The 72,089-nt window shown below is 39.3% G+C and overlaps 2 protein-coding genes and 1 long non-coding RNA gene across 9 annotated transcripts; 1 reads left to right on the forward strand and 2 right to left on the reverse strand.

Annotated features, from left to right (window-relative positions):
• Positions 1 to 6,694: 6,694 nt before the first annotated feature.
• On the reverse strand, positions 6,695 to 43,037 carry KLHL15 (kelch like family member 15). 7 transcript variants are annotated; one of them, XM_036016960.1, is made up of 6 exons: positions 42,975 to 43,037; positions 42,206 to 42,403; positions 35,517 to 35,599; positions 34,479 to 34,547; positions 29,143 to 29,854; positions 6,695 to 9,183 (listed from the first exon to the last, which is right to left on the reverse strand). In XM_036016960.1, the coding sequence occupies exons 5-6, from the start codon at positions 29,845 to 29,847 to the stop codon at positions 8,074 to 8,076; spliced, it is 1,815 nt and encodes a 604-aa protein (XP_035872853.1). In that variant the 5' UTR covers positions 29,848 to 29,854; positions 34,479 to 34,547; positions 35,517 to 35,599; positions 42,206 to 42,403; positions 42,975 to 43,037; the 3' UTR covers positions 6,695 to 8,073. The 7 variants fall into 7 exon arrangements, 6 of the variants coding, with proteins under 6 accessions (XP_035872853.1, XP_035872855.1, XP_035872854.1 ...); XM_036016962.1 differs by lacking the exon at positions 42,975 to 43,037 and adding an exon at positions 34,122 to 34,240 and having other exon boundaries at positions 42,206 to 42,666; XM_036016961.1 differs by lacking the exon at positions 42,975 to 43,037 and adding an exon at positions 41,969 to 42,030 and having other exon boundaries at positions 42,206 to 42,666.
• LOC118498572 lies at positions 27,559 to 28,785 on the reverse strand. Its single transcript, XR_004901062.1, has 2 exons — positions 28,585 to 28,785; positions 27,559 to 28,355 (listed from the first exon to the last, which is right to left on the reverse strand). It is a non-coding gene; the product is annotated as an uncharacterized LOC118498572 (long non-coding RNA).
• Positions 43,038 to 54,436: 11,399 nt separating the features above from the next.
• EIF2S3 (eukaryotic translation initiation factor 2 subunit gamma) lies at positions 54,437 to 69,467 on the forward strand. Its single transcript, XM_028522671.2, has 12 exons — positions 54,437 to 54,588; positions 55,113 to 55,176; positions 56,333 to 56,460; positions 56,549 to 56,670; positions 58,752 to 58,846; positions 59,847 to 60,005; positions 61,284 to 61,418; positions 63,045 to 63,139; positions 64,030 to 64,174; positions 65,163 to 65,332; positions 65,688 to 65,860; positions 68,960 to 69,467. Exons 1-12 carry the CDS (start codon positions 54,475 to 54,477, stop codon positions 69,021 to 69,023), a joined length of 1,464 nt encoding a protein of 487 aa, XP_028378472.1. The 5' UTR covers positions 54,437 to 54,474; the 3' UTR covers positions 69,024 to 69,467.
• The last annotated feature ends 2,622 nt before the right edge of the window (positions 69,468 to 72,089 follow it).

Consider the following 72,089-nt stretch of genomic DNA (forward strand, 5'->3'; position numbering starts at 1 on the left):
TTAAGTATTGTAGCAACTCTAGATTCTGTGTGTTTTGGGGTTTTTTTTGTGTGTGTGGTATGTTTGTTTAGTGATTTGCCTGGAGGAATTCTGTGGAGTTTATACTCCACTCACTTTCCCCCTCCCCTCCCCTCATGTATGACCACTGATAACTCTGCTCTGTTATGTTTAAGATTGGGTTTCAAGCAATCACCCGAGTCAGCATACCTCAGTGGTCAGCCAATGATTGGTCAGAAGTTACACTCAAACACCATGGGCCACTAAAGGCTTCCTTCCACCCTTTGCTGATAAATCTGTGTGTGGCCTGGGGGAATGCATTCAAAGTTCAAAGTTTCCAAGTCTATTCTAGATATTATCTTCTGTGTTTGCAAGGCCCCACATCCAGCTGGGGACAAGTACTTTGCTTTAGCCCTCTTAGGTGCACGCAGCCTTATCCCTGAGCACAGACTTCTGGACCACCAGGGATAAAGTAGGCTGTCTCATTGCCAAGATCTCCTGTTAAATTCCTGGCTGGTCTATCTGCCAGTCTATTACTAAATGCAATCACTATTGAGACCTCAGGCTAGCCGCAATGTCAGCCACAATGACATATGGGGTACTCCACTCCAAATAAAGTTAGATTCCCTCCAATGGCCCTGGTAGAACTGTGCCACAGAGCCAGGGGAAGGGGAGTTGTGATGGGAACAGCCCCAGGCAAAAATCTATCCGTCTTTACATTTTTTTTTGACAAGTTTGTTCAGTTTTATCATTGCATTTTAGGGAGAGGAGTTGCTGAGCTCTTTACTTGGCCATTCTGGAAGTCCTGCTCCTTAAACCACACAAGTTGTACAAGTAATTATACAAATTCATCCAGCTCTTAGGGGAAGGTGAGACCTTCCTCAGCATGTGAAATCCCCAGGATAACATCATGTTGGCTGAACGTCAACTTCAGCCTGGAAACTAACTGGACCTGCAGGATGAAGTCCTTTTTTTGTTTGTTTGTTTGTTTGTTTGTTTTAGCAGAGTACCTGAATGAGTGGTCCTCTGTACTTGTTTCTATTACTTATTCCTTACCCTGGCTTTTTCAATAACATTTATGGATCATATATAGTCCATGAAAAAGAGTTCAGTGGGCAAATGTTTACACTGAACAAAATCAAAATGAGTTAACATGAGGACTTCTAAGAGCCTTTAACATGCTGTTTCTTGAGATTTTTTAAGAAAAAGAAATTCTATGTAGTGTTTCTGAAGGTTATTGTGACCGCCACTTCTTTCCGCCAAAAAGCATTTCACAGGATTAATGATGTGCGTTTGGTCTACTTGACTTGAGCTTTTCAGCCTGGATCAGAAATACTGAGATGTTAAGGGAAGAGGTATCTGTTGACAACTGCGCTAGCTATATATATGCATCAACCTTCCAGACGTGGGAGCAGTGGTAGTAGAAATGAATGGAGGGAATTCCTCAGGAGGTCAATTCTGGCAGACAATCAAACTCTCTAATACAGCTGCCCTTCCTCACCAGGAGCATTTCATTGGTGACCTTCCAAGTTTCTGGGTTCTATTTCTATTAAGGAGGACTTACCAGGTGCCAGACATTAAGTCAGACTCTTGGAAAATAAAGATAAAAGATGGTGTCTGCCCTCACAGAGTACAGTTAAAGGTGAGATAGAGAAAACAGTTACAGTCAAGTGTCAGAGGAGGTGACAGTGTAGGTACCCATGAGGTGCTATTGTATGACCAAGGGCACAGTTAACCTGGCCCAAAGGGTTAAAGAACACCTGACAGAGGCCGTGATGTCCAGGCTAGTTCTTGAAGGTCAAGAAAGCTTAGCCAGGAAGAAAGAGGGAAAGAGCATGTATAAAGGCAGAGAAGCTGCAGAAAGTGTGGTATATTCAGGAAACTCCAAGTAGCTTGCATAGCTTGAGTATGGGTATAAAAGAGACCAAACAGCTACGAAGGGAGCAAAATATGAAGGACCTTGTGTGGCAGGCTAGGGAATTTGGATCTTATTCCCAAGATGAAGGGAGATTTTTAAAAAATTGACTTTGGAGCCCTGGCTGGGGTAGCTCAGTGGATTGAGCACTGGCCTATGAACCAAATGGTCATCAGTTTGATTCCCAGTCAAGGCACATGCCTGGGTTGTGGGCAGGGTCCCCAGGAGGGGATGTGCTGGAGACAACCGCACATTGATGTTTCTCTACCTCTCTTTCTCCCTCCCTTCCCCTCTAAAAATAATCTTTAAAAAAATTGACTTTGGAGAGGAAAGGGGAAAAAGAGATAAGGAGAGGGAGAGACAGAAACATCAATTTATTGTTCCATTATTTATGCATTCACTGTTGTTTCTTGTATGTGCCCTGACGGGGATGGAACCAGCAACCTTGGTATATCAGTATGCTCTGACCAACTGAACTGAGCTACCTGGCCAGGGTAATGAACTGGAGATTATTAAAGCTGTTGAATTTTAGAACCAGATTTATGTTATGAGAGGCCCCTCTGGCAGCAGTGTAGAAAATATTGTGGAAGTAGAACTTCAGAAAATTCCCAGAGGTCAGCAAGAATGCAAGGGCCTAAATGAGGGAAGTCATGAATGGAGAGGAGAGGGCAAGTCAAAGTTTAAACTGACAGGACTGAATGAACCAAGATGTTTAGGTGTTCCCCTTGAACAGTCCCAGGCAATGGCAGCGCCACATCTTAATATAAGGAATACAGGACAAGGGGCAGGGTGTTTGGAAGGAGATAATGTATTCAGGTTTGCACTTGTTCTGTTTGAAATTCTGCTAAAACATGTGAAATATGTTCAGATGGCTGGAACTCGGCAATGAGAAATACAGATTTGACAGCTATCAGAACAAAAGTTATAGGTGAAGCCGCAGGTGTGGGTTGAGACTGGGCAAGGAGTGAGTCGGCAGAGAAGGAATCTGAGACAAAACCCCTGGGGAACTAATATCTCCCTCTTCCAAATGCCTACAGCATGTCTGTAACTCATATGGAATTTGCCACATGCTGCAATAAACATTTAGAACTCAGTGCCTATTGTGTACGAAAAGTATCATGCTAGATATAAGGGTACAAAAAAAAGGAATAAAAGAAGGTTCTTTCATCCAAGACTAGGATCTAGTTGTGGAGAATGAATTAGACTCAACTATTATGCAAAAGGAAATAAGCACTACAAATGTGCTAAATGCAGAAGAGGCAATTAATTCACTGAGAGAGAACAGGTTGCAGGAGGGGAGGGGAACATTTGAGTTGGGCTTTGAAAAAGAAGTGAATTTTTGCAAGCAGGGTAGGGGGAAGGTGGCAAGTAGTTTAAGGCTGGAAATTAACACACAATGATCACAACAGAATGTAGGAAGTGACAGAGGGAGAGAGGATGGAAAGGTGGCTTGAGGACAGGATCCAGGGAATCCTGCTGAGGCTTTTCAGGAGTTCATTTGAAAGGAAGCCCGAGCTGGCACATAGGCCTATGTGTACCCAAGTGCTTGTGATGTGGCAGATAGATTCTAGTGTATTTCCTAATTTCAGGTATACCTTTGAGAACAATGAATCAAAACTGCTGAAGGAAATCTACAAATTACCAAACTAAGGTTTGAGGCTTGTAAATGCTCTCTCTCAATTCTATATTTCCATTCTGCAAAACTCCGTGTTAGTAGAACTTTAATTACTTGGCTTCATTATAAAATTTCCATTGCATGTAAGTGTAAATAATTTCACTTTAATATTTTCATTTGCATCTCTGGCTGAAAGCATCAGTAGAAATCACATTTCTGTGGCATTTGTTGGCACACTGAAGGAAAACAAAATGGATACTGCTAATCAAGTCACGAGTGACTTTGAAACTGATGGATTATATAAAGATAGCAAATAATAAGAGATAAAGAAGTATATTTTAAAGATGAAAAATATTTTATTTAAACTTTTCTTCATAAACACTTTTAACATTTTTTTCAATTTAAAAACAGAATGGATAGCATAAACATGTTTGAATAGATTATATTCACGGCTTGGGAAAAATTACCTGACAAAAATGTAAAGGCTTTCAAAACAGGTATAAAAGGCAAACCTTAAATTATTCTAAGATTTTTAAATCGGCCCTAGGATTAATTTGACTATCGGCCCAAAATGTACCTAAATGTCAAAATATTTTTCTAATAAACAAAGTATGCCCAAGAGGTATAGGGCATATACAAGTTAGGTAGAAAATAACCTCTCCGATCACCTCACTGGAACACTCCTTCCGAAAGCAAACTCTTAATCCTTACTGATATACTGATTAATAAGGTTTTTAATGTAATTGTTCCCAAAGATGTAAAAAAAAAAAAATCCAAGAATGTTAAGGGGGAACAAATAAAGCTGATGGGATTCTCTCGGTGTTACTCATGTAACTGTGAAGCTATACTGGTATACTGAAAGGATATGACTTCCATGAGTGTTTACCTGTTCCTGTCTATGTCTGCTGAATATCTGACTTTATAAACTCTTGATAAACTAGTTTTTCAGGACTTTTGCTTTTAAGATAAATCTCTTTTTAGAAGATATTTATTCCCAAACCAACTCTAATCCAATCGAACAAATGTATGATCCCTAAAAATGTTCTGAGTACAAAAAAAAATCAAAAATGTGTAATAGGCAAACAAGAAAAATGGCACTAGCAGTTTCACTGCTATATAGCCCTCAATTATACCTAATTTCACTATTATCTATGTTGTGTTTCACTTCAATCTAAAACTTTAAATTATGTGTTCTCAAAAGAGCTAGTCTTTTTTGAGAGATAGCTTATAAACTGAAATAACGATTTATATTATAAACTGAAATGTTATGACCTACAACCACATATACATATATAAAAATAGTCCCACTGAACGTTTGACATGTTTAGATAATGCAGCTCAAATAATTTGTTATAAAATATTTTAAAGCTTAGTTTCTTGTAATTAAGACAAAACTCTCCATTTTAACCACTTCTCCCCATACAAATGTGTGTCCTTTACTATGACTCGAGCAGGCTTCCCAGAATGAGGTGTCCAAAGGTGCTGCTTTAGAAAAGGTAAGTGAAGGGCTCAGTCAATATTTCACAAATTATAGTAACACTCACACAGAGCAGAGTAATGAGGACACAGAGAAAGCTGTCTCAAGAAAAGCTAATAATTCTATTACTTAAGATTTGCTTTTAAAAAACCAGTAGTATTTCTTCCAATACAAAACCTTCAATGAGACAATCTTGAGTTTTATGAAAAGGTTGTAGTGCAAGAATTTTCTTTAAGCAGATTAAAGTCAAAACTTAGGTCAAAGACATGGGAGAGAACAAACATTTCTAATTAAGATGCAACTAATGAAGACCAGCTAAATTTTGTAGTCTGGCATTTAAAATGTAAAGTGAAAATTAACACAAAGATTACAACGGTTGCACTGAATAGTTTCAAATCTCTTACTGAATTTTTAAGAACTACTATCTTGAACACATACAATGTATATAAACAAAAATGGTTCCAAATGAAGCACACAAAAAATAAACTTGAAAAAAATCTATGAAAAATTTTTCATAGTTTAGTATAACAAAAATAAATCTCTTTCAGCAATTACACCATAACTTGAAAAGGGAATGTAAGTTATTATGGATTTAAAAGAACCTAAATTAGCGCTACATATAAACAGAAGAATTTTCTCATACATTCATAAAGAACCCAAGCGACAGCAACTATTCTTAAAGCTCAAAACTGATTACAGCTAACATCAGGTCAGACATGAACTAAGTGTGAAGCTGAACCCAGAGTTAGTTCAAGTTAAGAATTCACAAATTTTCCAAAACATGAATTTTGACCTTGGCCTCTGTCTTTAGAATGGAAGACCAAGAATATCAATTGTTTGCCCAAATCTTACCTTAACTAGGGCTATGAAGTCATATCTAAGCAATTAAAGAGAACCACCACTGGAGTGTAAAAGCCTGATGAAGGGTACCCTGTCTCGGTCTTTGCCAGCAAAAGAAAACGAGGAAAATAATGAAGACATTATTGTTATTTTCTTTAAAGCAAGACAGCAGACACACAAAAGCTAAACCACCTAATATATTCGAAAAAGAATTAAATGACTAAGTTAAGCCTACTTTTCAAAAGTAAAATGATTAGAAATGATTTTTTAAATGTAGAAAAAAGACTTTTACCCAGATTGCCATGGGAAATGATATCGAGTTTCATTATTAAAAACAGAAAAGTAAATGACAGAACCATTTAACACAAATTTAAGTCTCATATACAAATGAACACTAATTTGACTTCTAAAACAATGCCATTGTTTTTCTTTTTCAAAAACTACTTGTGTATCTGATTGTTTCTTAAACCCAAATGCCTCCAGTTTTGGAGTTTTAAAACCAGGGTGTTTTTTTAATAGTTGTCTCATTTAACTGCAAAGAAAAAAAAAGTCTTCACATTTCCATGACTTCACTCTTCTATCTTATGTTCAGTGGTGGCAGCAGCAAAAAAAAAAAAAAAGAAAAGAAAAAGAAAAAAAGAAAAGAAAAGAAAAAAGTGAAACTAGAAAATTTATACAATAGCCATACAGAAGGCATTGCAATATTGCACCAATATCCTAAGATCTGGCAAGTTTTGCCAGTGTAGATCTAGTCTGTATTAGCTATAGACTCTACTCAGGAAAAAATGGCATCAACTTGAATGGACCATTTCCTGGTTATTCTTGCTTAACTTTGTCAACTATATGCTTTTCCTTTGAGTTGAAAGGTGCGGCTAATCCTAAAACACTTAGTACAAATGCTTTTAATAAACAGTTATTCTCCATCCATTCTCAACATTGAGGTTACTGTCCTTCATGCTAGTAGCCTTCAGTAAATAAAACAAAAGCTGAGGGCTTACACCCCCAGTGCCACTAAGTCTTTTTGTACTAAATAAACAAGTAGATATGACCAGTCAGATTATAATTCTATTCCTTACCTCTAAGTCAAAACTGAGCTCAAATTGTCCACAAGTTGCTACTTTCCATTCAGTAACAGATGCAGCAGCCTTATTAAATGTAAAGAATGGAAGTTGCACTTACTTTTAAGGGGCCTTTATTTAGCAGTCTGGCATTACCTAAATTCTCTTTAAAAAGTGCTTGCACGCTGCAGGGCCAGGGCTTGTCATATAGCACTCCAATTCTTACTAAAAACAGGGTAACGTTAAACAAACTGCAAAAAAAAAACATGTTCAAAAAGAAGACATACATCGATAAAGAACACTAACACTTACTTTTGAAAGTAAAATATAAAATATTACTTTTCGTAGGTCCATATGTTTCAGGAATATAAGGAGTTCAAATTATTACTGAATCAGTATGGACTGAAGATAGGCTACTTTGACATCAAATGAGGACTCCAGTTATTTTAACTTTCTAAAAATGTTAATACATGAAAAGACATTACATCTAAAATCCAACAAGTATGGCAAACCGTGTGTGCAAGTGCACTAGCTTAAAAATATAGAATCCTAACCACGCATAAAAGAGGATGTGCCTTATATATTCATAAGATGTATGCACGTATGGATACGCTTTCACTAACACAATGCAGGTAAGAGAAGGCAGCTTAGAAATAGTGTTTTGAATATAAAAAGTTAACTTTGTAGAAAATTTATATTTTTGCATTTTCAGCAAAAAGCCATGCAAAAAGGGCAAGAGTTTTAAACTTAAACAGTAAAACCAAAAGGTCTAACGGACTGAAATAAATGTTCAGAAAGATTTCAGATCGAGATAGGAACTGAAATTACATCAAGTGACACTTATCAGGTCTTCTCTTAGAAGATGCATGACTCCTACACTGACATCTGAGAGAAATGTTTAAAGCATACAATCAGCTTCCCAGATAAGTGGATCATTCTATTAAACTGCTTCAGGAAGTAGTTTCAAGAGCTAGTGCTTCGAACTAACTTATTGCATGAGTTTGAGGCCACTAAAAAGAAAACAAAGTATGCTAGCACAGAATGAAAACTTTTTACACTATTAGACCAATGGCTTTGATAGTAAAACTGGTGAGGTTTTTCTTTATGCTGTTAATTAACTACTCTGTCACAAACAAATTTTTTGTTTGGCTTTGAAGCAAGAAAGATGTCATTAGTTGCAGCGTCTGACCTCGTCCAGTATATATTCTGGAAAATGCAGGTTGCATACTTGTAAACCATCCAGCTTGCAGGGCATCCGTGGGTACTCATCTTCCTTCCACTTGTTTTCTTCTGGATCGAAAGTGAGAATGGAATCGCTGTAATGACCATTGTAGCAAAGGCCTCCGAGAACCATTATTTGTTTGTCCAGCACAGTCACTCCATGGCCACTTCTACCAATCGGCATGGATGCCAAGATGGTCCACTGATCAGTCTCTGGGTTGTACACTTCTGTGGAAGGGCAGCCCTGAGATTCAAAAGAGGCCCTCAAGATCACACAGACACCACCGAAGACATAAAGCTTGCCATTGTAAGAAATCATCTTGTGAAAGCATCTTGCGTAATTCATTTTGCTCTTATTCTCCCAGCAGTTGGTAACAACTTGGGTTCTTCTGGTCCGTTGTTCTATGGTCCCTTCTTTACTGGGGTCAAAAACGCACACTTGTTTGGAGGTGGATGATGAGGTGATTCCACCAGTGATATACAACTTGTTATTGAGCACTGTCCCCTCATGTCCATATTTGTTAACTGGATAAGGATCCACAAATTCCCATTTGTCATTGGTGATATCATATCTCTCTGTTGAGTAGAAAGTCTCATCTCTGGTTCTGCCTGCTACAGCGTAAATAAACTTCCCAATAACACCAACTGCAAATTCTGAACGTGGTACAGACATGTCTGCCATTCGGAGCCAAGAGTTGTGTCTTGGGTCATATCTGAACACTTTGGAGGAAGCATGGAATTCGCCATCTGGGCCCAATTCTTCACCACCCAACAAAAACACAAAGTTATTGACAATAGCAAGGCAGTCCGGCCGCAGAGGTACTTGGGGGCCCTCTAGTTCCCACCAGACTCTTGGTTTCTTTAAGAGAAGTATTTTACTGTTAACCATGCTATGTCCAATCATTCCTCGGAATACTGTAGTTTGAGGTTTGGCAGAGCGGATGCGGCTTGATTTCATGTCCAACAAAGGCTGCTGGTGAATGTTCTGAAAGTAATTCAATGCTTGGTCAACTTCATAGCGCAGCTGTCGAGAGTATCTATAAAATTCTGATGTCTTAACCTAAGAAAAAAGTAAAAGAATTTAACTAAAAGAAAGAACATCAATGGCAAATAAAACATCAAAGCCCACTAAGATGGTTAGTGTTAAGATTTCAGACTTACTTTACTAAAATTGCTTTTCCTGTTAAGATCACAAACTTTTTAAAAAGCTTTTATCACATTTCCTTTTGCAATCTAGATTTATAATAACCTATGCACATTTCCAAGGTTTTTACAGTAAACAAGTTACTTTCCTAGCACAAGCTAAATTCCTCTAACAAAATGTATTAATCACCTATTATTATGCCAGGCCCTGGTGGTGGCTAGAGGAACAAATAGAGGTTTCACAGCAGAGAAAAACATGCCCATGGTTTTCTTAACCACAAGGAACAGTGTAAGCACAACCATAGCTAAATAATTTGGAGAATTAAGTTAGTGAGTTAGTAAAAATGTAAATATACATAAAATTCTCAGTAGGTTTTTCACGTAAAGACTTGGTCTGGTATCATCAACTACTATGGCAATAATTCAGTTGACAAGAAAAGGTAAATTTTTTTCACTTTATTTTTGGAGCTAGAACTACCTAATTAAGATGATCACTGAGATCTTATGAAGCATACTTTAAGTACTGTGCTAATGCTATAGGGAGGTAAAAAATAAGCATGAGATGTGGTCTGTTTCTTCAGAGAACTTAGAAAATATTTGGGGAAATGAAAACATACATATTTACCAATAAGTAAATGAGGCAGCTGACATTAGGTATGGAGCAGTACAGTGCATCTGTGAGTGCTGGCCCAAACATTTCAAACTGGCCCAAAACAACCAAGTGGGTACTTTGTGAAAGAGGTAAGAAACTGAAGAACAAGCAAAAAGAAGCCTGCATCATATTTATAAAAAGAAGAGAGTCTTGCCATTTTATTTATTTTTCAAATTCTAAGAGAGTTTGTTTAGAAAGTTACAGAGGTAGTGAAAGTGAGCCATAGAAAAAAAATGGCCTAAGGAAACAAGTTAGAGGCAAAAGAAGGGACCTTGGAGCTCAGGAAAGAGAAACACAAAAGTAAGATGCTTGGGGAGAGGAAGGGGAGAAGGGAAAGGCAAGGGGCATGCTCCTGAGAGGGAGAGCACTCAGAACTTGCCATTTTAATCATATCTCCTGCCTTGCCTGGTGTGGCTCAGTGGACTGAGCACAGGCCTGCAAACCAACAGGTCGCCAGTTCAATTCCCAGTCAGGGTACATGCATGGGTTGCAAGCCAGGTCCCTGGTTGGGAGCAGGCGAGAGAAAACCAATCAATGTTTTTCTCCCTCTCTGTCTCTCTCCCTTCCCCTTTCTCTAAAAAATAAAAATCTTTTAAAAAACATGATTAATAACATTACAAGTAGAAGGAAGCTTTAGAGAAAGCAACCGTGTTGTTTGGAGATCAAGAAAGGAAGGAGGGAAAATGATGCACATATTGGATAGGCAGATTTCAAGTTTTTCAAAGAAAAATTAGGATCAATTCCAAAATCAGAAACTATGTGAAGGCTCTCAAAAGCATTGCTGACTGCATAATTGCAAAACATACTGATGAGGGGAAGAGAAGGGAAAGTGTCTAAAAAATCTGATGTGCTGCACAGAGAGCTTTCTGGAATTTAGATGTTAAAAAAACCACTTAAAACAGATGGTGAAAAAAAAACAGGCACATAAAACAAGTATTAGTGGAATGGAGCTCTAAGAATATTGTGAACAAGGCTAAAGCCTCTGAATGAACTGTGACTTTACAAAGTACCAGGTACTGAATAGACAGCATTTTAGAGGTTAAAGTAAGAAAAAAGTAGAAGAAAAAATGAAGTCTCCCCTGGATGGGGTAGTTCATGTAATATTAACAAAGACAAACAGCCTTACTCCTATTTTATTTCCATTCTCAGCTAAGAATGTTTTATTCTTTCCAATCTGAAGATCAAATACTGTGACTAAGAAGAAACTTAAATCCAAGATGGCTGAGAAAAAAAGAGAAAGAACAGCTAGATATCCTGAGTTCAAGTCATTTGATCTCACAAATCACATCCTGGGATCCTGAGAGGCTTCACAGATAAGGCTGCTTAATTGCTGTCTGTAATCTGTGTGGAATCGTGAAGAATGGGCAAGGACTAGAAACCAGACAGATTTCTCAACTACAGACTGGTTAGCTTGAGGCTGATCCTGGATTGTTAAAAAAATTAGTTAGCACATGCAAATAAGAAAGTGCTACACACTAGCAGATAGCACACTCACCAGGCAATTCCAAGACTGACCGTTTCCAATTAAATTTTTGACTGTGTAACAGCACTTGTAGAGAATAAGAGAACCTATGACTTCAGCGAAGTAACCAACAAAATCTAATGGGAAACACTGAAGACCCATGAATCACATAAAACTACAGTAATAATTGTGTGAATGCATTTGAGGGGTAGGGTGAAGTGGTGATAAGTCCACAACTTTTATCAGATATTCCAGGGATCCACAAACTACACAGTTTTAACGGACTCTGTCCTCAACATGAACTAATAGTATGTGATATGATAGCCTTAAGAGTTAATAAAATCAGGATGGAATTAAAAGAATAGACAATCCCATACTCTCCATTAGGGTTAAACCACAACTAAGACAGTGTTCAGCTCCATCACTACACTTTAGACATGGACAAAACAGACCATGTCTCAAGAATATGGCAACTGTTTAGAACCAATTAGGTAGAAATTAGAAGAAAGATTTTAGGCCAGTACAAAAAAAAAAGCTTTGTAATTAGAACTGTCAAGAAGATAACAGATGTTCATTGCACTATTATCTGTAAGAGCACAAAAACTGGGAACAACTCAAATATCAGTAAGGCATCGGTTGAATAAACTCTGATATAGATCATATGCAGTAGTCATTAAAAAGAATGGTTAATCCAAGATGGAGACATAGGTAGACACACTGTGCCTGCTTACACAACCAAAAGAAGGACAACAATTTAAAAACAAAAACAACCAGAACTGACAAAATCAAACTATATGGAAGTTCAACAACCAAGGAGTTAAAGACACATCATCCAGACAGGTAGAAGGGGTGGAGACGGACAGCCAGGCAGAGAGGACTTACAGCAAGTTGGCAGCTGGCAGACCCAGGAGGCTGAGGCTGGTGGAGTGGGCAGTCCCATATCCCTATGCAGATAAACTGGGAGGAACAACTGGGGAGCAAAACAGGCCATGCAACCCAGGGCTCCAGTGCAGAGAAATGAAGCCTCAAACCACTGACTGAAGACACTGGTGGGGGTCGAGGCGGCAGCAGGAGAAACTCCCAGCCTCACATGAGAGTTCGTTGGAGAGATCCACAGGGTCCTAGAACATACACAAGCCCACCCACATGGGAATCAGCACCAGAAGGGCCCACTTTGCTTGTGGGAAGTGGGGGAAGTGACTGAAATCTCACAGAGAGCACAGCAAGTGCCACTGTTCCCTCTCAACCCCTCCCCCACATACAGCATCACAGCATCACAGTGCAGCAACATGGGTTGCCCCGCCCTGGTGAACACCTAATGCTCTGCCCCTTACTACGTAACAGGTGTGTGAAGACAAAAAAAATGGCCCAAATGAAAGAACAGATCAAAGCCCCCCAAAAATACAGCTAAGCAATGAAGAGCTAGTCAACCTATCAGATGCACAGTTCAAAACACTGGTAATCAGGATGCTCACAGAATTGGCTGAATTTGGTCACAAATTAGATGAAAAAAAAATGAAGGCTATGCTAAGTGAAATAAAGGAAAATACAGGGAACCAATAGTGATGGGAAGGAAACTGGACTCAAATCAACGGTGTGCACCAGAAGGAAGAAACATCCACCCAGAAAAGAATGAAGAAACAAGAATTCAAAAAAATGAGGAGAGGCTTAGGAATCTCCAGGACATCTATAAATGTTCCAACATCCAAATTATAGGGGTGCCAGAAGGAGAAGAGGAAGAGCAAGAAATTGAAAACTTATTTGAATAAATAATAAAGGAGAATTTCCCAATCTGGCAAATAAAATAGACTTCCAGGAAGTACAGGAAGCTCAGAGAGTCCCAGAGAAGTTGGACCCCAAGGAGGAAAACACCAAGGAACATCATAATTACATTAGCCAAGATTAAAAATAGGGAGAGAATCTTAGAAGTAGCAAGAGAAAAGGGGACAGTTACCTACAAAGGAGTTCCCATAAGACTGTCAGCTGATTTCTCAAAAGAAACCTTGCAGGCAAGAAGGGGCTGGAAAGAAGTATTCCAAGTCATGAAAGGCAAGGAGCTACATCTAAGATTGCTCTATCCAGCAAAGCTTTCATTTAGAATGGAAGGGCAGATGAAGTGCTTCCTAGAGAAGGTCAAGTTAAAGGAGTTCATCATCACCAAGCCCTTAGTATATGAAATGTTAAAGGGATTTATCTAAGAGAAAGAAGATAAAAAATATGAACAGTAAAATGACAGCAAACTCAGTTACTAACAACCACACCTAAAACAAAAACACAAGCAAATAAGCAAACAACTAGAACTGGAACAGAACCACAGAAATGGAGATCACATGGAGGGTTATCAACGGGGGAGTGGGAGGAAGAGAGGGGGAAAAGGTACAGAGAATAAGCAGCATAAATGATAGGTAGAAAATAGACAGGGGGAGGGTAAGAATAGTAGAAGGGTAAGAATGTAGAAGCCAAACAACTTATATGTATGACCCTTATGAACTTATATGTATGACCCATATGAACTTATATGTAGTTCATGGACATGAACTAAAGGAGGGGGTGTGCAGGGCAGAGGGGAGTGAAGGGGAAAATGGGACAACTGTAATAGCATAATCAATAAAATATTTTTAAAAATGGTTAATCCATATGCACTAACATTCAAAATTTGAAATGACAAAAACAGAAAAGTATATAGAACATTCTTAAAAAAATAAAAATGAACTGCTTATACAATCAGTAGTATATGCAGGAGAAAGCATGTATAATGGATAACATACATCAGTGAGCTTCTGTCTGTATTTAGCTTTTTTATAGGGATTACAGTAAAATAAAAAAGTATGGGTATCTATTTTTCCAAGTCAGGAACTGTCTACCTCCAGAGTCAGTGAACACCCTGCCACTGGAGGTAGTCTAAGTGTGACTACCTATCAGGAGCACTGGGGAGGGATTCCAGTGTCTCACAAGGTCTAGGAGAATGGCCTGTAATAGCCTTCCCCCTTCCAACCCCTGGCTCTTGCAGGTCACATCAAACTGGGCCAGTTTAACTGCCAGTTTAACAGTCATTTTCCTGTCTTTCATTTTTCACCCAATCTTCTGGTCCCTTTGTCCTCTTCTCCATTCATTTGATTTACTCCCTTGGAACTTGGGTTCCAAAGGGTTTCCAAGGTTCACTTCAACCCCATGTTCAAGTTCAAATCAAAGCTACATGTCTGTATCCGGTCTGCTCTACCTCTAAGTCCATGACAGTGGAAGTTGTGCCATTTGAGATAACCAGTTATAACATGAAAGATCTTCTAACCAAAAAAATTGAGCTACTTCTCCCTGCCAAGGTCAGAAGTTCTAGATCTACCTTGCCCTCTTCCCAAAACTAGGTATATCATTGCAAATTTCCTCTAAAACCATACAATATCAAAAAGCGTAACTTCATTCATTATAGAAACATAGAATACTTCTCTGATAATTCTGCACAAAGTAATTACAAATATACTCTGCTTCAAAACAAAAGGTGGAGGGCTGAAAACTTTGTGTGTGAATAAAATAATTTAAAATGCATTAATAAACAGAGCTATCCAAAAAGAAATGTGTGGCTCACCTTTTCAGAGGAAGCATTTCTGCCACAATTCACTCCTGTAACAGTTAAACTATCTGTGTATCAGGTGCTCTCAAAAGATATGGAAAGAATGACATTTATTTCATGTTCTGAACTACTTTTCTTATCCTTTCATGTCATTAAAAAAGCCGTCTTGCTTAAAACTTGGAAAGCCTATATTCATCACTTTTCTTGCTTCAATACCTTAAAATTGTAAGTATTTTGTCTTATTCTGGATACAAAATGAAAGCATATATTACCTCTTAAAAACAGTAATCTGAAAATTTTAAATTGGCCATCTCCTCCTTTAATCTTTTAGTCTCATGTAATTGTGTGCATGCACATATGCATGTAAAGACAAAATGTGAGAAAGTATTAATTTTGAATGTGGGTCCTATGAATACATATTAAGTCAAAGAAATAATAGCCATTACCATTGAACAAAAATTCCATGTTTCTCCCTTCACTGTCAAAATGTTACATGATCCAGCTGTGGCCAGGTGGTTCAGTTGATTGACTGTCATCCTGTACACCAAAAGGTGGCAGATTCGATCCCTGGTCAGGGTATATACCTAAGGTTATGGGTTTGATCCCTGGTTGGGGTACATATGAGAAGCAACCAACCGATGTTTTTCACTCACATCAATGTCTTTCTCCCTCCCCTTCCTCTCTCTCTAAATCAATAAACATAACCTCAGGTGTGAATTATTTTTGAAGTTACATAATCCATTTATTGAAATTTTAACCTTTAAAGGTAATTTCTTCATGCACTCTTAATTTTGAGAGAATTTAAATAGAACTAGCAATATAACTAAAACAGGCATTTCCACACAGCTTACTACTACCTTTGATTAAAAGTCTGATTTTAAAAGTCTACTAACACTGACTACAGTCTAAAATTATTTTATACTTTCAGTCAGCCATTTTAAGGTATTATCAGTTGTTTCACCTTTCAAAATGATTTGTAAATACCCAATATAGTTACACCTTAAACTAAAGAAATAAATGCCTTTTATTAGCTTATCTGTGAGTGAGGGATTCGCAGGGGCAGGAATAATCCATGAACTCAAGATACCAGGACTTAAGCTGTGAACAAGTCTCCAGTTTAAATATTCCTTTTCTGAAATGAGTCAGTTGCTTTAACAGACACCTCTTCGGCACTTCCTACATCCAAAAATGCTAACCCAATTTTTGAACTGTATAAGGTGTCATGTGGAAGACAGAGTCCTGGCTATTGGTTTTATCATCCCTTCTCCATGATCCAATCTTCTCAATAGGAAATATCCAGAAACAAAGCAGTTACTATCATGGGGCTTTAGTGTTATAACAAATGATATCTTTGGGAACTATAGCTACATTTGATACCATTTTGATGGTAAAAACATGGAGCAGTCTTTTGTATGTTGTATTGTGAAAGCATCTACCTGGTATGAGAAGTCTATTTATAAAACCAGGCTCAGAACTGAAGTTTATATTGATCTATGTGAAACAAAAATAATTCACATAATTAAAATGCCTTTAATTAATCCCTTTGTCCTGAAAAACTGAGTTAATTACCAGGGGTGAGGCTATAAAAATATCAGTTCCTGCTAAGCACAAATTCACTCAGTAATACTCTATTGGCAGTCAAATGCCAAATGGCAGAGACAAATTTTAGTAAGGGCTTACCCATCCTCTCTTCTTCTAGTAGGCCAGAGTCTAAAAACTTCAGAAGTCAAGTGACCAAAGCAAATGGGGGCAAAGGAGACCTCTCAGGACAATGTTCTAATAAGAGCTTTAGCACAATTTGGTTAGTCCTATATCCTTTCAACTTTTCTGTAGAGTAAAAAAGTATTTAATTGAAAAATAAATGTGCTTCAGGACTTCCAGCCAAGATGGAGGTGTAGGTAGATACACTTTGTCTTCTCATACAACCGAAAGAAAAAGAAATTTAAAAACAAAAACCACCAGAATTGCCAGAAAACCGAACTATATAGAAGCCTGACAACCAAGGATTTAAAGAAGAAATATTCATCCAGATTGGTAGGAAGGGCAGAGAGGACCAGACAGGCAAGGTGGTGGCTGCCAGACTGGGTGGTCCTACATTTATGAACAGATAAACAGGGAGGAACAACTAGGGAGTGAGACAGACTGTGCAACCCAGGGTTCCAGTGCAAGAAAAGAAAGCTTCAAAACCTCTAGCTGTAAAAATCTATGGGTGTTGCAGCAGGGGGAGAAACTCCCAGCCTCACAGGAGAGTTCATTGGAGAGACCCACAGGGATTAAAACTGAGATTAAAATCAATGATTTGGAGCAGAAGGAAGAAATAAACATTCAACTAGAACAGAATGAAGAAACAAGAACTCAGAAAATGAGGAGAGGCTTAGGAACCTCTGACACAACTTGAAACATTCCAACATCTGAATCACTGGGGTGCCAGAAGGAGAAGAGGAAGAGCAAGAAATTGAAAACTTATTTGAAAGCATAATGGAGAACTTCCCCAATTTGTCAAAGGAAACAGACTTCCAAGAAGTCCAGGAAGCTCAGAGTACCAAAGAAGTTTGGACCCAAGGAAGCACACACCACAGCACATCATAATTATATTACCCAGTATTAAAGATGAGACCATCTTAAAAGCAGCAAAAGAAAAGGGGACAGTTACCTACAAAGGAGTTCCCATAAGACTATCAGCTGATTTCTCAAAAGAAATCTTGCAGGCAAGAAGGGGCTAGAAAGAAGTATTCCAAGTCATGAAAGGCAAGGAGCTACATCTAAGAAGACTATCCAGCAGAGCTATCACTTAGAATTGAAGGGCAGATAAAGTGCTTCCCAGAGAAGGTCAAGTTCAAGGAGTTCGTCATCCCCAAGCCCTTATTATATGAAATGTTAAAGGGACTTATGTAAGAAAAAGAAGATCAAAACTATGAATAGTAAAATGACAACAAACTCACAGCTATCAACAACTGAACCTAAAAATCAAAAACAATCTAAGCAAACAACTAGAATAGGAAGAGAATCACAGAAATGGAGATCACATGGAGGGTTATCAGTGGGGAGGGGGAGAAGAGAGAAGGGTACAAGGAATAAGAAGCATAAATGGTAGGTACAAAATAGACAGGGGGAGGTTAAGAATAGTATAGGAAATGGAGAAGCCAAAGAACTTATATGTACAACCCATGGACATGAAGGGTTACTAAGGAGGGAAATGCTGGTGGGAGGGGGTACAGGGCAGAGGGGAATAAACAGGAAAAAAGGGGACAACTGTAATAGCATAATCAATAAAATACATCTCAAAACAAGAAAGATAAAAAATAAACTTGCTTTAAAAGTCTAATTTCCTTCCAATTTGGGGGCAACAGTAATACAGCATCACTGGAAATTAAAAGTACATAATCCTAAAAGGTAGAAAATAATGTAGTTTTTAAAGATACCTAAGACTACCTTATTAGCTGATTATACTAGTATTTATACAGTACAACTAAGTTTTAGAATTTACAACTTAGGAAGAATTTTTTCCTCCTAAGTTATATCAAACTAACTTCTAAAACATTAAAGCCTAAAATCTTAATATTTTGACTTCTTTCCTGCTCCTAACCTTTTCTCCATTTTTCTGACTTATCTGGATCCTTTTCAATTTAAAAAATATGTTATTTATTTTTAGAGAGGGAAGAGGAAAAAAGAGAGGGAGAGAAACACCAATGCACGAGAGATACACTGATTGGTTGCCTCTCACATGCCCCCCACTGGAGGTCTGGCCTGCAACCCAGGCACGTGCCCTGACTGGAAATCAAACTGACAACTTTTCAGTCCACAGGCCAGTGCCCAGTCCACTGAGCCATGCCAGCCAGGGCTTGATTTCTACTTATCATTTGGCTTATATTTTTTATCTAATTTATTAAAAAGGTTTTCTCATTTTATAAGTCAATATGCCTATTCCCGTTCCATGTCTTCCTTTCCTTTTTACTCCATAGTTAATTTCCAATTCTGTGTTTTTGTTTTCATCTCCCTTTTAGTTAGAAGACAAATAATGAAGTATGCTTAAATTTTTAAACTCCCATTTTCAATAGGTTCTGCTTGCTTAATACACTGAGATCATCTCTTTCCCAGAGGATCTAGCAGCAGTCAACACAGTGGATTACCGGCACTCTTCAGGAACCTGTGAACCTGGAGTAATGCAAGTCAAAGGTAGAATAAGAGCATTCCACATTTATACAAGAAAGGCAGAAGACCTGAAAGGAAAAAAAAACACCTTGGGTGATTATGTTAAAGAACTACAGTTAATTACAATCATCCAAGTCCATGGGGCTGGGTCCGGGTCTGCAAAAAGACTGATGCAGAAAAGGACATTAACTGAGAAAGTATGGTTAACCGACTGACCCGCTTCCAACAGAAAACCTGCTAATCTCTGTGTCTTCACTCCTAGGGGCAAGTGAGCTGACTGGTAACGTAAGCAATTTCAAGTTTATAGATGTATAAGTACTATTAAATATATGAGGAATTTTTTTTTCTGAAGCTCAAGTATTCTTTAGTCAAAGTTGAAAAATGTACCATACTGCATTATTACAAAAATTCACTGGTACAAAACACTTTGCAGCTGATGAGAAGGCAGTAAAAAGTTGATTTTTAAACTCATTACTATATATTATTCTTCCATTACTTTGCAAATTCAGGATTTCAAACTGCAATTTCTTTTTCTAAATTGCCCACAGTACTGGAGGTTCGTGAAGCCTAGGCAACTGTTCCAGAGGAGGACAGGGAACAGGTAGCAGATGTCAAGGAATCTCCATGTGTCTCATTCGCTGCCCATGTACTTCAGGGCATTGGCCTGGCTATGTCTGTAATCAAAAAACGGCTCTTCGGCAGTCTAGATGGCTCTCTTCACAAGCATCCCTATAGTGTGATTGCCCCTTCACCATCGTGACATTTGCGTAGCAGTTTGGACTGACTGATCTGCAAAACGAATTTTGTTACCCTTGCAGGTTGCATCCACAAAATCAACAGAGAAGGCTGCACATGTATTTATCATACATTTTCCCTCCTCTGTCAGCTTCATCTTGAGAAATTCTCTCTCCACAGTACTGAGGTGAATTCATTTGTCTGTGTAGGATCTTTGATGAAAATGCCACAGCCTGCCACATTGGATGGTGCCAGCAATAAATGCTTCTTGGAGCCCCACTGGATACTGCAGTCCTTGCAGGACATGTTCTGGCTGTCCCAGTGGTGAGTAGCTCCACACATCAGAGACACAGGTCAGTGCCACACTCGGGGATGGCCAGGTAGCATGGGCACTGCTCGGTGTTGCACTGCACTTTACAGCAGCAGCCAGGAAAGCGGTTCTGACATTCTGAACTACACTGACAAAACTTCACAAAAACTCTATGCTATCATGCTAAGGCATGAACTGTCACAAGGCTGCTGTGGATGGTACAGGGTTGGTACTTGTAAATGTGGTTAGAGGAGCACTCTTTTTTCAGCTGTTGTCTTTCTGCAGTGTGTAGCCCACAACCTGTGTTTCCTCTTGGAGTGTTGACATCCTCGGTGGGAGCTGGAGCTTTGACACTGGACTCTCTGACCCGAAACTCATATACCTATCTACATATTTTGGTCCCGATTAACCAGGCAATGGTGCAGTTGTAGTAGGTGCCCATGAGGAGAAGGAACATGAAGGCCTCAGCCCCTCCGCTACATGTTCTGGCAGTGGAGGGTAGGGGGGACATGCTCACTGTTTAGCTTCATCTTTATTGGCATTTGACACCGAGATTTCATTTCAGAGGAGCTGGAGGTTTCATCTTTTTTCTCTTCATCATTGTTCTCACCACCTGTTTTGGCCCAGCTTCCCTGTCACTGTCCTGTCCATGTCTTTTGACTCCAGCACATTGATGGTGGGGGGTGCTGGGCTTGCTACTGCTGTTTGGAAGCTGCCCTGTTTTGTGGCCTCCCGGGAGCTTGGCGGGTTGACATCTTGATGTGATAGGCAGTGAGAGTGGCAGTGAACTCCTTTGCTCTCTTCAAATGCTATTAGCACTGGTCCACCAGGTTTGTTGTCCACAGTCATTTCTGTGTTCTGCTTGTAAGCATTGGGTGTTGCATGGAAAGGGTTTAGGAAGCAATCAACACTTGAAACATGTACAGAAGAGCATGTGAGATGAATGCAGGCTCTGATCCCTCCAAACACATTGAACAGACTTAGCATTTGGTCCGTGTATGTTCAGGGTATATTTGGGAGGAAGTGCCCCTGGGGGCTACTGCTCAGTAGGTTCTTTACATTTTTCCTTTGGTTCTTCTGCTGTGCCATTATATGGAAATATTGAGGAAATGGCTTCAAAAATTTTGTCAGAAGGGAACTTCCAAGCTGGGTGGCTTTCTTTATCATCTCAGTCCTCCACCAGATCTGTTCTCTTCAGGCTCAACTCTGTCATCATTGTCATCCGTCATCCTTGTACTGACCAAAAGCATTCACCAAGTCCACAAAGATTTCATCATTTATAAACCCACATTCTCTATCCCCCTCTACACCCCAGCCCCACCTGCGCCACTCTCATGCACTGCCACAGCCTCCAGGGCTCCAGTGTCAGACACTCCCAGACTGAGCACCCTATGTGAGGAATTTTAAACTTCTCAAAAACAACTCAAGCTTATTAGAAATTCAAATCAAATTTCACATTTGAACTCCAAGTTATATGCCTTTTAAAAAATATTTTATTGTCAAACACAGCACTGCTTGTTTCTCTTCTCAAACTATGAAGGTTTGAGGGAAAGTTCTAGTTTGCCTTTAGATTTGTCAGGTTGTAGCTGAAGTCATTAGAAATAAACTTTTTTTTGAATTTTTGGCTAAGCTGCGGTAACACTGCAATTAATGGTTTGGTTGCTAAACAGACATTTTGGATTAATCAAGTGATAGATTAGTCAAAACATGCTACAATGCATAACTGGAGGAATTCCGGAGAGTATACCGCACCTACACTTTACATAGATGCATCCCTTGCCCAGTGAATTTCATTAGCTAGTGGATTGTATTTCAATGAACCAGAATATCGAATCACCCAAGCATGAATTATATTAAGAACAATAAATTTCCTTATGGGTCATAGTCCAGTTAATGGTGTATAAATCAACAATAATGATAGAGAAAATATTTGGAAGATTATCAGTGTTGTGTGAAGACCAGTTCTGAGAGCTAATACATTTGTAGTAAGGTATCCAAGATATTCTTGAATGCTTAATTTGTAATCCTTGAATTCTCTCAGTTTCAGTATGAGTCCAGGACACGATTCCCATTTTAAAATGTAGCTTTTAAGGCCACAAATTTTGCTCCTTTAGTAAAAGACATTTTCCTAGGTGTTAGAAAGCTTTTCTGAAGCATTAATTTTAACTCTGATCCTAGGATTAATTTTCACTGGTAATGGAGTTACATCTTTTTTTTTTAGCAGACTATTAAAATTAGCTCAGTCTTAACTATTCATAAAATAATAAACTTTTATAAAATGCATACGATTTGTTAAATCCAAATATAGTTCCCAGTGAAAGAGAATTAACATTCTTTTCTCATTAAAACATTAGCTTTGCTCTTTAAAAGTTATATAAATCTGCCCTGTCTGGTGTGGCTCAGTGGACTGAGTGCCAGCCTGCAAACCAAAGGGTCACCAGTTTGATTCCTGGTCAGGGCACATTCATGGGTTTTGGGCCAGATTCCCAGTGGGGGGGTCACGTGAGAGGCAAACACACATTGATGCTTCTCTCCTTCTCTTTCTCCTTCCCTTCCCCTCTCTCTAAAAATCAATTTTAAAAATATTTTATTTATTTATGTATTTATTTATTTATATTATTATTATTTTTTAGAGAGGGAAGGGAGGGAGAAAGAGAGAGAGAGAGAAACATCAATGTGCGGTTGCTGGGGGCTGTGGCCTGCAATGCAGGCATGTGCCCTGACTGGGAGTCGAACCTGCAATGCTTTGGTTTGCAGCCCGCGCTCAATCCACTGAGCTACACCAGCCAGGGCAAAAAATCTTTTTAAAAAAGTTACATAAATCTAATTGTGGGGGGGATATGGTGAATTACATTTAACAAATTAGGGAAGGAAATCACATGGGAGTTCTGAATATTGTGAGCTAGGTTATAAAGCAAATTATTTAGAAGAAACCAGAATACAAGTCAACAAAAAAATCAACTGTAAAATCCTACACACGAGCTGAATAAATGTGTTGTTTTTAGCTTTTCAGGATTTAGAATAGATTCTTTTAAAAACTGAAATACTTTTTGATTATGATTAATCCGATTTCTAAGAAGATCAGTGGTACCTTGACTCCTACCTTATGCATATTTATGATACTGAAAGTGCCCTGGGTTCAAAACTATTAAAATGTCACTGTACTCAAAATCAATATATGGCTACTTTAATGAATAATTTAACGCTTTTGCTAAAAAGATGTTCTCTGTACAAAAAAGTATATTATGCATTTTGCCAAATACACATTTACTTCATAAAAAATTTTTTATAAAACTGTCTCTTTAAAAAACAAGACCAAAGAGGGCAAAGTTTAAACTGTATCTCCAAACCAATGAAATTCAGAATGACAAATGTTGAGGCCTACCTCTGTTAACAGAGGCAAAGACCACTGGAACTAGCAAAAATATATGCCACGGATGTTTGCCTAAGTAAAAACTAAAACTGAAGTCTGGTTTTATTTTTTAAAGATCTTATTTATTTATTTTTAGAGAGAGGGGAAGGGAAGGAGAAAGAGAGGGAGAGAAAACATCAATCTGTTTTTTTCTCGCATGCCCCACACCAGGGTCCCAGCTTGCAACCCAGGCATATACCCTGACTGGGAATTGAACCAGTGACTCTTTGGTTCACAGGCCATTGCTCAATCTACTGAGCTACACCAGCCAGGGCTGAAGTCAGGTTTTAAAACTGGGAATCCACTATAGATAAAACAAGATGGAGGCATAGGTAAACACACCTAGCCTCCTCACACAATTATTGCAAAAATTACAGCTTGACTACAAAGCCATTATCATCCAAAATTGTCAGAAAATCGAGCTGCATGGAAGTCCAACAACCAAGGATTTAAAGAAGCCACATTCATCCCTGGCCACTGTGGCTTAGCACTTATTGAGTGCTGGCCTACAAACCAAAGGGTCACAACAGGTTTAACTGCTAGTTAGGGCACATGCCTGGGTTGTGGGCCAGGTCCCCAGTTGGGAGTGTGCAGAGGGGCAACCAATAAATGTTTTGCTCCCTCTCTTTCTCCTGTCTCTCTAAAACTGAAAAATAAATAGAGTTCTCAAAAAAATAAAGAAGCCACATTCATCCAGACAGGTAGGAGGGACAGAGATGCAGAGATATGTAGGGAGGCATGGAGACACAGAACAGGCAATGCCACATCCATGTGTAGTCGATAACAATTGGGAGGAATACCTTAGGAGCAAGGGATACCAGCTCCAGACCAGACCACCCAGCCCAGGGTTCCAGCACCAGGAAGATAAGTCCCCATAATTTCTGGCTATAAAAACCAGTGGGAGTTGGGACAGCTGAAGAAACTGCGGATTCTCAGAAGACACCTCTTAAAGGACCCAAAACTGACTTAGAACTTATGCAGACCCACCCTCTCTGGGATTCAGCACCAGGGGAACAACTGGAAGGGCACAAGTGGCATACAGGGGGAAACGGAAGTGACTGGCAACAGGGCAAGTGCTGGGAGAGAGCTTCCTCCTGGGTAAAACTCCAGAGGCCAAGCAGTGGCACTGTCCCCTCTCTAAGCCCTCCACCTCACAGAGCCACAAAGCAGTGACATGGGTTTCCCCATCCTGGCAATTACCTAAGGCTCTGCCCCCTACAACGTACAAGTGCACTTTTCTACAACAGGCCATGTAACTAAGACAGGGAGTCACAGTAGCTGTACCTAATACACAGAAACACAGGGAGGCTGCCAAAATGAGGAGACAAAGAAAATGGCTCAAATGAAAGAACAGAACAAAACCCCAGAAAAATAACTAAAAAAAATGGAGATAAACAACCTATCAGAGGCAGAGTTCAAAACACTGGTGATCAGGATGTTCAAAGAACTCATTGGGTACTTCAACAGCATAAAAAAGACCCTGGCAGAAATGAAGGTTACATTAAGTGAAATAAAAGTCTACAGGGAACCCACAGTGGAGGGGATGAAGCTGAGAATCAAATCAATGATTTCGAACATAAGGAAGAAAAAACCATTCAATCAGAATAACAAGAAAAAAGAATTAAAAAGACAAAAAGCCCTGACTGGTGTGGCTCACTAGACTGACTGCCAATCTGCAAACCAAAAGGTCGCCGGTTTGATTCCCAGTCAAGGCACATGCCTGTGTTGCCGGCCAGATCCCCAGTTGAGGGCATGTGGGAGGCAGCCGATTAACGTAGCTCTTAAACACTAATGTTTATCTCCCTTTCTTTCCTCCTCCCTTCCCCTCTCTACAAATAAAATCTCCAAACACACACACACACACACACACACACACACACACACACAAAACCAAGAGGCTAAGGAGCCTCAGGGACATCTTCAAACATACCAACATCTGAACCGTGGCGGTGTAAGAAAGAGAAGACGAAGAACAAGAAATGGAAAACTTATTTCAAAAAGTAATGAAAAAAAAAAAAGTCCCTAATTTGGTGAAAGAAACAGACATAAGAGTCCAGGGAGCACAGAGTACCAAACAAGATTGACATAGAGGACCATACCAAGACACATCATAATTAAAATGCCAAAGTTAAAGATAAAGAGAGAATCTTAAAAGAAGAGAAAAGCAGACAGTTACCTACGGAAGACTTTCCATAAGATTTCCAGCTGATTTCTCAAAAGAAACTTTGCAGGCTGGAAGGGACTGGCAAGAAGTATTCAAGTGATGAAAAGCAAGGACCTACAACCTAGATTACTCTATCCAGCAAAGCCATCACTTAGAATGGAAGGGCAGATGAAGTGTTTCCCAGACAAGGTAAAACTAAGGGAGTTGATCATCATCAAGCCATTATTACAGGAAATGTTAAAGGGACTTAATTTAAGAAAAAGATTATCAAAACTATGAACATTAAAAATGTAACAAATTCACAACTATCAACAACTGAATCTAAACAAAACAAAACAAAACTAACCAAACAAGTAGAACAGGAACAGAATCACAGATATGGAGATCATCTGGAGGGTTATCAGTTGGAGGGGGATGGGGAATAGGTACAGGGATTAAGAAGTACAAAATGGTAGGTACAAAATAAGGGGATGTTAAGAACAGTATAAAAAATGGAGATGCCAAAGAACTTATATGCATGACCCATGGACATGAACTAAGGGGGGACTGCTGGAGGGAATAGGGGTATTGGGCAGAAGGGGGCAAAGGAGGAGAAACTGGGACAACTGTAATAGCATAATCAATAAAATATAGTTTAAAAAAAACTCTTACAATACAAAGCTTTAAAAAATTTAAACCTAAAAGAAAAAGGCGCATATCAGTATTACATTTTCCTAAGTTTCAGCAAACAAGATAAAACCACAAATCAAAACTCCCCACACTGTTCCACTCGTAGATTCTCATATTAAAAAAGGACCAGCCCAGATGTAACGTGATTTTATTCCTGTGCCCTTCCTGGCACTGAGCATATATAATGGATATTAAAATGGCCTTCCTTAAAACCTGCAGTGTGCTGGGCATAGGAAAAATAGATGAACCCTATTTTCAAGCTCAAAATACAGAATTTGGGCAAAAGTAGGTTTACAGTTGTTTGTATGGAAATACAATAATTTAATAATAATACAAGAATGAACTCTGTGTTTTGCATACACAACTGTAAACCTACTTTTGCCCCATTCTGTATTATGATGTAAAATAGTCCAAATTCTTACTTCCTAACCAAATTTTCCATTTTAGTTTTGTTTCGGAAGTTTTATTACTAGAGATAAGGTCTCAAATCTACCTAACTTAATGTTTCTCAATATCTAGAAAGCCACAGATTCCTTTGATAAACATTAACTCTCACACACTAAGACAAGAATCACTGCCTACCTTCCCCTCATCTCACCAGTGTTACTAAAATAAAATGGAAAAAGTTCTCTGTGGCCAGGGCCTTATTAAGTTCTCTAAAGAAATTAATTCAAGAAGGGAACCTTAACACTTTCATTTGAATGAGATTCTCAATACCTGGCCAATGGGCAATAACCCCCTCCCATGCTACATATGCAAACAACCCATCAGAAGGTACAACTGATGTTTTATACAATTTACAAAACTACCCAATGCTATTAACTTGCAGTCACTGTCACTACTGACCACCTTGAACTGATAATTGGAATATAAAAAGGTTCTACAGCCCAGCACTTAAAAATCATTTACTGCTTTCGATTATCCATCATATTGTCCCACAAGAGGGGAAATTTTATTTTCTATTTCACAAGTACTTCCATCCATTTGGAGGGTTTTTGTTTGTTTTAGAAGGAAAAAGCATTTGTATTTAATGTATAAAGACAAAACAGGATTCCCTAGGGAAATAGAGCAATAAAAACAGTAGAAGGAAAAAAATCAAAACAGACAAATGATTTACATAGTTGGTGTAGGACTGATTATCACTGAACAAAAATCATTAAGAAATGTGTTCTTCAAAGTTTCATTTATTTCTGCCTTATCAGTACATTCTGAGAATAAAGACAAGACCTCCTTAAAGTTGAGTTCTCTATTAAAAAGTGTAAGTTAATAATATTTCAGAGAGAAGAGAACATGTCAGGCTGCTGAGTGTTATTTGAAGGCGCAAATCTGTTTGTTTTTCAAATGGTGTAAATGGTTCTGTTTTGCAAATATTATATTTTTTATTACCAGGTTCGGTAACTAAAGCTTAGGAACTATTTAACATGAAGGGTGTCGACCAAAGCTTTACTTGTACTTTCTAGAAAGAAGAAAAGATTTAAGAGATAAAGAGCCCCAGAGGTAACCATGTGATTAGAAGCCAATTAAGTTAAGCAATTACTGAAACTGCTTGTTCTCCTTTGGGCAAGAAAGAATCACAAGTGAGACTCTGATATAAAGATGAAAAATGCTGCATGCAAAAAGGCCAAGACTGTTTTGGAGAAACACTTTTTAAGAGAGCAGAACTGTTACATGGTTAAAATGTGCAGTTTGATCAATGTCGCTACAGGATTTATAATCTATTTCTTTAGAAATGCCAAAACAATGGTTTTAGACATACACATCATTTTCATGGTTAAATTTAGTATGCACAGTGAAATGGGGAAAAACAGAACTGGGTAAGAGCAGCGGAGAAAAATCACAACTAGGACCAGTTGGTTTTCAGGAGCTATTTTATGTTTCCTTACCACATTTTAGAGGAATATGAAACTGTATTAATGCATATCATTCAGAACTATAAAACTCAACTCTAATTTCAGCATGTATTACCTAAATTAATTTTTTTAAGTTACATGATTTTTTTAAAATATTTTATTTATTTTATTTTTAGAGAGATGGGGAAGGGAGGGAGGAAGAGAGGGAGTGAAACATCAATGTATGGTTGCCTATAGCACACCCCATACTGGGGATATGGCCAGCAAACCAGGCATGTGCCCTGACTGGGAATCCAACCGGCGATGCTTTGGCTTACAGGCCTGCGCTCAATCTACTAAGCTACACCAACCAGGGCTAAATTAATTTTTTTAAATGAGAACTAGCCTCACACAGTTCAGATTTAATTACTTTGTGAAAAAAGAAAAGCTAAAGCAAACTTGCTATGTTTCCGGCTAAATAATTATGCCTCCACTTTAAAAGTACATTTAAAATGAAAGCACTCCACCCTGGCTGGGGTGGCTCAGTGGACTGAGCACCAACCTCCCAAGAGTCTACTATGGCCAGGTCCCCAGTTGGGGGCATGTGAGAGGCAACCAATCGATCTTTTTCACACACTGATGTTTCTCTCCCTCTCATTCTCCCTTTCCCTCTCTCTAAAAGTAAATAAAATCTTAAAAATATATTAAAATGAAAGCATTCTATTACCTACCTGATTCTTCTTTCACCCACAAAATGTGTGTTTAAAAACACCTAAATGCACAAGCTAAAACAAATTAGACTCTTTAAATATAAATTCTTCTTATTCATTCTCTTTTTGGCTCCTGACCAAACCTGGGAATCTTATCTATAGACATACTGCCTTAACTGAATGAGTACCTTCTTTGCTTTCAAATGTACTAACCTTCTCAAAAACACTGGATGGGGTCATCAAACAAAACCTGATGTTCTGAATAATGGTATCGGTATGTCTCCAGCGTCTTCTATCATGCCGCAGCCAAGACTGCACAGCCTCGTACAGCTCTATCTCTGGAAACCTGCTCAGATGATCATTATCCAAATAAGACATGAGCTTCTCAAAACTCAGATAAGACAGGAAATCAGGCCTGGACATGAGTGGCACAAAGTTGTCTAGCAGAAAGGATTCCAGCTTCTCCCTGACTCCCTCGATGTTTACACCGAAATCATCTAAGAGTCTCATGATTTCGGCACAGTTTTCTAAGCAGATTTTCGCTAATAGGAAAGAGCAGCAGAACTTCACCACTTCTATAAGTTGAACATACATGGCAGCCTGAAGAATCTCATGAACAGTATTCATACTCAGTTCTATAGTTCCATAGTACATAAACTGAAGGACGTGGCTGAAACCGGTAGCAGTTAGACCTTTTAAATGAATTTTGTCCTGATCACGCTCCCTCATGTCTGCTGTAAACATAATTCTGAAGTAATCACTCTGGGTGGCCAAGAGTGCTTTATGGGCCTGGAACTGATGATCATCAATAACCAGAGTGACATCAAGAAGCAGTCCCTCCTCATACAGTGCTCTGAACCCAGCAGAGACACTGGTGTCATGGATGGAGGAACAGAATCCTTCCATGTCCCCTGCCATGAATCACCTGGAAAAGAAGTAATCAAAGAAAACTGTGTTAATCATTTCCATGCATTCTGAAGACATTATTAACTTAGAACTTAAACAATTTTTTATAATTATCTCAATTCCACTGCCTAGATTGTAAGCGCACAAGCCCTTTGGGAAAAGATAACCTAAAGATTTGCAAGCTAATGTTTTTGGCTTCCCTACCTGCAAAAAAAATTTATTAAATACCTACCAAAGACGGTCAATTGTTACAACTTACAAATAATAATATGTCTATCCCATTGATTTTACACTGTCCACCCAACACATTTAAACGTGTCCCCAAATTAATAATACAAAGAGAATTTCTCAAACACTAAATTATGAGAGAGGCAGAAAAGAAATTAAACCAAAAAATATACTGTTGACCTTGAAAGCTCCTAGAACCAAAGGAAAGAATCAGACAAATACGCCAAGTTGTACATACAAGGTTTTTCTTTCTAGCCTTATTTATAATAAAAAATTGGAAAGTATTCAAAAGCCCAATAATAGATTATTAAATAAATATGGTACAGTCCTATCATGGATTGCTGTAACAACCAAAAATGATAGCAGCAATCTACCTATTCTGACAAAAGATATTTATTAGGTATTGTTATAGTGGGAAAAAACAGGCAACTGCAACATACTCGGTATATTTTTGAAAAATTAATACATATGTATTTGCTTAGATGAGAAAAAGTCCAGAGGAATATATACCAAAACGATGTCCCTAGGTAAGGGGTGTTCAAGAAATATTGAGGTTAAAAATATTTAACTTTTTCTTTTTACTTACCTCATTAACCTTATCTTTATCAAGTGATCATTGCTTATATAGTTAAAATATAAATACGTAATTTTAAAGGATATTAAAGCATACTTTTGCATATCAGAGAAATGAAGCCAAGATAGTGAAACAATAGATTTCTTAAGCAAAGCAGAATAAACTCATCCAGTCTATTACACTCTTTATGAAGTAATTTTCTCCGTTGCACACAACCACACCCTCTCAACTCTCATCCTCACACAGCTCTGAGCTTCCTCCTCAAAGAACCATCCTCCCATCCCCTAATTCCCTCCCAACCCTTTCCACTGTGCCCAGCTTGGAACCTTGCTTCGGTGTAAACAAACTCCCCTAAAGGCTCATGCTGGTCACAGAAAGTTTTCTCTGCAGTCTGATTTAAATAAGAAAACCACTTTTCTATATTCTTCATAGAAAAAAATGCTCTCCTATAGCTTATAAACCTATCTTCTAAATCTTCTTGTATCTTTCCATTGTCCTTTTTCTAAAACATGGCCTTTCACTCAGATAAAAATCCATCATCTATTTCTCATTGTCATTTATCATATACACGTATCCTGATCAATCTCTCCCACATTTCCTGATGACCTTGGCACCTAGCTAAGAGTCATCTTCCAAACCTCTTCACTGCTCATGTAAAATCACTGATCCAAAAGCCAAGAATCAAAATTCCTTGACCACGTCAAACCTTAAAACCTCCCCCTTCCTTTATTTTAAAACTTATTCTCAAGCCTATTAGTCTTCACCATATTCCAGAAGTGGTCCACAACTGAAATCGTTAACTGTCAACTGCCCATTCTTTGGCTTAACTGTTTCTCCTTTTTTCACTTGGTCAATCATCTCCAAACTTTACCTCTGTCCTCCTCTAGCTTAGACCTTCTGGTATGAGACCCAATTTCCCAAGGTCTTTCCTTTCCCTGGCTGGGTATTTGGATGACGAGCCCTCCAGTGAAGCAACTGGCACCACAGTCACTTGCTCTACCTCCTCGAAGCAAACTATCACTGCCAATCTCACCACTCTATTACCAATAAATAGCTTTACTTACTAAAAGAGCATCTCTACATGCCAGGCACTGTGTTAGGTATGGAAGTTTGTGCCTTTCAGAAATCATCTCTGCACCCTGCATTTGGCAGAGCCTTCTGCTGCCAAAAGTGAAAAGGCAGCTTCCACAGGCACGCTAAAGGCACTACTTCTCCACTCTTGTGAGTAGGTTATCACTACATTCTACTACTGCTTTGTTCCATTAACATGTTGTCTATGACATTCTATACTTAACTTCTCGGCACATTAACCCATGTATTCTGTAGCTATTCCAGTCTGATGTCATCTAAAAAATAAGTTAATAAATAAAAGTCTGGCCCTGACTAATGTGGCTCATTGGGTTGGGCATCATCCTGCAAACCTAAAAGTTGCTAGTTCGATTCCTGATCAGGGCACATACCTGAGTTGTAGACCAGGTCCCTGGTTGGGGGTGTGCAAGAGGCAACTAATTGATGTTTCTCTCTCACACAGATGTTTCTCTCCCACTTTCTCCCTCCCTTCCCCTCTAAAAATTAAGTTCCTTTATAGATAAATAAATGAATGAATGGGTTGAATGGATGAATGTCTGAAAGGATCATAGTACCAAAATGTTAAAAATGGTTATCTTGGTAGCCCTGGCTGGTGTAGCTCAGTGGACTGAGCGCGGGCTGGGAACCAAAGTGTCCCAGGTTCGATTCCCAGCCAGGGTACATTCCTGGGTTGCAGGCCATAACCCCCAGCAACCGCATATTGATGTGTGTGTGTGTGTGTGTGTCTCTCTCTCCCTCCCCTCCCTAAAAATAAATAAATAAAATATTTTTAAAAAAATGGTTATCTTGGGATGGTAGAGTATCAGACAGTTTTACTACCCCCCCTCCTTTCTGCTAATTTGTTTTTCAATCTATCTGCAACGAAAGTGTATTACTGTTTTGTAAAAGTTCATTTTTTTTAATCTAAAAAACATCTGAACTGCCAAATCCAATAGTTACGTCCTTGTCCCTGTTTCTCAGGATCCTTCTGCAGCATAGCATAATGCTGTCTCGCAACTCAATACTCTCTCAACTTCATTATACTATTTTCCTGACTTTCTTCTTATTCTTGGACTGCTTGTTTCTCCATCTCCTTCCTGAGCTCATTCTCCTTGAGCTACGCCTTATTCCTAGCTACTCCTTAAACACTGGTGTTCCCCAGGATTCTGTTCTTGCACCCTTTTCTCATCTCATCTAAGCACTCTTTCTCCTAAATAATGTCATCTAAACCCATGTTTTTCACTAATACCTTCCTTTACTATTACCATGACCATCTCTATCCTTACACCAGTACTCTACAAATACCGAATCACCAATTGGACACTACTGGGTGTCCCAGGGGGATCTCAAAATATATCCAAACAAAATCATAATTCTATCCTCCTCCACCAGTCCTTTTGTATTTCCCATCTTATCAAGAGACATTCTAGGTGCCTCTTTCTGCCCATTTGTCCCTAACTTACCTTTAAGTCTTATTGATTGTACCATAAGTTCACTTAACTAAGACAGCAAAGCATTCACAAGATGAAATTAATATCAAATTTTTAATCAGTGCTCCATTAATCCAAAAGCTGTATGTTTTCACTCTGGAAAGGCACAGTACAAGAAAGCTGTCTATAATCTGGAAAACAGATATGAAATATTTTACACTGCACTCAAGGCTTGGCAGAACTACTTTTCTAACACTCAGGATTAAAGTAAGCTATCGGGTTATTTTTTGTTTCCTGTACTGTTTTTAAAGGTAAAATTAATGAGCTTAGAATTTTCCAAGTGATATGAGGCATATGTGGAACAAAACAAACAGCATATAGTGTGGTGTCTGAATAATCACACATTCTGGTTAGTGGAGGGCTGCCAATACCACACTTATTATCAATTTTCAAACTAATCAGAATGAAAACTGGATGAAAAACTGGATGAAAATTTTGATATTTCAATATCTTTCTCAGGATCATTATGGATACCAATGATCACTCTGACTCTTCAAGATGTATTGGTCACATTTACTGGAGATTTACTAACAAAAGGCTGCCCATTACTGTTTATCTCCTTGAGAGGAGACTGCTTTGTGTTTCATTAATCTGTGGATTTGACAGTGCCTGAAATACCATATATTTCACTTCCTGTCAAAGTAGCCCTTTCTATTCAAGTTGTCACTATGCAGTAAAGAGTCAAACAGGTAATATTCACTTCTCTGAAAAAAAGTTCCAACTAAAAGAAATTTTTTAAAAAGAGAGATACCATGCTTTCTCAAACAAACAAAAAAGCAATCTAGGTTCCAGACACTTACTATGGTGGAAACATCAACGGGCAAAGCAGCAAGAAGAAAAGGGAGGAAGAGGGAGAGGAGGAGGAGGAGGATCCGGCACCCTGCGAGTCAAAAGATCCTAAATACGTAAACATAGTACCCGCTCACCTCTGGGCACCCACAGCCCACTGAGGGGGGATTCGCTGCAGACAGGCCTCCACTCTGTGTTCCCGTTCCCAGTCACATATGGTCAGACCCAGTGGGAAATAGGAATCAAGATGAACGCTCTTTTGTCAAACATTTAGAAAAGAGGAGAGAAAGTAAGGGAAAAGAAAGGCATGCGCTGTGTATAACTTGAACTGGAACATGTTGAAGAGCAGCTGTGGGCACCAACTTCTGCCTGCCACGTGATCTGAGTATCAGCGAAAAGTCAGTCACTTGCGCCGCTGGCCCTCCGCTGCCCCCCAACCCCTCGCGCACACCCTAGAGTCTTCTCCCACTGGGATTCCTCCAGGCCCGACTCACCGCTGGGAATGAAGGGGGCAAGGACACGGTGACCGAAGTTAGAGACGGTCGTCTCCCAGGCAAAGCGCTCTGCACAAGACGGGGGGACGGAAAAAAAAAAAAAAAAAGGAAGGCACATTCTTAGAATCAGCCATTTCTCCAAAGAGCCCTAGTTCCTTTTATTGGAGAATGGTATTAGAAACCAAGATCTGGGTGACATCACTTTTGCATCATCATAAAACTGAAAAATCATACATCAAATCATCGTAAGTTGAGATCCACCTATGTGTGTATTTACGTGTGTGGTAAGAAGGCCCATTTTTAAAAAATGGGTTGTTAGCCTTCTTGTTAATAAAATAATTTTTAATAGAGAAAAAAGACAGAAAAAGTCAGTCAACTTAGAAACAATAAAGCCAACTTGAGAGGACAGGGAGTGCTCCCTAAGCACTTCATTTTTCCAGTTCCTAGGCCTAGCTCTATTCCTGCCCTTGGGTTCTGGGAGAAATCCTTACATTCCTAGAAGAAATTCTCCCTTTTTACTACCTTAGGTAGGTTTCCCCTATGTATAACCAAGGTCCCTAACTAACACAGAAATGGCTATACTTTAAGTTACTCAAACTTTCTTGGTCTTTTCTCTGCATCTGTAAAATGAAAACACATGATGATCTCTAAAAATGTTTCATCATAAAATTCTCACTTATTCCATTTTTATATGATTTTACAAATGTATAATGTACTTAGAGATATTCGGAATAAACAAACTATAGCTACTTTTCAATCTCAGCAATGCATTTGTGAAGTTTATACGATCCAAATTGATTTCTAAAACTAATTTGGGATAGCTGGGACATACGCAATAACTTTTCTACATGAAAAAGCTTGGTGCATCTATCACTAAAGCTAACAGATTTAGAGCAGCAACAGTATTTTAAACTTTTATGGGAAGCATGTGTTCAAGTAGAAAGTGATAAAAATACTCAGTGATTAACCGGCCAACGTGATATAAGTCCTTAAATGGAAGCAGTGAGAGTTAAAGAGTACAGGTTGAGAGTCACATACCTGGGTTTGAATCCTGGTCCTACTTCTTAACTTTGTGACCTTGGGGCAAGCTACTTTGCCTCTCTGTGTTCTACTGCCCTCATCTGTGAAAAGGGAATATTAATGTTAATAGAACCTACCTCATAGGTGATGGTGAGGATTAAACGAGTTAATACAAGACTTACAACAGTATACGGCCCTTAAGTGCACCATAACATTAGGGCTTACTTTTCAAACCCTTCATAGCGCTACTGGAACCAATATAATAAACCTGACCCTTTAATAGTTCAGTCAAGTCTGGAAAAATCCTTCTCCCTAGCAACAGCACTTCGAACCCCAGCCGACCTTCTCAGAAAAATCTCTCAGGACCCAGATCAACTCTAACTAGATGAAAGAAGATAATACTAAGGTCCACCGGTGAATTTTTTCTTCAAGGTCATACAGCTAGTTAGAAATAGAGTTTAGACTAGAATTTGATTTGCCAAAAAACACAATATGGTGGTCAGACAGAGCAAAACCTTTGAAATCAGAGAGCTTACCAGTACTTACCACCTGTGTAACATGGAGAAATTTAGTTAATTTCCTGAACTCAGTTTCCATCCATATCTTAGGAATAATCATCATCTTGAGTTGGGGTGGTAATTAAACGAATTAACATTAAATTAAATGTCTATCTCAGAGCAAGGTAACCCCCCAGAGGTCCATCAATGCTCGCTTCCCTTGTCCAACTCTTGCCCAATGCTGCTTATATACACAAGACCATTGGAATGACACTCCTCCAACTCCCCTCCACAGATCCCACCCCTCACTAGGGTTTATCACAATGCAATTCTGTAAGAGACTAGATGTACTGGTAGTCAAAACACAACCTCATTTTGCAGTGACATTGTTTTCCATTTTTTTCTCACCACACAGTATAGTTTTCTAGTTTTTCTGGGCTCCTCAGGCTTTGCTGCCCTAACCAGAGTAGCTACTCTCCTCTATATCTGTGCTGTTCAACATGGAAGCCAATGTAGCTAGTCCAAATTGAAATGTGCTGTAATATAAAATGGACAACAGATTTTGAAGACTTAGTCCAAAAAAAAAAAAGAGAGAGAGAGAATGCAAAATATCTCATTATACAAATGTTTATACTGAAAACATGTTGAAACAATATTTTGGATGTACTTGGTTAAATAAAATATATTAAAATGAACCTCACTTAGTTTTTACTTTTTTTAAACTGTGGCTATGAGAAAATTTTATATCACATATGTGGCTTGCATTGTATTCTGTTGGAGAGTGCAGATCTAGAACATCAAGGTTTAAGACATCAAACAACCAAACTTAAAAATGAACATATGAAACAAAACCAACTTGTTCACAATACACACCCTGGAAGCTACAAAGAAAAAAAAGTAAAGCTTAAGTTAAAACAACACAAAAACACACATATAAGCAAATAAAAATAGCTAGAAAAAGGAAACTAAGAATGCAAAAAGAAAAAATACGAAACTTTTATGCATAGGAATTCTGTAAATAAAGAGCTATTGTAATTTAAGAAATAATTATAAAAACTAATTGTAAAATGAAACAAAATTCAAGTAAGAACTCTATAAATCAATGAGGGCTGGGGTAAGAATCTATTCAGGGACTTTGATAAAAAATATTTACTAACATACAAAATGTTCAATGTACAGAAATCCTGTATCCTCACTTTTCTAAATAGATCATCAGATTAAGGGAAATCATAGCTTATAAACCTATATGTATATGTATTCTATACTTGGCCTTCAGAATTTGAAATGATAGGTTTTTAAAAAGGGAAACCAAATCAAATTAAACTAAATGACAAGGCATACTTATGCTACTAGGAAAGAAATACTGCAGAGTTTGTCTTATAAACTTGGAACTGACTAAAGAAAAAAGAAAGTCTCAGACATTCTATGCATAAAGATGGTTAATATAGTGATTCTCAAAGTGAGGTCCAGGGACAACTGAGGTCCTAATCCCCTAAAAGGACTTTGCGAGGTTAAAACCATTTTCATAATAATTTTAAAAGTTATTTGTCCCTTTCACTTATTCCATTTCCAGTGATACCAAAACAGACTGAATGTAGAAATGATAAGCCCACTGTCTTTTATTAAGGCAGACATTAAAGAGATTTGCAAAAATGTAAAACAATGCCACTCTTCTCACCAAATTTTTCATTCTTTTGAAGAATAGTTATTTTTTCCATAAGAAATGTTATTTAGATTAACAAGTAAGATTTTTTAAAATGAATTACAAATAAGGTTTTTTTAATTTCCCAGTTTAAATTTCTATTATGGCCAATATATATATGTACAACCCACAAACACAAAAGCTCAGAATCCCAATAATTTTTAAGAATAACAGCAAGGTCCTGAGACCAAAAGGTTTGACTACCACTGACGGTTACAATAAGGGATAAATGGGATAAATGACAACACACACACTTACAACCAAAGCACCTCTGCCCTGGAAGACTATTACTGCTATTTATATCACAGAAATTTCTAACAGTTCAAACTCTCTAGTGACCAGCAAAGAAAAAGTCTGGTGGGGGTAAAAGTGGACAGGAAATTAAATGCTTCCTTTTCAGTTAGAAGGCTGCCATTCTGATATGAAGGCAAATTCTAGACAATTACGTAGAATATATTTCATAATTAACTAACCTCCATGTTTATGCCATAAGCAATAATTCAATGGTGTCACAGTTTTCCCCCTCCAAGTTGCTTGAAAATTCATTAAAAACCCTAAGTTATCCAGTATAAAAGGTAGATTCGCAGAGGTTGATATATCTTCGATGAAAAACTTAAATTGCTTCATACCATTTCAATCCTCAAACTGTTAGCCTACCCAAGATGATACCTATGCAGAAAATGCCATACTTGCACACTAAAAAAAAAAAAAAATGCAAGGCTTACTATGGGTAAAAATAGAATTAATTTCTGAGTCATAACATTTCTTACAATTTCTGCAACCTATAAAAATTTTAAATTCAACAATCTCAAAGAAGCCAATCTCTCCACCTAAAAGGAAAGAAAAATCTGAAAATAGACTATTCGCTCTATTAGCAGTCATTTTTACCCTCAGATATACTTACTCAAATTGAGAAATATGTTTAATATAGGAGGAAAGGCTGTGGAAGTTAACTTTCAATTTGTTTAATACCAAAAAATTCTTCCTTGTCCATCAAAATGTTTCCCTAACTCAGGACCAAACTGTAAATGACCATTTAAAAAAGCTTTTAGGAAGGCTCTGGGGTCCTTCAGCCTCCAGGTTGGCACCTATTATCCAAATTACTTCACTTTTCAGGTATGTTTAGCATTTAGTCATCCTAGAATACATGGAACCTTGTAAGAAAAAAACCACTCCTGCTTCAACACTATTTTTTTCATCAGAAGATTTTAATTTAATGCTCCTCTGCTCATTCCTCACTACAAGTAGAAGTAATCCAAGGGTGATGTCATGGAAAACAGCTTCCCTAGCCTTTAGAGACTGGATCCAGTGAGAATTCTAGGAAAAACCTCTATTGGGGAATAAAAACCCAAATCTTCTAAGTTACATCCTAACTTGAAATTACCAATATCACAGTGTTAACATTTTCCTTCTCCACGAAAATTAAATCCTTTGGAAGGTCTTGGTGTTATGATACGGATTTCCTGCAAATTTTTAAATGATATAAAATCATTAACTAAAGATAATCAATTATCTTATCAGAGACAAGAATAAATTTCCTATCTGCGCTTATTTGCTTTAATACTTCAGCCAGATGAGTTTTAAAAGGTCTTATGTTAAAAAGAGAAAAATCTGAGGAAATATCTTTTCTAGTTTCTTTATTCAGAAGTTAGAAGTTCTAATTCTGAAAAGGTTTTCCACTTTTGGACCTGCAGCAGCACAATATATACCACGGCAAAGATGAACTATGAGAACCCCTCTAATGATTCCTAAAACATCAAAAATAGTTGTCTTCCGTTACTCCCGCCTGTTCACTCTGCTCCAGAGACACTGGCCATTTTGCTGTTTCTTGAAAACCAGTCACACACCCACCTTAAGGCTCTGCACTTGCCATCCCCTCTGCCTGGATCACTCCATCCCCGATACACATGGCTCCCTTCAGGTCTCTCCTCCAGAGTCATCTCAGTGAAACCTTCCTCAAACCCCCTCTTGAACATAAAAAACCTCCCATACCCCCCATCCACCAGAAAATCCGCACTTTTTCTGCTTAATTTTCCCCCTTAGTATATTAAATGAAGATAAGGCTTATTTCCCCTACTCTTTTGTTGTTTGGTTTTCCCTTTAAAAAAATTTTTTGTGTTTTGTTTCATTGACTGTTGTGTCCCCAGAACTTACAAAAAACAGCACTTGGCACATAACGAGTGCTTAATAAATATTTGTGGGATGAATAGGTAAAGTTAATCCTCATGACCTTCCATGTTCTGTAACTATCCCTGATTTAAAGATGAGAAAAATCAAAGCTCAGAGGTTAAGTTGCCCAAGGATATAATGCTTAGTAAGTGGTAGAGTTGGGGTCTGGCTAATTTCAGAGCCTTCGAGGTTACCCAACTATCCTACAATGCTTTACCAATGACTGTCTTCCATTTTTCTTCAATTAAAAAAAAAAAATCCCTGTTGCAAGGTACAGCATTCCAATTCAGAGGAGATACGTGCTAATAAATTAAGTCAACCCCTCACAAGCTAAAGATTCCTTTTCCTCACAGTTAATGTTATTCCCTCTCAAAGCATTTACAATGGGAAATGATAACCTAGACAACAGGCTACATAATTTTCGGGGCCCAGCGCAAAATGAAAATGCGGGACCTCTTGCTCAAAGCAGGTAAAAAGTGTGGTTAAAGATACTAAGACATAAAGCTTTCTCCTTTCTTCTAAGGTCTCTCTCGACTTGTCACGCAGTTTTTAAATTTGCTGTTTAACTTGTCCTAAGTAAAGAAAATGTTTAAATTTAAATATTAGCGTGAGTTTTACCATTCACCTTTATGTTGTACAATGCCAATTTTACACAGATTATTAAACCAAGTTTGGAGTCCATCTGAACACCCATGAAGCCAAGCTAGCACTAGTCGCAAGATTTTAGCCCCAGATAACCCTAATCAAGGCACAGAGGGCAAGCCTTAAAATTCCCGATAAAGCAGTGATTTCCCAGCATTTTACCTTCAGGACAAGTGATAAGTCCGACGTATAAAAACCTAGGATTTTAAAAAAGTATGCTCTCCCTTTAGCAAATTTAATCCCGCCCGCCTTTTATTACTCTATTCTCCCTTTTTACAAAACACAAAAGCATACTCTGAAAAGACAACTGGTATTGGATTATAAATTGAATAAAACATCTCAGAGGAAAAAAATCTCAGAAAACCATTTGTTAGCTAAAAATAATATACTAAAAAAAATGCTTCTTTTACTTTTTGTGGACCATTTTTAAAGCCAAACTATACTTCAATTCTTGATGTGTGGAGTAAGGATGATCCCATACTGCTCTGTTATACATATCTATTATAAATTCTGCAAATAAGTCTAATCAAACCACAAATATTTACTATCCCATTATTCTCCCAAGTTAATCAGCAATAAAGAGTGCAAATTAACATCCTTTGCCACTGAAAAACTGTTTCTAGGCACCTCAATGTTGTGATTAAAAAAAGAGAATTAAATTACATAAGTATTATTACATTTGTCAAAAAGTTGAATTTTCTATACATTTCTAGATGCACTAAGAATTACAGAAATCTGTATGCATTCAGAAGCTTATGAAAACAATTTTCACCATTGGTAGAGATATTCAGGCATCGTATTCCTTACATATACAAAATAGGCATTAAAATTAGGGTATTTATGTTAAAAGCATTTTTAGAATTACAATTTAATCAGATTAACAACAGAAAATATAAGACTGAAGAAATGGAAGGTGTTAAATATTGCCAGTAAGAAAAAGCAAATAAATGGCCTAGATAAATGAAAAGCAAAGCACCACAATAACATTAAATTTGAATTAAAGAATACCGTTATTTAAATAAGCAGTTAGCATTTCGTAGGAAGAAGGCCAAGCAACGTGACTATTATATCTAGTCAATTCACAGCACTGCTTCGACATTCCGTACTTATTGCTTATACTCATAATATAGAAATAAAAGAGGCAGCAACAGTTAGCCACTACATTAACCACTCTGGCAAAGGTTACTCCAAAAAATTGCCTTGCATTTTTATTTTTACACTTTACAGCTAAACATTATTTTCACATATATGGCCTCATATAGTCCTCAATACCCTGTGATGTGACTAGATTTCATAGATAAGAAACCAAGACTCAGTAAGCGATTTTCTCAGAGTCACCCAGTCGAACCCAGACCTTCTGATTCCACGTTTTATGCCTCGCATTTCGTATAGTTCTATTTCAGGCATAAATAGGATTTTTAAAGGGAAAGAACGGGTTAGGAAGAAAATAATCATGGTACCTGCAGCTGTGTGCTGCAAAAAATGGCTGAATTATGCTTCTTCCTTTTTTTTTTTTTCCTCTCTGAAAAAAATTAAAATTCAAACAATTTAAGTAGTCAGAGACAAATTAGGTCCCGGCGTCTACCAAATGTTTGACTCGGGTCTGTGCAGAAACGGCTACCGAATCGGAGTCAAGCGCGGGGCCGCGGCCGAAGCTCGAGCTCCCGCAGGCCGGAGGGCCAGGGGCGGCTACGTACCTCGGGGGTCCGTCCAACCTCTAGTAGACGGCAGTTCGCATCAGGAAGAAGTGGGCCGGCGGCCGGACGGTGGGCGGTCGGTGGCCGGACGGCACTGGGCAGGGTCCTCGAACGTCTAGAAGGGGCCGCTCCCGGGCCGGACCCGGGCGCTCCGGCGGGGGGCGAGTCTGCGCGCCTGCTGCCCCCTCGGAACCAGTCCTGGGAAAGAAGACAGCGCTGAGTCGCAAGTCGAGACTGTCGGCTCGGCGAGGGGCGGTACGGCGTCGGGGCCGGGCTCGGCCTTGCCAACGCCTGGGGCACACGGCACCTGGCGCGGCTCGGCAGGAGGACCGACTCCGGACCGCGGGCGGGGAAAGGGGTTGAGGGGCCGCGGGTAGCGGCAGAAGCGCTGACGGTGGCGGCGTCGACGACGGCGTCTCCGGGCTTCTGCCCCAAGCGCGCCGAGCCTCAGGATCACCCACGCCGGGGGTGGAGGAAGGCGGGCAAGGGGCGGGAAAGGGGCGGGGCATGTGGGGCCACGAGCCAGGGGCCGCTCCTGGCCGCGCGCCCCCTGCGGGCGGTGAGAGCCGCCCGGGGCCCGCCCAGGGAGGCGGGGCCCGCAGGCAGGGGGCTCTATGCGCCGTTGTCCCAACGCGGAAGCTTGCCACGTGGGTAGGGAGGTCGAAGGGTGGGAAGCGGAGAGATGGCCGGGAGGCCTAGGAGGAGCCCTCAGTCCCCACTGGTGCCTCAAGGGGGCCCGCTGGCGGGCGGCGGCCCGGAGGGTGTTTACCTTCCCCCTGGTCGAGCGCCAATGCCGCCATCTTTCAGCCAGTGCTCGTCACTTCCGGCACCGCGGGAGCGGGTGTGGGAGCAGGGTGGGGGCAGGGCTGTCCCACGCCCGTGGGGCCCCACGTTCCGGCTGGCCATGGCAGCGGGCCCCACTAAGGGGATCGGGCGGCCCCACACTGTGGCCGCGGTCCCTGCCGGAGGAGGCCTCCCTCGCCGTCGGGGCTGGGAACACTTGGCTGTATTAGTCGCCGCGCAGCGGTCCCTCTTCGCTTGCATGAGCGGTGGGCTGGAGCCACTGCCGTGCGCCCACTCTCGACAAGTTGTGTGTTAGGAAGCCCGGAAAATGTCTTTGCCTCTTGCATTCAGTGGGGGTGGGGAAATCGGGAACGACTTGGAGGAAGCTTTACCATATCTACCTGTGTTATAAAAGTGACTCCATCTGCACCAAATGACATCATTTTTTTGTAGGGCAACTTGCAGGGGATAATTGCGTCATAGTTCCACTTGGCTTATTCCCAAACAATTACACGTTTCAGAAGTACATTTCCCAGAGGTGGGAAAATTCATAGAAAACGGCATGTCTGCACCACGCAGAAACGCTAGATCTTAAAACGCTGTTCTGTTTCTGTTTGCATCAAAATAAGATAGCAAGAAGCAGCAGAGGGCAGTGATGCGGGGGGTGTCTTTTTTTTTTAACAAATCGGTTATAGAATTCTAGCTTAATGCTTTTTAAATAGCGACTTCTCTTTATTTAGAATATAAAACCACAACATAGGACTGTTCTGCAAATTTATTGTTGTGAAATCTCCTTTTGGGAAAAGTGTAGATGACAAATACACAATTGGAGGCCAGTGGTTCTACAACTAACCTTAAATTATCCATTGCCCATTTCTAGTCCTAAACTGAGGAATTTCTCTCCCCCACCCCCCCGCCGCCATTTTCTCTCCACCCCAATATCCTGAGGTACTTTCCGGGAGATATATATGTTGCTAAAAGCGATCATTATCTCTGTAGCAAACTTAAACACGTCCTGTTTCTGAGAGGCCAACACAGCATACGGAGTACTCTTTTGCTGAAATAGACAAGACTACTTCGTGGCGGGGGGGGGGAGAGGAAAACACCTGAATCTTCTGGAAATAGGGATATAAGCTTCCCTTTTCCCATTTAAACTATAAAACAAGCTTTAAAAATTATAAGCCATAAAATAAACTTTAAAATGGCATACATTCAACTTTGAACATTTGTTTTCATACGTTATTCCTGAACATCTAAAAGCGCTGAATTTTTATTTTTGTACATTAGCTGACATACATCTTGAGCTATACGTTACATAGTGAGGCACTAAACTGTCTAGAAGGACTTCTTGATTCAGTCAGGAACTGAAATGTGTCTGTTTTGGGCAGCAGGGATATACCTACAGTGATGTCATGAGCCTTACATTACGTGGTCTCCTGTAATATTTCAGTATGTCCAAATGTACTTTTTAAATATACTTGACTGTTTCTGAAACTGAGCTGCGTCTTTCCACCAACTTATACATTTACTATATAGAGCCCACTTCTGAAACACAAGTGATCTTTAATCAATGATGCCTCTCACTCGTTTAAAAAGAGGGGAGGTGTTTTATAGAAGGGTCTGGTACAATAAGAAGCATTTTGCTTCTCCAACACGGAGAAAGTAAAAGCAAGTCATTTAAACAAACGAACTCCTCCAGGCGATTCCTGTCTTCAATTACTTTTCCCACCAATTACTAGAATAATGGGAGCTCCTAAATACCTTAAGGACATTTTTTTTCTTCACACTGGTAGAGCCCCATGGGGCAGATAGAAGCTGTCTTTTCCTAGCCCTCTAGCTTAAGTACACAGGCCTCAAATCGGATATCTAGCAGTCCCAGATGTCCGGAGGCAGGTTAGAGACTTGGGACTGGGAATGGTAGTGGAGTTGGAAGGAAGTTCCTACCCAGGGGTTCCGAGGATTTAGGATACTCTATGCCCTCCCCCACTTAAAAAAAAAACAAAAAACAAAAAAAAAAACCAGGGTAGCTGAGGCTTTTCAGAAATCCCACTATGGTAATTATTTTGCGAATCATTTTTCATGTAATTAAGCCCCCACCCCAATCTCTGAGAATCTAAGAGTTCTATCTTCAGCCAACTCTAATAAAGCTGCTTATGCATTCTCTTTCTTCCTGAAAACTGTTTGCCAAGCGTTCTGTGGCTTGAGGCATTTTAAGGCATCTTGTGGGGTCTAGTCTGTCTCAGCCCCTCAGGACCCACGACTACCTTCCAAATCAGTACTCACTTCTGGGAGTCTACACCAAGACCTGCACACTGACACATTCCAGCAGGATGGTGGCTGTTGTCCTCGGCATTATTTCCTAGTCCCTATCCAAGACGGAGCCTTCAAAATGCAATCTGAGGGACCCCCAATTATCTAGGCTTTCACGTTTATTGTGTTAATATCCAAAAGAATAACTTGAGCTTTTATGTTGCATGACTAATAGGAAATCGGTGTCTTCATTAATGTTGGGAGAATTCCTGGCTAATGCTCACACATCTTGGTCACTGCTGGTCACCTCTCACTTAGAAAGGCTTCTCTTAGCTTGTCTCCTATGACCTCTGGCCTTCGGATCTGTTACCACCTCTCTGAATTTCTCCAGCTCACTCTCTGCACTTTTGACCAACAAACTGAACTCTACCCTCACTCCCTTAGCAAAGCAAACACCTAAATCTATCACAAGGAAACTGCAATCTCTTTAAACAGGTCATGGCTTCTAGAGATCCCTACACAGGGATATCCTCTCTCATCACCTCTGAGTCAGATCCGTAGTCATTTGGTAGGAACCCTTTTCTGAACATACCACTTGTTTCTCTCTTCCCCAAATGTCATGAACCCCCAAACCCAACCCTGGGCCCTGCTAGGAAAATACCCAATCCCTATATATCCAAAAGTGATGTAAGTGCAAAAATAAGCAAAAACCCTTCAGAGGGCACTGCCCCCATGAAACAGTGTGTCTGAAATATTTACATTTGTGTTATTTCACTAATGTGCAGAGTTACCTCAAGGAAAATGAATTGATAACATGACTTATATCTACATGGCCAAGAAGACTCAACAATGTGATTCCTCCTGGAACCAAATGCTTCTTCCTATTTCATTTCCATCCCTAAAGTCATAGGAAACAGTTCTCTGCTGGCTGTTGTTAGGATAACTGCTTTGCACCCGGGTTCAGAAACATTCAGGTTCAGTATCAGAGTCCTCAACACACTGTGACAGGTTTAGGCAACATGGGGTGCTCTGTGAGTAAGTATAAAGGGGGGATGTAATCGGAGCTTTTGAGGGTCAAGCACAGCTTCTCAGAGGCAGTATTGTCTAAGTTCAGTCCAGAGGGGAGAAGGTAAGGAAGGGAGTAAAGGATACCCACAGGACAGTAGTTCCGGGCTTAGAAGAGACAGTATGGCACCTTTATTTAGAGAACCATGAATAGTTTGGTAAGGTTACAATGTAGGATGCAAGAAGGGGAGAGGAAGGAAAAAAGCAAAAATCAGGAAGGCTACAGAATATAGACTGTGGCAATCAGGGCTTCTCCCTTCCTGTGTTGCCTCTCACTCCATGCTCCACTGTACCAGGTTACACTGATGAACACAGCAAATGATCTTCACACTGTTGCATATTTTTACTCCTTAATTCCATAAATTGTTCATCTGTGATCTATACTAATATACTTATTCATGCCATAAACATTTATGAGTGCCTACTATGTGCCAAGTCCTGTTCTAATCCCTGGGTATCAGTGACCAAACACATGAAAATCCATGCCTTCTTACGATTACATAAATCAGGCAATAATCAAAATAAATAAATTATATGGCCTGTTAGAATGTGGCAAATGCTATGGGAAATAATAGAGCAGATTGAGAAAGAGATTAGGAGTGTCAGGGGGGAGGGGTGTGCCAATTCTAACTAGTAAGATTTGGGTAGGGGATGTCATTTGAGCCTTGACTTGAAGAGATGAGGGACCAGACTGTGTAAAAGTTCGTAGGCTACTGTAAAGTCTTTGCTCCTTGAGAACTTGGGAACCATTGGGAGGCTTTGACCAGAGGAGCAATATGATTAACACTCAGGCTTCTGTGTAAATTATAGAATTTAGGCATAATGTAATGTACACCGTGGCGGCTGTGGCTAACACTGCCGTACGGTGTATTTAAAAGTTGCGAAGACAGTAGATCCTAGAAGTTCTCATCTCAAGGGAAAAAAACCTTTTTTTTTCTTGTACCTATGGGATGACAGATATTTACTAGACTCGCTGTGGTTGTCATTTCACAGAATATGTAGGTCAACTTATGCTGTACACCTTAAACTTATACAGTGCTATATGTCAATTATATCTCAATAAAACTGAAAGAAAAAACACTGGAGCCCTGGGTGGTGTGGCTCAGTGGATTGAGTGCTGGCCTGCAAACCAGGGGGTCTCTGGTTTGATTCCCAGTCCCTGATGGGGCGTCAACCACACATTGGTGTTTCTCTCCCTCTCTTCCTCCCTTCCTCTCTCTCTAAAAATGGATAAATAAAATCTTTTTTAAAAACACTGGAAAGATTATGCAAAAATATAGGCTGTTTTTTTAAAAAAAATAAGAATTTAGAAGCCCTGGCTGGCGTAGCTCAGTGGATGGAGCGCGGGCTGGGAACCAAAGTGTCCCAGGTTCGATTCCCAGACAGGGTACATTCCTGGGTTGCAGGCCATAACCCCCAGCAACCACACATTGATGTTTCTCTCTCTCTCTCTCTTTCTCTCTCTCTCTCCCTTCTCTCCCTAAAAATAAAAATAAGTAAAAATTTAAAAAAAAATAAGAATTTAGGCAGACATGGGGAAGCAGGGTGCCAGATAAGGATACTGTTCCACCAATGGAGTGAAATGCAGGCTACAGCGGAGACAGTGAGAAGTGGCTAGAGTCTGCAAATATTTTGAAGGAAGAGCCAACAGGATTTCCTGAATGTAGGGAGAAAGGAAAGAGAGGTGTAGAGGATGTTGCCGTTTCTGGCCTGAGGTACTGGAAGGATGGACTTGTCACTTCCTGAGATCTGGAAGACTTCAAGAGGAGCAAGTGTGAAGGGGCGGAGGGAAAGGAGAGGGTTGCAAGGGCTGAGCCCTGGGCTCTGCCAAGGGTAGGGAGCCATCCAGGAGAACATAGGGGACTGGTCTAGGAGACCAGAGTGCCATATGTTGTACCCTGGAGAGGCAGGTACTAAATATCCACCATCAATAAAAGATGCAATGAATGTCCCCACTTTAGCTAAATATATTTACCTTGAAATACAGTGTAGACAAAGCCCCTTGAAAATGAAAACATTAAAACGAACAAAATTTTTTAAAATGTTTATTGAATTTATTGGGGTGGCATTGGTTAATAAAATTTATAGGTTTCAGGTGTACAATTCGATAATACATCATCTGTATATTGTACTGTGTTCACCAGCCAAAGTCAAGCCTCCTTCCATCACCATTTATCTCCCTTTTCCCCTCTTCTACCTGCCACCGCCCCCCTTCCCCTCTGGTAATCACCACAGTGTTATCTGTGTCTGAGTTTTTTTGTTTTGCTTTGTTTTGTTTGGCTTTGCTTAATCCCTTCACCTACTTAACCCAGCCCCCCTACTTCCCTCCCTTCTGATAGCTGTCTGTCTGTTCTTTGTCTCTATGAACAAAACTTTTAAAACGTTAATCATTTTTGTGCTCCTTGTGAACCAATGAAAAATATACTATGCTTCAGAAGCCTCAACATGCAAGCCACATACTCATGAGGTATTGGTGAAGTTCCCAAGGTGCTGAGCGTAAGGAGAGGAAGGACAGGGCCTTGGGAGACACCTGGATGAGGGAGTTATCCTGGAGAAGATAGAGGACTGTCAAGGAGACAGAGGAGTAGCCAGTGAGATAAAAGTAAAACAAAGAATGTGGTATGCTAAGCCAGATGGAAACGAACAGTAAATTATTAGACATCCACTATCAATCAAAAATGATCATTAATATCACAATTTTAATGGCATATATTTACTTTGAAACACATCATAGACAATGCCCCCTTGTAAATGAAAATGCTAAAAAGAACACTTTCCCCCCGAGTTATTTTTCTGTTCCATCTGAACCAGTAAAAAGCAATGCTTTACTTTAGAAGCCTGCAGATACAAGCCACATATTCATAAGGACTGCATTTCAGTAGATGTGCATGCAAACACGTACACATCCTAAGGGTGAGCGCCAGGGCCGAGGTGAGTGGGAGCTACTATATGGTATTTGCACCATGAAGGAAGTGGGGGGGGGGAGCGGAAAGCCTCCAGTAATTAGTGTTGCCAGAAACACAGCTTTAGGACTTGGGGACTGTGGTTAAGGATAGAGATGGGATTGAATCTAGGCTCTGAAGTTATTTATTAGTTCTAAAACTAAGTTCTTTTAAAAAACAGTGATTGCATAGCTCTCAGGACAAAATGTCTTTGTCCTGATACAGGGCAGAGAGGGACTTTACGTTAAGTCAGTTCTGGTGGCCTCAGCTTGGGGCGGGGTAGCTGAAGTGCAAGCAGGGGAAGTGCACGTGAACAGCGGGGGGCCCAGGCCTGCCTTCAAGGCCAGCTGAGCTTCACACTGTCCAAAGACCTGGGAGAAGAGCAGCACTGTCAAGAGGGGCACTGGAATGCTAAGCATAGGTGAGGCAGAATGGCCTGTTGGGACTGGACGTCTCTATATTGTCAAGATGGTGATTCTCTTCAAATTGATCTACAGATTCAGGACAATCCCTAGCAAAATCCCAGCAGGTTTTCATGCAGAAATTCACAAGCTGATTCTAAAAGTTGTATGGAAATGCAAAGGCTCTAGAAAAGCCAAAAGGATTTTGAAAAAGAACATAGTTAAAGGACATACTTTCCAGTTTCAAAATGTACTATATAAAATGACAGAAATCAAGACAGTGTGGTATTGGCATAAGGACAGAGATATAGAACAGTGGAATACAGAGTCCAGAAATAAATCCTTTTATTGTCAGTTTTTGGTCAAGTTATGAGTATTTTCAAGAAAGTGCCAAGGCAATTCAATAAGGAAAGGACTGTCTTTTCAACAAATACTGCTGGGACAATTGGATATCCACATGGAAAAAAGATGGAGTGAAACCCTTACCAGACTCTATACACAAAACTTAACTCAATATACACCAGAGACCTAAATATGCAAGCTAAAACTAAAACCCTTGCAGAAGAAAACACAGGAGTAAATGTTTGTAACCTTGGGTTAGGCAAAGTGTTCTTAAATATGATACCAAAGCATGATTCATAAAAGAAGAAATAAATTGGACTTCAGAGTTAAAAACTTTTGCTCTTTCTTCAAAGACAGCATTAAGAAAATAAAAAGACAAGCTACAGACTGGAAGAAAACATTTACAAATCATGTATCTGATAAAGACTTATGTCCAGAATATTTTATTTTTCAAAAGATTTTATTTATTTTTAGAGGGGGGGATGGAGGAAGAGAGTAAAGAAACATCAACGTGTGGTTGCCTCTCACATGCCCCCTGCTGGGGACCTGGCCTGCAACCCAGGTGTGTGCGCTGACTGGGAATTGATTCTGCAGCCCTTTGGTTTGCAGACTGGCACTTAATCTACTGAGCCATACCAGCCAGGGCTTATGTCCAGAATATTTTAAAACTCTTGCACCTCTGCCCTGGCTGGGTGGTTCAGTTGTTTGGAGAATAGTCCTGTATACAGAAAAGGTCGTGGGTTCAATTCCAGGTCAGGGCACATACGTAAGTTTCAGGTTCAATCTTGGGCTGGGGTGGTCATGGGTTCAATTCCAGGTCTGGACACATACGTAAGTTTCAGGTTCAATCTTGGGCTGGGGTGGTCATGGGTTCAATTCCAGGTCTGGGCACATACGTAAGTTTCAGGTTTAATCTTGGGCTGGGGTGGTCATGGGTTCAATTCCAGGTCTGGGCACATACGTAGGTTTCAGGTTCAATCCTGGGTTGGGGTGGTCATGGGTTCAATTCCAGGTCAGGGCACATACGTAGGTTTCAGGTTCAATCCCAGGTTGGGGTGCATACAGGAGGCAACCGATTGATATTTTTCTCTCCCTTCCTTCCCCTCTCCCTAAAATCAATAAAAACTTATCCTTGGGTGAGGATTTAAAAAATTATAAAATCTTTTGCACCTCAGTAAGATAAACAACCCAATTTAAAAATGGGTTTTTTAAACATATACTGCTTTTAATCTTTTTTTAAATTTTTTTAAGATTTTATTTCTTTATTTTTAGAGAGGGAAGGGAGGGAGAAAGAGAGAGAGAGAGAGAAACATCAACGTGTGGTTGCTGGGGGCCGTGGCCTGCAACCCAGGCACGTGCCCTGACTGGGAATCAAACCTGTGATGCTTTGGTTTGCAGCCCGAGCTCAATCCACTGAGCTACAGCCAGCCAGGGCCTAAAAATGGGCTTGAGATATGAATGAACTCATAAGTATAGAAAAGATGTTCAACATCATTAGTCATTAGAGAGGTGCAAATTAAAACCACATGTACTACAATGTCTATAATAAAAAATACAATATCAAGCTATGATATTGTGATAGTGTGATATCAAGTTGATGAAGATGTGGAGAAACTGCAGCCTTCATACATTGCTGGTTGGAATGTAAAATGATGCAGCCACTTTGGAAAGGTTTGGCTATTCCTCAAAAGTTGAACATATATTTACCATAGGATTCAGCAATTACACAACTTGATATTTACCAAGAGAAATGAAAGCATGTTTTCATAAAAATTTGTACACAAATGTTCATAGCAGCATTACTCACAATAACAAAAACATGTACATGAATGTTCATAGCACTTAGTATTCACGGTAGCCAAAAGTGAAAACAAAATAAATATCCATCAACTGGTGAATGGATCAACAAAACGTGGTATATCTATAAAATGAGATTATATTCGGCAATAAAAAGGAATGGACTACCTACTACTGATAGATGCTACAACATGGATGAACCTCAAAACCATTATGCTGAGAGAAGCCAGAAGCAAAAGACCACATATTGTATGATTTTACTTAAATAATATGTCCAGAGAAAGCATATCTATAGAGACAGAAAGACCATTAGTGGTTACCTAGGGCCAGAAATAAAAATGAGGATTGACTGCAAATGTATACTCAGGATCTCTTTGGGACTGAATGAAATGTTCAAAATCTGGATTGTGGAGATAGTTGCACAACTCTGTACATTTACTAAAAAATTACTTAATTGTATATTTAAAGCGGGTGAATTTTATGGTATGCAAATCTTATCTCAAAAAATTCCATCTTCTGCCCTGGTTGGTGTAGCTCAGTGGATTGAGTGCTGGCTGCGAACCAAAGGGTGGCCAGTTAGATTCCCAGTCAGGGCACATGTCTGGGTTGCAAGCCAGGTCCCCAGTACGGGGTGCATGAGAGGCAACCACACATTGATATTTCTCTCCCTTTCTTTCTCCTTCTCTTCTCCCCTCTCTAAAAATGAATAAATAAAAATTTTTTAAAATTCCGTCTTCTAAAAAGAGCATGCTTGTAATTGCCTATGAATTCCTGCTCTGCTACTTACTAGCTGTGGAATCATATGTTATCTGATGTTTTTAGGACTCAAGCTTCCTCACCTGTCAAATGGTAATATTAAATAATGGTAACAATAATATCTCAAAAAAAGTATATACCTCATCAGCCTCTTTTACAGATTAAATTAATACTTGTCAAGTCAGTGCCAATGTTTAACTACTAGTATTCTTATTAATGACATTATTTCCTGTGACGTTTCTACTTCCAAAAATTTCTGACAATGAAGCATATATTTTGTTATCAATGAGTTATATATTTTATTGATATAATTCACCCACCTTTAAATTGTACAATTCACTGGTTTTTAGTGTATTCATAATGTAGTATCTATCACCACTAATTCCACATTTTTATCACCTCGATGGGCTTTCTGAATTGGTTGGTACAACTATTTACAAAGTAAGATAAATTCTAAATTTATAAGTTTGTAAGTTCCTAAATGTAGAACTAAATGCCTCCACCCAAATACAATGCATTGTACAGTTTCTACCATCACTTAACCAATAAATGCATTTATTGAAACATAACTTCCTACTTCAAGTAAACTGTTGTACCTAAAATTTATGAAAACATATTCATTTTAATCTTACTTAAGTATTCAGTTAACACAGGTAACCTCAATTCTTCTTCACCTCTCCTTACATTTTTTTTTTTCTGGCTAGAATGAGTACCTGTTAATGATGGAAAATTTGTAAAGCATAAAGGCATGAGGGAGAAAGAAAACTTGCATTCTTCTGGGTGGGTGGGCTGGGATGGGAGTAAAAAATAGAAAACCATACTTGAACAACAATTAAAATACATTTTTTAAAAAAGCTTGCATTCTTTTTAATATTGGATGAAGAAAAGGACTAAGGCTCAAAAATCTTTAAATTTCAAAATGCCTATTTAGGGGTAATGTGTCTATTAAATAAGTGGGTGTTCTTGGATCAGCTTTAAAAAACAAAAAAAAGCCCTCTTTGGGCGCTCTTTTTTTTTTTTTTGTTAGTGGTGACCTTGTATTTTATTTTTATTGTATGTATTTTTAAATTTTTACACAATTTGCATTCAACAACTTCCGTATTAGTTTCCTATATACAGCAGAGTGGTTAGAAAATCATGTGCTTTAGAGAGTGGACCCCAGTCTTTCAAATGCCTATCTGGGTACATATATAGTTATTACAATATTTTTTAATTAATTATTTTATTATTGTTCAAGTACAGTTGTCTGCATTTTCTTCGGGTGCTCTTAAGGACACCCAGCTTCTATCTTAACTCGATTCTAGCGCCATCACGGACCATCTCCCTAGCACTAGAAACCTCTCTCCCAAAACAAGTTATTAGACTCTGTTTTTGCCATTCTTAAGCCGCGGAACCTCCGCGCGAGGGCGCCCTCCCCGCCGTCTGCTCGGTGACGCAAGGCGCAGTGAACGTTGCCAGCTCTGCGCGTGGCTTCTTCCCAGCCAATAGCTCCGTCACAGGTGGGCCGGACCCAAGCCGACCTCGCCGTATTAAATTGCGGAAATTGGTAAAGAAAGACATTCCCACAGTCTGTCCTCACATCCTAGTTAAGGTTCCCAGGTTCTGGGAAACCCTTCCGGCTATCCCCACGGGAAACGGAAACGGCTTCTCCCGCGCAAGCGCGCGCGAGGTTAATTTCACCCGCCTAGCCAGGGGCCTTTTTTGGGGCTGCCCTCAGTCTTGCCTGCACAAAAAAACCAACAAGTCTGCAGCAAATAGACCCCGAAACTTTGCCTCGTGTTTTCTAGTAATCCTACCGGCAAGTACTATATGAACTCAATCAGGAAAAAGTCCAAGCAGTGAGGTTCTGCCGCACCGGTCATCCTCCTGTCCCCGGCCTGGGCCCTAGTCTGCCGTCCCGCTTTCGCTCCTCCCCTCCCTCTCTGTGTAATGTATGGAGAGGCTGTTGCCGCGCCCACTTCCTTCCTCTCCGGGCAAGATGGCGGGGGGCGAGGCTGGCGTGACTCTCGGCCAGCCGCATCTTTCTCGCCAAGATCTTGCTACATTGGTAATGTTTCAATTTGGGAGGATGCGGAGTGAACTCGGAAGGGGGATGACAGGGCCTCCCGGGGGCGTTGAGACGAAGCAGTTCCGAGCTGTCAGGAGCATGGCTAGCTTTAAGAGGGAGGTGGTAAGCCGAGCTGGCGCCGCCACCTGCACCTCGGCGAGTCCGCGAGCTGGGCAGTGGGGTGTGAGATCGTGGAACGTGAACGTCGTTAAGGTTGTCACTTATGAAGGTCTGGGAAGGGAGTGTCTACACTATCCTCAGTGCTAATGCTGTCAAGATTGGGCGGTCTCGGGCCTGTACATTTCCTATAGTGAATGGAGGTGTAGTTTCTTGTAACGATGAGGGACTTTTAAAGCCTCTCGGTCATCAGAGTACAAGATTGTTTATACAAGAAAAGCGCTTTAGAAGTAGGAGACAGCTGTTTACGTGGTGGTGAGCTGTAGGTCACATGTAAAGTCAAAGGAAAAGTTGTGACTTGCCTTTTGTACAGTGATTAAAAATAAAAGTAAAATGTTTGATTGCAGGATGTTAGCAAATTGACTCCACTTTCACACGAAGTTATCAGCAGACAAGCCACAATTAATATAGGTAAGATAAGAACTTATTGGAGACCTGAGTTGCTTGATCTCTGGCAAGTGATTCTAACCTCTCCCTTTGTGTGATTATCTGAATTATATGAAGATGCAAATATTCAAAGAGATGTTGAGTGCTTGTGAGCAAAGCACCTGCTAGATTTTGGGGGGAAACATGTTGTCCATGCCTAGCTTACAGACTAGGTAAGGAAAAAAAAGGTACAGACCTATGAGAAGTTTAATAGCATAAGGTGATAGTCGTTTAGCACCTTAAGGAAGAAGTAAAAATGTGCCTATACTCGCCACAGAGTTATTGCAGGGGCAGAGTTTTTGAAAGTTTTATTTGATATGTAGGCCATTATTAAGTACAGTATTTTTTTTTCTTAATTGACACCTAGAACTTTAGAGAAGAAGTTAGTCGACTGAGTGCAAATATGGGGTATTTGAGAGTCTGTACAAACAGCACAGTAAAACCTAGTTAAAAGTAAGGTTCTACCATCAGGCTATTAAAAAGTTGTAAGACTTGTGCTGCCCTTGATAGCATTACCGTAATTAAACCTGAGTTGTTTTCTCATTTTCATGGATGCTTTTTGGTTGGGCTCATCATACCTATGTATCTCACTTTGGGAATGCTGGAAAGTTTCTGAATATACAAGACATATATTTTTATTGAATGTTTATTTTAAATGAAGGCAGTCTTTTCTGTGATTAAAAACATGAGGTGAATAGTTTTTAGTATGCTGAATATGCGGGGGGTTTTGAAAATAATTTTTTAAACCCTCACCTAAAGATGTATTTATTGGTTTTAAAGAGAGAGGAAGGAAGAGAGAGAAACATTGATCAGTTGCTTCCCATACATGGTCCAATCAGAGATGAAAGCTGCAACCTTTTGGTACACAGGATGCTCCAACCAACTGAGCCACCCAGCCAGGGTACTGAGTATGGATTGTGAACAGGGTTATCAGTTGCATGGAAAATTCATTTCATTCCTGTCTCAGAATACGTTTTTAATAGAAAAGAATATGTAGGATTAAAAATTGAAGTGACTGCTGGTTTTACATGGATATTTATAATGAGTTATGGCTTTGGGTTTTCTACTCTTAACAGTATTTGGGGGAAAAAATTCGTGCAATTGTGCGTGTGTGAATTAATTTCTTGAACTTTGTCTGTAGGTACAATTGGTCATGTAGCTCATGGGAAATCCACAGTTGTAAAAGCTATTTCTGGAGTTCACACTGTCAGGTTCAAAAATGAACTCGAAAGAAACATTACAATCAAGCTTGGATATGCTAATGCCAAGGTGAGCTGCGTACTGTGGAACTAGGAATTAACTTTAATTGGAATGTTCAGATAACATACCCAAATCTTCTTTTCATTGAAACTTTTAGATTTATAAACTTGATGACCCAAGCTGTCCTCGGCCAGAATGTTACCGATCCTGTGGAAGTAGTACACCTGATGAGTTCCCCACAGACATTCCAGGGACCAAAGGGAACTTCAAATTAGTCAGGTGACCTCTTTGGTGCTAAAAACACTTTATATTTTATTGTCTTGCAGTCGGTGTTTTTTCAAATATTTAACTGGGGATTAAACAGTGAACCTAATTGCTGAGTGGTTTTGTTATTTTTCCATTATTTTATGTTGATAGTGGCTATAATGACAATAATTTGAAAAGTCAGGTATTTAAATCTAAGATACTTATTTATGTGCAAGTTCTCCAAAGGAAAAGTATCATATAAGCAAAATGGAATGGAGGGAAACACAGCTTATTGGATTTAAGGGATTTTTCTTGTCAGGCTTCCTAAATTTCTTTTAAACAGCACTGTTTCTGTTCTTGGGGAGGCAGGGGAACAAAGCCATTCTTAATTACTTCTCAAGTACGTGGATTTGTTAGCCATCTATTTTATGAATATGGCTGTGTCTTCTGATTCCTTATCAGAGGGTACTAATATCAACCTAGTGATGTTTTGGGGGATTGGGGATGCTCCACAAAGAGATTTTAGATCAGGGTCAGGGCTGGGACTAGGGAGAGGTGAGTAAGGCCTTTGCCTTGGGCCCAAAATTTAAGGGGGAGAGGGGACGCTGAAAACTCTTAGTAGTTAAGATAAGTAATATTTTAAGCAATGTTTTTTTTAATTAATTGAAAGAAATTGTGATAAACAATATCATTTGTTCAAATAAGGATGGGCTTGAAATTACTGTGGGGTTTTTTTCCCTCTTCTATTCAATATCACTTTTTCTTGTTTTGGATTCAGCACAGCATTGTTACCGATCCTTTTTTCATTTAAGATTTTGATGTTTTATCATGGGTTTTTGGCACTAATTTTGGTTTTTGACAATATTAAATTTAAATATTATTTTATCTTGATTACTAAGATTCCTGTCACTCCCTTAAATTTTGCACCCAAGTGTTTCACTTGTCTCATCATACCATGGGCCCTGATCAGAGATTAGCAAACTTTTTCTCTAAAGGGCCTGAGAGTAAATATTTTTGCTTTGCGGGCCATGAGTTCTCTGTTTTAGCAACCCCGCTCTGCTCTCGTGTAATGAAAGCAGACACAGACAGTGTGTGCTTGAGTGCTGTGACACTGGGCTGTATTTTGCCTAAGGGCCATAAGTTTGCTGATCCATGTTTTAGATAATGACAGTATGAGCATACACTTTTTTAAAAAAGATTTTATTTAGCCCTGGCTAGTGTGGCTCAGTGGATTGAGTCCCTGCCTGCAAACTGATAGGTCTGTGGTTCAATTCCCAGTCAGGGCACATGCCTGGGTTGTGGACTAGGTCCCCAGTTGGAGGTGTGTGAGGGGCAACCACATACTGTTGTTTTTCTCCCTCTCTTTCTCCCTTCCCCTTCTCTCTGAAAATAAATAAAAAACAGATTTTTATTTATTTGTTTCCTTCCTTAAGGAAGGAAACATCAATATGCAAAAGAAACATCAGTGGTTGCGTCTTGCCCACCCCCAAGCCAGCCATGTGCCCTGATTGGGAATCAACCTGTGACCTTTTGGTTTGCAGGCTGGCACTCAATCCACTGAGCCACACCAGCCAGAGCAAGCATGCATTTTTTAAACATAATGGTTCTGAATGAGTAATACAGGTTTGTTGGTTTGTTTTAAATAGTGCCGCCACGTCCAATTCAGACTAGCAATTGCAGCTTTTCAAGGTGCTGGAGAAAATTTTGGCAAATTATTTTTTCAGATGGCAATGCCCATTATGTTAACACTGTTTTAGCTTTCGTATACATGGCATTCCCTATATATTACTCTACCATATTTACTTTAATTGGATTTGGGAGTTTCTGGCTCTTGGGTTATTTGTAGCTATCACATAGCCAATTTCATTTACTTTGCAGTGACCTGCAGTGATTTGACTCTCAGCAAGTAGGTAATCTTATTTCCAAGGTCTAAAAACACCAAGTCTTGTATGTAACCACTTGACTTTATAGTAGTAAGAATTATTTCAGTATTTTTATTCCATCTTTATATGTAATGTGTTCTGCGTGTAAAGTGATTTAATTTTGGGAAATCCGTAACTTGCATCTCGAAGTATTGATTGATCTGGGACTGACTGCTATTTCTCCACTGTTAGACATGTTTCCTTTGTTGACTGTCCTGGCCATGATATTTTGATGGCTACTATGCTGAACGGTGCAGCAGTGATGGATGCAGCTCTCCTGTTGATAGGTAAATACATCAGAATTGATTTGGACAAATCAATGTGGGACAAATCCAAGATGAAATATTTAAAGGGGAACTAAGGCCTTTAAGGGCCATACCCATTACCTAAGGGTGACATGAATGGAAACTAACGTGAAATCCAGGACAGCATCCCTGCCTACCGACTATCACAAAATGTTAAACAAGGCAGACCAAGGTTGGATGTCTTATGAGAATTCATATGGTAGTAAATATTTTAAAAAGTCAGTAATTCATTTTCCCCACTCAGATCACATGAAATGGTTTATTTTAAATTTAAGTAAAAGTACATGTTTGGGTTTAGGTGGTTTATTTGTTTTTTTGTTGTTTTTTTTTTTTGTCTCTGAGCTGTCCACTATAACACTGATATATAATGTTTCTTTTTGTTTGTTTTTTAAAATCCTTACCCAAGGACATGCCCACAGATTTTAGAGAGAGAGGAAGAGAGAGAGGGACAGAAACATTGATGCAGGAGAGAAATACCGATAGGTTGCCCCTCACACACAACCTGACCAGGGACCGAACCTGCAACCCAGGCATGTGCCTGGACCAGGAATCAAACTCATAACCCTTCGGTCTATGGGATGACACTTGAACCACTGAGCCACACTGCCCAGAACAATATAATGTTTTTATTTAGATGCAAATCTCATTCTTAATAAGGGTAGAAGTCTAGGCCTGAATTGGGATTTTCAAGGCTAAGGTGGTGCTACCTTCCTTATATGCACTGTTGAGGGATTTGTTGCTATGGAATATAATTTCTTAAAAGTATGCCAGATAGATATAGTACAGGACAGCTGAACATCACTGCTTAGAGAGGATGATCATTGGAGTGCCTGACAAAACATGCCTGTTTCTTTATAATACACTGTTGGTTATCTTCACAATGGGCAACCACTAATCTGATTTCTATCTCTTAGGGATTTGCCTCTTCTGGGAAGTATTTCCAGCTAATTCTCATGCATCTGTTTTATTCTTCATCATCTAGCTGGTAATGAGTCTTGTCCTCAGCCTCAGACTTCTGAACACCTGGCTGCTATAGAAATCATGAAACTGAAGCATATTTTGATTCTACAAAATAAAATCGATTTGGTAAAAGAAAGCCAGGCCAAGGAACAGTATGAACAGATCCTTGCATTTGTACAAGGTAAGACACCATGGTATCTTAATACATCTGTGAATCACTTTGAGAGCCATTTAATCCAGAAACCAGATGTTAATTTAACTCTTAATATAATAGAGTATCTAAAACAGGATAAACTTAAGGGCCTTAAGTCTTATTTTTCTTTGCCTACCACTAGTGAAATCTGTTTCTGAATTTGATAGACTGGCATGGGTGTCCAACCCCTGGCCTGCAGGCTGCATGTAGCCCAGGATGGCTATGAATGCCCCTCAAAACAAAATTGTGAATTTACTTAAAACATTATGAGATTTTTGTTTTGTTTTCATTAGTGTTTGTGTATTAAATGTGTGGCCCAAGACAACTCTTCTTCCAGTGTGGCCCAGAGACACCAAAAGGTTGTACACCCCTGGACTAAAGTATATTTTTGCTGCTTGAAAGTTAGAAGTGAACTCATATTCTGGAAGCTGTCAGTTTTAAAAACGCCTCCTCAGTGGTAGTAAAATGAACAAAAGCATTAAAAAAAATAGGTCTTAAATTGTTCTTATTGGGTAGCTACTTTGAGAATGGGGACTGATGATCATTTATTTAATCTTTCTGGTCCCTTTCTCTAACAGTGGAGTGTTTTTCATTTCAGGGAAAGACATGATGCATCTTTTTTTTTTTTAATCTCACCTGAGGATATATTTTATTGATTGTAGAGAGACAAACATGGATTGGTTGCCTTCCATACGTGTACCTACTGGGGTTCGAATCCACAACCTAGGCATGTGTCCTAAGCAGAAATCAAACCCACAGCCTTTTGGTATATGGGACAACACTGCAACTAACTTAGCCACCCTGCCAGGGCCAAACATGATACATCTCACTGTTGACATGATTCTCTCTCAGCTTTGGTTTTCTTAGAAAGGTTGACTTCTCATGAACTCAGTCCTATCATGATGAAAAAGAATAAGTCATATTGATTGAAATCTAATTATGTTTGTTCCATTTCTTTGACCAGCCTGTTTGACATATAATTAATAAGGAGCAAATATTATATGTGCAGCAGTCTTTGCTTAGCAAAGAGTCTGTAATTTTACCTTGACATTTATTGGAAGGTTAATTACATGTTATTAGAAATCTTTCAACTAGTAAAGTGCTTTTTCCCAGGAGTGTTAATATTTTATTCCTTTAAACAGTTTTGTCATTTTAATATTAATGTATTTATGAATATATTTAAAATTTTAACAGTTTCATGTAACACGTATAGAACAAGCTTTGTAAAATCGAAGAATTCTAACTTTGCTGAATCTTGTCCTATAGGTACAGTAGCAGAAGGAGCTCCTATTATTCCAATTTCTGCTCAGCTGAAATACAATATTGAAGTTGTCTGTGAGTACATAGTAAAGAAAATTCCAGTACCCCCAAGAGATTTTACTTCAGAACCCCGACTTATTGGTAAGTGATAGGATTTGTCTTTAATTCTTATTGGATCTTTTCTACATTGGTGTTTCTCCCTTTAGAGTATTTATTACTATTTTCTCTTTCTGCAGAGGTGATGATGAGTTATAATCTTCATAGAAATTACTTTGAAATTGATGGATTTTGAGATCGTATTGGCAGTACTAGATTGCATTACTGGTTGAGGAACAGAGTCCTAAATATAGAAGGAACTCTTACCTTTTTGTGTTCAGTATATGGCATATTATGTGATCAAGGTGAATAATACAGTACTCTCTATGGAATTATATTGTAGTCTGAAACAGGATATTAGAACTCGTACAAATGATTTCATTGTACCATTAATGAAGATCTTCTTTTTTTTTTTTTTAAGATCTTTATTTTTATAGAGGGAAGGGAGGGAGAAAGAGAGGGAGAGAAACAACAGTGTGTGGTTGCCTCTCGCACAGCCCCTGATGGGAACCTGGCCTGCAACCCAGGCATGTCCCCTAGACTGGGAATTGAACTGGTGATCCTTTGGTTCGGAGGCTGGCACTCAGTCCACTGAGCCACACAGTCCACTGAGCCACACTAGCTAGGGCTATTAATGAAGATTTTCATGTCCCTTTCACTTTTACTTAAGTTCATACTATCAATGTTGGTGTAATTTGATCATCTAAGCTTGTGATTTCTACCCAGAGATGTAGGAGCCTTTTCAAAACAGACATTTGAGCCTTTCTGGGCCTTCACTCAAGGCCCACCTGTGTGTTATGAGAAGGGTCTCTTGGATTATTGCAACGTGTACCCTCTGTTCAGAGACACTGCGCTCGGGACCTAAGTGCTAGTCATGTAGTTCCTAGAGTAGTTGTGTAGTTTTAAAACTAAATTTTTATTTCAGAAATCATATAATACAGGGATATATGGAAATAAAAGTCCATGGTTTTCCTACCTCCCACTTCTAGCCCCTCAGCCCTAAAGTAACCGAAGTAAACAGTTGGTGTATATTATTCCCATCCCTCTCTTTGTTCATATCATGCTTTTTGTTTTAATCTTTTTTTTATCCTCACCCAAGGACATTTTTTCATTGCTATGGGGGGGAGAGAGAGAGAAACATCAATATGAGAAACATTGAGTGGTTGCTTTCTCATACGTGTCCCAACTGGGGTATAGTTGTCCGTGCCCTCACTGAGATTCGAACAGGTGACCTTCTGATCTAGGAGACAATGCTCCCCCGACATGAGCCACTTGGGCCAGGGCTGTTTTAGTTTTTGTTTGTGGAAGTGGGATCATACTGTGTATTACTTTAGTAAATAGGGGTTTTTTTTTTCCCCTTAATAGTACATGAAGGTTATCCTCCCATATTATTACATATGGTTCTACATTCTTTAATAGCTGTGTGACACTCTGTAGTATTGATATATCATAAAATGCCTCCTATCACTGATCTTTGAAGTTATTTCTACTTTCCCGTCCTAAGTAAGGCTGCAGTATACTTAGTTGGAGTAATAATATTAGATTTTGTCACGAAGTCACCCTTATGTTGTAAATCTGATGTGTCTACTATTTTAGGAAAGTTAAGTTAGAAAATAATATTTTCTCTGATGTTAAAATTAACAGAATTGGCTTTACTCTGTTTTCTTTTAGTTATTAGGTCCTTTGATGTCAACAAACCTGGCTGTGAGGTTGATGACCTTAAGGGTGGTGTGGCTGGTGGTAGTATTCTAAAAGGAGTGCTAAAGGTAAATTGTTTTGTTTTGTGTTTTTAATATTTTATTTATTTATTTTTAGAGAGGGGGGAAGGGAAGGGGTAAGAGAAGGAGAGAAACATCAGTGTGTGGTTGCCTTTCATGCACCCCAATCTGGGGACCTGGCCTGCAACTCAGGCATGTACCCTGACTGGGAATCGAACCACCAACCCTTTGGTTCATAGGCCCGCGCTCAATCCACTGAACTACACCAGCCAGGGCTAAATTGGATTTTGATTTTTGTGTGTTTTTTTTTTTTTAATTGAGGTAACACTGGTTAATAACATTATTTAAATTTTCAGGTTTTTATGACTTTATAATATTTCTGTATGCTCCATTGTGTGCTGACTACCCAAAGTCTAGCGGTTGTTGTGTTTTTGTTTTATTTGTTCTTCCCTGGCGTTTTTTTTTCTTTCTTCAATTACAGTTTACATTCAATTATTATTCTGTATTAGTTTCAGATGTACAGTGAGGTGGTTAGAAAATCATATACTTCCCTGGGCTTAGTCAGGAAAATAGTATGGATATTCCAAATTGAAAAACAACATTTTTTATAGTGTCTAGTTCTTGATGTAGGTGTCATTGTATACTATTAATGTTTTTTTAATGTGCCTGACCTCTAACTTTATAGGCTCCTCGTGAGAATGGAGCACTTTTTTTGCGGGGATAGACATATGTGGTAGGTGGTTGGAAACAGTTGATGGTTCTGGTTTGGAAGATCTCTTTCACTTCTTATTTTTTTTAATTGTGGTCTTTGAAATAGAGAAAAGGTTGCCTTTTCAGTTTTCTGGTCTTCCTGTTAGGACTTTTTGTATATAAATGGGAATTGTGTTGTCCGTAATTCTAATTATATTAATTCTAATTGCTGATGTACATTTTTACAGGTGGGCCAGGAGATAGAGGTCAGACCTGGTATTGTTTCCAAAGATAGTGAAGGAAAACTCATGTGTAAGCCAATCTTTTCCAAAATTGTGTCACTGTTTGCGGAACATAATGATCTTCAGTATGCTGCTCCAGGAGGTCTTATCGGTAAGGATTTGCTGTCATCCCTACACTTTTCATTTGTAGATAATCATGGTACTCGTCATGGGAATTGGATTACCCAGAAAGATATATTACAGATTTTTAATAATTGAATAGGATGGGAGAACATACATGTGGTTAAACTGTTGATTTAAGGTTATAAGATAATTTCATGTGTTGTTTTTTTTTAATTCTTTTTTACTTTTAAAAGATTTTATTTATTTACGATTATTTATTTAGTTTTAGACAGAGGGGAAGGGAGAGAAACATCAATGTGCAGTTGCCTCTCACATGCCCTACACTGGGAACCTGGCCTGCAACTCAGGCATGTGCCCTGACTGGGAATCAAACCAGCAACCCTTTGGTTTGCAGGCTGGCACTCAATCCAGTGAGCAACATCAGCCAGGGCTAAAGATTTTATTTATTTATTTTTAGAGAGAGGGGAAGGGAGAGAAACATCAATGTGTGGTTGCCTCTCGAGCACCCCCAACTGGGGACCTGGCCCATAACCCAGGCATGTGCCCTGCCTGGGGATTGAACTGGTGACCTTTCTGTTCACAGACTGGTACTCAGTCCACTGAGCCACACCAGCCAGGGCTAAGCTATCTTTTTTATTATCCTTTCAGGGGAGAAATGAATATGTAACATATTCAAATGAATATGTTAAACTACTCATAAATTTTGTATGTTTTCAGCTGTCATTAAAGATGTTCAGACTTATTTTTGAGTTCAGCTATTACCTTTTTGCCCTTTGTTTAGAATTTAAACCAAGACAGTCTTTCTGTTTACAAATGCCCAACTAACCTGTGAGTTTACATCTCCATTTTGCATAAAGTGGGTATTTTGTCACACCTATGTAGCTGTTACATGGCTATGAGAATATGGGTATGAAACTATAGGTATGTGCTGTCCTTGAGTAAGTTTTGGGATAAAGAGCTTTATAGGGAAAAAAAAGTTAGAATATACATATCTATAAAATCTTATTTTATATCAGGAGTTGGAACAAAAATCGACCCCACTTTGTGCCGGGCTGACCGAATGGTGGGGCAGGTGCTTGGTGCAGTTGGAGCTTTACCTGAGATCTTCACAGAATTGGAAATCTCCTATTTCCTGCTTAGACGGCTTCTAGGTGTACGCACCGAAGGAGACAAAAAAGCAGCAAAGGTAAGAGCTTTCTGTAGTTCCTGTTACCAAAAGTGACAGTGGTGTTAAGACTAGTTTAACAGTCACCATGGGATAAAGAAAGCAAAGGTGAATAAATTTGACTTCCTGAACACTGAGAGCTTTGATATGTCCGTCCATTTAAAGTGAAACCAAACAGCGGAAGGTCTGTCACATGTCACAGTGCCATAGTCAGTTACCCATTTGCTTTTTTCAAAAGTCTCAGTACGATTACATTGGCAGAAATGGGAAATTGCTGACATCTATTGTTGGCAGGGATGTAAAAGAAATAAGCAGTAATTTTTGGGAAGCGTTTTACCGATTTTGGGGATCATTTTCCCCCGTTTTATTTTTCTAGGTGCAAAAGCTGTCTAAGAATGAAGTGCTCATGGTGAACATAGGATCCCTGTCAACCGGAGGAAGAGTCAGCGCAGTCAAGGCCGATTTGGGCAAAATTGTTCTGACTAATCCTGTGTGCACAGAAGTAGGAGAAAAAATTGCCCTGAGCCGAAGAGTTGAGAAACATTGGCGGTAAGTTTATTAGCCTTTGTCACTGTCTAATGAAGAAGACCCAGTCAGCCCTGACTGGTGTGGCTCAATGGATTGAGTGCTGGCCTGTGAACCAAAGGGTCCTTGGTTCGATTCCCAGTCGAGGCATGCGCCTGGGTTGCAGGGCCAGGTCCCTGGTGGGGGGAGTGTGAGACACAACCACACACTGATATTTCTCTCTCTCTTTCTCTTTCCCTTCCCCTCTGTCTAGAAATAAAACTAAATTTTAAAAAATCTTTAAAAGGGCAATCAATTTTGTTAACGTTTTTGGTGGTATACATGCACACTTTTCCTTGAATACAACAGTTATGGTGGCTTTAACTCTCAACTATTTATTTAGATGCCTTTGAAATCTGTATTTCCAGCCCTGATTTGTGATAGACACCTATGCAAAACCAGTGAATTTGGTTCAATATTTCCCTTGTCTTTGGCTTTTTAAAACTTTCATTTGGAGATAAATTCAACTTAACAGGAAAATCAACAAGAGTTGCACACAGAACTCCTGTATTCCCTTTTCCCAAGTGCACAATTTATTTGTATGTGTATGTGTGAACATTTTTCTGAACTGTATAAGGCGTAGGTTATATATAGTCATGCCCCTTGATCTCTTAATACTTCAGTGTATATTTCCTAAAAACAAAGATACTCGCATAACCACTTAAAGAAGTTTAACGTTGATAAAACGCTAAAATCTGTAGTCCGTATTCCAGTTTCATTGCTTGCCCCAGTTAACGTCCTCTATGTCCTTTCAGCCTGAGTCGTACACTACATTCAGTTTTCGTGTCTCTCTAATTGGGAACTTCCTCAGCCTTTCTTTGTGTTGACCTTGACAGCTTTGAAGAATACCAGCTAGTAACTTTATAGACTGCTCCTCAATTTGGGTTTATCTGATGTTTCCTAAGATTAGATTCAGGGTGTTTTGTTGTTGTTGTTGTTTTAATATTTTATTTATTGATTTTTAGACAGAGGGGAAGGGAAGGAGAAAAAGAGGGAGAGAAATATCAACATGTGGTTGCCTCTCACATGCCCCCTACTGGGGACCTGGCCTGCAACCCAGGCATGTGCCCAGACTGGGAATCAAACCGGCAACCCCTTTGGTTTGCAGGCTGGCTCTCAATCCACTGAGCCACACCAGCCAGGGCAGGTTTTGTATTCTTGACTGGAATACTTACATAGGTGGTGATGTCTCCTCAGGGAATCCCAGTCAGAAGTACGTGGTATCTGAGTACTCCTTCTCGTTGAAGTTAATTTGATCATGCACTCAAGGTGTTGTCCAGTTTTTCACTATATGGTTACTCATTTTACCCTTGCAGCTAATAAGCATTCTATAGGGGGACTGTTGCAAGTAGCTTGCCCCTCATCAAATCCCACCACCCTGGATTTATCGTCCACTGATGGTTCCTGTCTAAATTGAGCTGGACTGTAGTGATTGCAAAATGGTGATCACCCGCCCCCAACTTCACTCCTTATTTATCATTGCCATTGTTTCTTCCCCATTTTTTACTTATCTAGTTATAATATGAACTCATGGAGCCCTATTTTATTTAATAGGTTATGATTTGTTTCTGTCCTTACTATTTTGCTGCCCAAATTGTCCAGTAGAGAGACCCTTCATGTTGGATCCTGTATCTTTCTGACGTGTCCCCACCAGTTTGGTGTTCTTTCTTTTCTTTTTCTTTTTCTTTTTTTGAAGAATTTCTAACTTTTTGGCTCAGGATGTTCCCGAGCCATCTTGTACCTCCCGTCTCCAGTTTAGAATTGGCCATTTCTCCAAGGAACCCTAGTTCCTTTTAGTGGGAAATGGTGCTAGGTGTGCTCATCGCCCGTAAAGTGCTGTTGTTTCTAGACCCTTTGCCTTCAGTGTGACCTCATCATAGCCCTACTACAATCACTTCACACTTAGAGGTATCTCAATTAATTCCTAGTTCGCCTTTTGTTACTTCCAAGCTCAATCAGACATGTTTATTGTGCTGTGCTCAGTAATTTCTAGTAGCTTCTCACTATTTTCTGATACTCAGGACCTTTCTAGAAGCCTGCTTCAGTGCATTTTACATTTCCTCCTGCTTGTCTCATATAAACCCTCTTAATCAGACTACCCTGTGTCCTGATTGTCCCCATACTTATTGAGATCACCTGTGGCTCTGTTTTTTTTTTCTTTACTCCTTTTCTCCCTCATTAAGGCTTCCCTGTTTCTGTGCCCCGGGATGGTCCAGGGCACATACAAGAATCAGCCAGTGAATGCATACATAAGTGGGACAACAAAATGATGTCTGTCTGTATCTCTGTCTTTCTGTCTAAAATCAGTAAGTTAAAAAAAAAATAAGAATCTATCCAAAGTGGAATTTTAGGCTTTGCTTAAAAATGAGCTAGTATGCTAAAATTGTTAAAAGAAGTGAGAGCATCTGAATGATCCTTACCGTCTTTAGAATTGTGGTTTTAACCCCTGCATAGGTGGATTCTGTTCTAAAGCTGCAGTGGAGGTGGCGATCCAGCCTGGTCATTGATTAGAGCAAACTCCAGCCTGGTCATTGATTAGAGCTCACATTGGGAGAGAGAGCAGAGGTCCCTCTGCTGAGAGTAATCTGCCAATACACTGTCTAGTCCTTTAGTTCTGTTAATTTCCTTTACCAGCTAAGGTCATGCTGAAGCCACGTGATGTGCTGAGGTACTATAAATGATAAAAAGAAGCATTTTTCACAGAGAAAAGGATAGAGGATGAGATTATTTAAAAATATCAGACTAAAGGGGTTTTATATGGTTCCCTAGGTGTATGGGAAGCCTCCTCTTGGTGGCTCTGAAGGAGTAGGTATATTTTAATAGGGTGAAGATGAACACATTTATACAACAGTAGCAACTTTTTTTTTTCTTTTTCTGTCATTCATTCTGGCTAGAGCCCATCTCTCTGGGTCTAAGAATCTAAGACAATAGTGTGAGCTTTCTTTGTGGGTGAGGAGGTTTTGGAAACATTCAGATTTAGCAGATAAGCAAGTAAAACCAGTTATGTCAAATGATTGTGTGGTAATGATAATGAAATAGACAAAACCCTCACAATTTCTTTTTTTTCTTTTTTTCATTTTGCAGTTTAATTGGTTGGGGTCAAATAAGAAGAGGAGTGACTATCAAGCCCACAGTGGATGATGACTGAAGAATTTGGATCAAGTCAGATTTTTAATTAACGACCTGGGGGTGTATTTTCAAAGCAATGCTGGGGGATAGATTTCACCTTAGTCGTTGTTACTCTCATCCTTTTGGTGATGAAGATATAACCTCCATTGAATCTACCAGAAATTTGATCGTGCTCAAATCATGTATCAGTGCAGGTTTGAAATGAAACTGTTTGCTACAACCAGCTCTTGCTGTATGTAGCACATGTACCACCAAACCTGTCTGAAATAAAATTTTTCTTGTTTTCATACTTCATCTTTGAGTATAGCTCCAGGCTTGAAAGTATTGTTACATCAGTAGAAACTTGGGCGTGCAAAATTATGAAGACCAGCTTCCCTTGTTTCATATTGTATGTTGCTTTATCTTTGCAATTATGAGTGAAAAAAATTAAGAGATTCAAATAAAATTATCCTCCAGAGCATGAGCGCTGTTGTCATGGACACACCTTTCTCTCCCCCCTCTCTTCCTGGTCTGGAACACGAAACCAGAGCCAGCAGTTCTCACCCTTGCCCTGTGAAACCTTGAAATTGTTTCTGTGTTGGTTGACACCTGAAATCCAACAGCTCTCTCCCATTGGGAAATACCGTTATACCAGGTAATTCTAGATAGGTGACAAAGATTATTCCAGGCCTAATTTTTTAAGATTCTAATATTAGCCATTTTTTTTTAAATACTGGGTTGCCAAAAAGTCCATGTGTTTTGTTGTTGTTGTTTATTTATTTATTTTTAGAGAGAAGGGAAGGGAGAAAGAGGGAGAGAAACATCAACGTGTGATTGCCTCTCACATGGCCCCCACTTGGGACCTGGCCCACAACCCAGGCATGTGCCCTGACTGGGAATTGAACTGGCAACCCTTTGGTTTGCAGACCACACTGAATCCACTGAGCTACGCCAGCCAGGGCGGGTTTGTTTCTCCCCACCCCCCCCCACCCCCAATAAAATACAAGACACATTTTTTATGTTCACCAGTAACTTTATTGATTTGGATATTTTGGGTATGTTGTCTATCTGTTGTGTAGTATAACGTTCATTATTCTCAGTGTCTCAGTTTGATTGCTGTCAACTTCAACTGGTCTGCCTGACTGGAACATCATCCAGCAAGAATCAGCAGGAAACTTCACAAACCACTCTTGACACATTTGACCAGTCACAACACCTGCATACACTGCAGAAATCTTTTTTTGCACTTCAGTTGTGTTTTTACCTTTCTTGAAGTAATAAGGCATAATAGGCCAAAAATGTGCATTTTCTTCCACCTTCAATATTAACATGGCTATGCAAAACTCACCAATTTGATAAGTTTTTGTGTTAATGCACACTGATATGACAGCTGATACAATACAATCTACAACAAAATTGTTTGCAATGAAGTTAAACTAAGCACTACTACAGCCATCTTACAGAAAAAAGCAAGCGAAGTTTTTGGCCAACCCAATATTAGTGATTTTTGAACCTTTAAGAGATGAAAGATAGAAAGTAAAAGCTGTACCCTTTCATTTTTAACTTAATTCTCCATGTTCCTGCACTTTTCCAGTGCTTTTTTTTTTTTTTTTTCCTCATAAGATTCTGTTAGAGCAGTGGTTCTAGACTGACAGATTTGCTGGAGAAACTTTAAAAAATGATAGGTGCCTCACAGAAATTCTGATTTAATTGGCTTGGGGTGGAGCCCAGGCGCTGATGTTTTAAAAAAACCCAGTGTTGAGAAACAAGTCTAGAGAGTTGAGAAGTAGGTGTGTCAGGTAACACAGAATCTTGCTGAGTTCGGGCAGTCTGATCATACTATGTAACTGGCTTTTTAAAAATTTGCATTTAATGTGGGACCTGATGCCGTATTCATGATAGTATGCTCTTTGGGGCATGGAAGCTGCTGCCTCATAGTTTAGAAGCTATGGCCATGAGTTCTGTAAGTTCATAGGTTTTTGAGGAGGCATGTTAATGCTACATACTTGGTTGACTTTGAAGGTTTGTATTTTAGCATGTGGAACACATCTAAATAAAGCAAGGTTCTAATCCAAATCATTTTATGTCTAGCATGTTCCCATGTGTTTTCTAAGCACCTTCTACCAGAAATTGTGGAATATCATAAGATCCAGAGCTTTGCAATAGTTGACTGATTTATCTTAATTCATCTCACATCAGAACTGATACCAGAAGCCTCTTGTCTATTTCAAACATCCATGTGAATTTTCAACAAATTTGCAAAGCACCGTGCTTAGTGTGAATGGGTATACACAAATAAGAAAACAATGGGCCTTGTATTCATAGAACTTGAAGTCAGTGCAGTGATTCTCAGCAAAAAGCATACCTAATTGAGAATCTGCTCGTGATGTTGCTGATGAAAGTACGTTGCATATGCAAATTATGTTGACTCGCCTGTCACCAATTCTCACCACCTCCACTGCTGCCATCCTAGTCGCAGTCACCAGTGGCAATAGCCCTGTAACCCCTTCCTGCTTCCACCCTTTACCACTGCAGTCTGTTCTCAGCGTATGTAATTACCGTTTTTGCAAAAGAATGCTGTGTACAATTCTATGATACATTATGAAGTTAGTCACAGAAATGGGGGGCATGAGGACAGTTCACAACTGTGACATCATCCAAGTGATTTCCAAGCTGACCTAGAAAGCTCTCCTCACTATTTCACTCTGTGTAACCTCCCAAAATATGTATGTGTGTGTTTGGTTTTTTACAGAGGAAAAAAGAACTGCTAATGAGTACAAATAGCTGCACTCTCATAAAACTTCAGAAATCCCGTTTCCAGAAAAAATAATGGTGGAGCTTCCAGTGAAATGGATGCTTTTCTAAAAATACATTTAAAAAATTTTAGTTACCAAAAATGAACCAGCTGCCCTTAAAATATTGATAATCAAGAAACTGAGAAGGTTAAAAAAAATCACTTTTGCAAAAGTTTTCACAAGTCTACCGAACTTGAAGGAATAGGTACCAATTCTGATAATTAAATTGTTCCAGAAAATTGGAAATGAAAAAGGGGTGAAAAAGGAGACATTCTAACTCACTATTCAAAACTATATTCCTGCTGTCCAAA

The sequence above is a fragment of the Phyllostomus discolor genome, chromosome X, assembly GCF_004126475.2.
Source record: "Phyllostomus discolor isolate MPI-MPIP mPhyDis1 chromosome X, mPhyDis1.pri.v3, whole genome shotgun sequence".
Taxonomy (NCBI): Eukaryota; Metazoa; Chordata; class Mammalia; order Chiroptera; family Phyllostomidae; genus Phyllostomus; species Phyllostomus discolor.

Coding starts and splice junctions, on each gene's coding strand:
- KLHL15 (XM_036016960.1), bottom strand. CDS start 29,847: ATGGCAGGGGACATGGAAGGATTCTGTTCCTCCATCCATGACACCAGT. Junction 9,184..29,142: donor CATCCAGTGTTTTTGAGAAG/GTTAGTACATTT, acceptor CTTTTTTCTTAG/GTTAAGACATCAGAATTTTA.
- EIF2S3 (XM_028522671.2), top strand. CDS start 54,475: ATGGAGAGGCTGTTGCCGCGCCCACTTCCTTCCTCTCCGGGCAAGATG. Junction 63,140..64,029: donor TTCTAAAAGGAGTGCTAAAG/GTAAATTGTTTT, acceptor ACATTTTTACAG/GTGGGCCAGGAGATAGAGGT. Junction 65,333..65,687: donor GAGACAAAAAAGCAGCAAAG/GTAAGAGCTTTC, acceptor TTATTTTTCTAG/GTGCAAAAGCTGTCTAAGAA.